The 72,089-nt window shown below is 44.2% G+C and overlaps 1 protein-coding gene across 2 annotated transcripts; it reads left to right on the top strand.

The window, feature by feature from the left end:
* The first annotated feature begins 4,932 nt into the window (after nucleotides 1-4,932).
* On the top strand, nucleotides 4,933-59,863 carry SLC7A4 (solute carrier family 7 member 4). Of its 2 annotated transcripts, XM_077295032.1 has the most exons (6): nucleotides 5,174-5,327; nucleotides 39,516-39,733; nucleotides 39,840-40,565; nucleotides 43,172-43,866; nucleotides 44,979-45,087; nucleotides 57,571-59,863. In XM_077295032.1, exons 3-6 carry the CDS (start codon nucleotides 39,893-39,895, stop codon nucleotides 57,765-57,767), a joined length of 1,674 nt encoding a protein of 557 aa, XP_077151147.1. In that variant the 5' UTR covers nucleotides 5,174-5,327; nucleotides 39,516-39,733; nucleotides 39,840-39,892; the 3' UTR covers nucleotides 57,768-59,863. The 2 variants fall into 2 exon arrangements, with proteins under 2 accessions (XP_077151137.1, XP_077151147.1); XM_077295022.1 differs by having other exon boundaries at nucleotides 4,933-5,327; nucleotides 39,516-40,565.
* The last annotated feature ends 12,226 nt before the right edge of the window (nucleotides 59,864-72,089 follow it).

The raw sequence follows: 72,089 nt of genomic DNA on the forward strand, positions 1-72,089 counted from the left end.
TGATAGTATATTTCTACGTTTGGTATTTTTCGTTAACCCTGTTTGTATTACCTTGTTAGTCTGGTTGGTGTATTACGGTACACTGCTACTCCGCTCTTCCCTGGGTGGGGGAAGGGTACAGACTAAGGGCGGCATCAGGAGCAAAGGCACGGTACGTGGCCCTTGCAACTTCACCATAAGAAGTAATCCAGGGAACAGGGCAAGCTAGGGCACCCCTAGCATTAGGAACAGGGACACACGGTCCGTAGAAACACACTGATATGTGCACAGATGAATGGGTCTACGTGTGTAAGTGCAGCGCCCCAGAGTCCTGGTAGTTGCAGTATTGTCGCTCCGCCGCTAAGGGGACTGATGGTACGTCTGATGGCCCTAAAGGAGTTCACCTGACCAGGTATCACAGTCACACATTACACTTCACACTCTGGCCACCAGGGGGAGCAAAAAGGTTCTATGTATTAGGCCACTCCTCACACTCTGGTAAAACTGGGGGTTGGATAGGAAGTTAGGGAGAAGCTGACTGGGTTTTGCCCAGGTAACATCTGGTGAGAGAAGAGGTTGCTTGGAAGGACTCAGGGAGGTCCCTGTCAGGGGTGGGATCCTGACAGTGGCCTAGCACAGGACAGATCGTTACGGAGCCGCGCCTGCACCTCATTGCGGCGGCATCTTAAGAAAGGACACGAAGCGAAGTATATTGTGGAGAAGTGAGAAACGAGATCACAGCACAAAGGCGATAGAACCAGAAGGCGTCGTGCCCTGAGATCGGCAACATCCTTCTGAGGTGCGTAGCCGGCGGCCGGAACGCCGAGGAAGTAATAGACTCTACGCATTACTTTGAACTACGGCAGGGCAGTTAACTCTAGGTTGGCTGTCTCACCTTTTCACCTAATGAAGACAATGGAGGCAATTGTGGGAGAGGGGCGTCTCTAGGGTCCCTATAAAATAACTCCAGGCCTACCCCATCATACGGGTGCGTCCTATCCATATCATCTGGGGGACGGAGAGAAAGAACAGAAACATACACGACAGTTGTGAGGACTATCCCGTGGTGCTCAGCAGGGAAGTACTACAACACCCAGGCGCTAGTAGGTAGGCACTGATTTCCACCTGCAAAGGGAACTCTGGATGTGCCTTCGGACCGGCCGGTCTCAGCCAGCCCTGTTAACAGTGCTCTGGATTGTGGATGCCGAAGCCTTCAGTAAAGAGACTGCAACCCTGTGTCCTCGTCATTTACTGCAACCTACACCACCACCTACATCTTTAATTGGGCGCCCCTTAGCAGGGCCACGGACCGGGTCACGCCACTGTGACATCCCCAGAACCGAGAGACCCGATACCGAGTACCCCGCTGCCCTGCGTCTGGGGGCCGCTCCATAAGTGTCTCCGCTACATGTGAAAACTGGAAATAATACATGATAGGAGGGACAGCTGGTGACTGAAGGTGAAACATCACAATCCTATTAGCTAGATGCCTAAATTATTACACAATATCAGATAAATAATAGATTTTAAATATCCTCTTGTGACGTACTAGGACAGATCTGAGAATCTCCCCTGCTCAGACGGTCAGCAGACAGTTGTAATAATCCACTCCCTATAGTCCTCCATATAGTCTAATGCATCCCATAGTAATACCACATAACTTATTGCACAGCTCATAGTCATGCATGTAATATAATGCATTCCCCACAGTCCTCCATATAGTATAATACACAGCCCATATACTTCATATAATATAATGCACAGTCCAGTCTTCCATAAAGTGTAATGCCCCTCCATATTCCTCCATATAATATAATGAACCTTCATAGTCATCCATAAAGTATAATGTACTCCCATAGTTCTCCATAAAGTACAATGAATAGCCCATAGTCATCCATAAAGTATAATGCACCCCAGTTATTCATAAAGTATAATGCACCCCCATAGTCACCTATAAAGTAAAATGCATCCCCATAGTCACCCATAAAGTATAATGCACCGCATAGTCATCCATAAAGTATAATGCACCACAATAGTTATCCATAAAGTATAATGCACCTCATAGTCATCCATAAAGTATAATGCACCTCATAGTCATTCATAAAGTATAATGCACCTCATAGTCATCCATAAAGTATAATGCACCTCATAGTCATTCATAAAGTATAATGCACCCCCATACTCCTCTATAAAGTATAATGCGCCCCCATAGTCCTCCATAAACTATAATGCACCCTTGCAGACATCCATAAAGTATAATGTACCCCCATATTCATTAATAAAGTATAATGCACCCCCATAGTCACCCATAAAGTATAATGCACCCGTCATTTAGAAAGTATAATGCACCCCCATACTCCTCCATAAAGTATAATGCACCCCATACTCCTCCATAAAGTATATTACACCCTCATAGATATCCATAAAGTATATTATTATTATGATTATTATATATTTATATAGCACCATTGATTCTATGGTGCTGTACATGAGAAGGGGTTACATACAAATTACAGATATCACTTACAGTAAACAAACTAACAATGACAGACTGATACAGAGGGGCGAGGACCCTGCCCTTGTGGGCTTACATTCTGTAGGATGGTCGAGAAGGAGACAGTAGGTTGAGGGTTGCAGCAGCTCCGCTGTTGGTGAGGCAGTATGTCCGGTAGTGGTGAGGAGGCAGCGGGGTCAGTGCAGGCTGTAAGCTTTCCTGAAGAGGTGGGTTTTCAGGTAATTAATTGATTACCTGGTAATTAATAAAGTATAATGCACCCCTATAGTCATCCATGTACTAGTATGGCCACTGATTTTTTTTTTTTTTGTAAAAATAAAAACAAAAAATTCCCTTCCCTTTGCTCCACCATCGAGCGCGTCCACTTGTGAAGCTGACAACTGACTTTGGCATGCTTCGGGAGCATGTGACATCACTGATGTGCGCCCTGTCATGTGCAGGCCGAAGTCAGCTGCTGGTCACTGATTTACTGGCAGTGTGTATTCTGGAGCGCAAGCCCAATGTTTCTGTAGGCCACAATACATTTCAACTGGATGTGCGTATGAGCTGGATGTGCGGGCCCGGTCGCAGGGGTGACTGTGGTGGTAACGCCCCTGCGGATTCTTCTGCCGTTTTCTGCTTGAAGGACACTCTGTACATTACAATACAAGTCAATGAGAAGACAATAGCCCCCTGATGTCTTTTGGAAAGTTTTGCCACTATATTTGATTTAAAAGCACTTGATGTTTTTACATAATTCAATGGAGAGAAAAAAATGACCTGAAACAATAGTGACAACGTCACAAAAACCATATGAGGACCTTCCAAAAACCTCCAACATTCAGTAGATAACATTCAAAACTACCCAAAAGACACTTAAAGGGATTGTCCACCAAGATGACCCCCTGCTTAGTCCTCATGTGGACTGCGGGGAATTCTTAAGTGGCCACTGATTGGCTGTTGGGATCGCATTACAATGCAATGTCACGCAAGCCCTGGGAAGAGCCAGCACCAACACTGCTGGAACTGCGTCTGCACCGGAGGTGAGTATATAGCTGTTATTATAATAATACTGAGGGGAAACATAGGGATTGAGAGGGAGCGACAGAGTAGTAGATAATCCATTTGAGGAAAAAAAAACTCCACAATTCCCTGAAGAATGTCCATAAAAAACTCATTGAGTTCACCTGTTTTTAACCCTTTCATGATTGTTGACTTATATGTATGTCATTGGTTGTGTCCCAGCATTTGATGCGGGCTCCGATGCTGAGCTTGGATCTTTCCCTGCACATGACAACTGATCTGATCAGCTGTACACCTTAACATATTCATGATCCATCTGTAGCTGTAAACAAGTTCAATGTCACTGTCAATCTCTGACAGTGGCACTTAACACACGCTAGCCCGAAGCGCGTCACAAGGCCTGCCCATTGGCGCCCCTGTCACGTGATCACGGGGTGCCAATAGGTTGTCATGACAACCGTAGGTCTGCAGAAGACCCCTGTCGCCTGTCATTGTAAATCTTCTATGAAGCCAGACATAGATCCTGATTTCTGCAATACTTAGCAGGGCTTCCTGCCATGTATAGCACAGGCAATCGGATGATCACAGCTATAAGTCTCCTAAGGAGACTGGAAGTAAAATGTAAAAAAAAAAAAAGTTTATAAAAATATGAATAAAATAAAAAATAAAAAACACAAAGTTCAAATCACCCCCCTTTTGCCCCATTCAAAATAAAACAATTGCAAAAATTAAAAAATTAATGTTTGGTATCAGAAGTGCCTGATCTATCAAAATAAAAGTAAATTAATCTGAGCGGTAAATGGTGTAATGAGAAAAAAATCGAAATGCCAAGATTATGGTTTTTTGCTGCTGCAGCTTTGCAATCAAATGCAATAACAGGCGATCAAAACATGAAATCTACTCCAAAATAGTATTAATAAAAACGTTAGCTCGGCACGCAAAAAGTAACCCATCACCCAGCCCCAGATCCCGAAAAATGGAGATACTGCAGGTCTCGGAAAATTGCAACTTTTTTTTCTTACAAACTTTGGGTTTTTCACCACTGAAATAACAAAGAACCTAGACATGTTTGGTATCTGTGAACTCGTAAAGACCTGGAAAATCATAATGTCCGGTCAGTTTTAGCATTTAGTGAACATGGCAAAAAAAACAAAACATTGTGGAATTGCACTTTTTTTTCCAATTTTGCCCCACTTGGAATTTTCCCCGCATTTTCTAGCACACTATGTGGTTGAATCAATAGCTTAATTCAAAAGTTCAACTCGTCCTGCAAAAAAAACAATAATGAAAAAATAAAAAAAAGTTATGGCTCTGGGAAGAAGGGGGAGCAAAAAACGAAAAATGGCAGTGGGTGAAGGGGTTAAAGGGAGTCAAATGAATGGGGGGAGGGACACACCTAAGATCACTACATAGACATTGGTTTTTGTTGTGGAAAAATCCTCCACGTGTGCACATAGCCTAGGGGAGAACTATTCATATGATGCAGGGTTCTAATATATTCGCATAGATACATCAAGGGGAACCCTGGACCCTCTTGGTACAATGATGGGACAGATTTGTGGGCTCAGCACTTGGGCTGCTGACGGAGAGGGTTAAACCTCCTGGCGACGTCACTGGTGAGAGCAGCTCAGCTGATCGCTGTCACTTTAAGGTTCCAGGATCTGTCATCACAGCTCCGCCCTGATCTCCGTTCCCGGAGCCGCTTCCACGGTGCTGGGAAAGCCCTGAATAAAGAGCAGCTGTCGGCAGTGACCGGGCGGATGGCGGCGGCATGCACGGGACTGGCGGGGAGCCGCGACTCCGGGCTGCAGTGATGGCACAGCGGGGACAGGTGAGCAGCCCGGTGCACGGCCGTGGGAGCGGCCAAACCTGCAGCCGGCTGGGATGTGGTGTCAGTGCAGTGTGCCCTCACCCGCCGCCAGCCTGGTGCCATGTCTGCAGGGCTAAATAATGGATGATCCTCCCGGAGCATCTGCTCAGCCTGTGTGGGGGCAGCAGGATTACGGGGCTGCTAGGCACCGAGGAGCAATGGAGCCACAGGGTCTCCTCTTCCTCTGGAGGCCTGAGCCCCCTGGACGCCCACTGGGCTGGGGGTCCTCCTAGTAATGCTGTGACATGAGGAAGGACCAGAAAATATAAGAGATGCAGGTACAGTAGGTCCGAGGAAGGAAGAAGAACATAAGATATTCTGCGTAAGACTAAACACCAGACCCTACGGTGACCTAAGGAGGGCTGCGGTGCTGGAGCGAATGACACGGTGTAAGAAACGTGTAAGGCTACGTTCACATTTGCGCTGTGCGCCGCTGCGTCGGCGACGCAACGCACAACGCACACAAAAACGCAACAAAACGCATGCTAAAACGCTGCGTTTTGCGACGCATGCGTCCTTTTTTGCCGAAAGTTGGACGCAAAAAAAATGCAACTTGCTGCGTTTTCTGCGCCCAACGCTTGCGGCCAAAAAAACGCATGCGTCGTAAAACGCAGCACAACGCATGTCCATGCGCCCCCATGTTAAATATAGGGGCGCATGACGCATGCGGCGACGCTGCGGCGCCCGACGCTGTGGCGCCGAACGCTAATGGTAACGTTACCTAAGAAAGGTTCTATAACGGGTCGGACGGTCACATTGTACTTACAGTCCGGTCCGGTATGTAGGTGGGCAGGGCAGGATTCAGTTTATGGCCACGGTCACACGTTCAGTATTTGGTCAGTATTTTACCTCAGTATTTGTAAGTGAAAACCAAGAGAGGAACAGTCAGAGGAAAAGTATAATAGAAACATATGCACCACTTCTGCATTTATCACCCACTCCTGGCTGTGGCTTACAAATACTGCTGTAAATACTGAATGTGTGTACTTGGCATAAGAAAGTAGTCACAAGTCCTTGTTCCAACAAATATGTGAATAGTACCATTGTCTTTAGTGATTTGGATCAGGGCGTCATCAATAAAATGATAAAGCTTCTCCTATCCCTTGCAGTGTTATATTTGGATGGCGCGCGCGTGCCAGCCATGTGTTGTGCATCGTTTCTACTGACCCATAGACTTGTATTGGCTCTTGTCATCTGTGACACTGGAGAGATAAAGGATGTCTCCAAGATGTCTTGGATGGACACCACGTCATGAAAAAACATGCACATGTAAATAGCAGCATAGACTGTAATGATTACAGGGAGTATCCGTGAAAAGAAGAAACCCAGATAGAACACGTACGTGCCACACGTCTGACTGAGGCCTAACTTGTATTCTATTCACTGAAATCCCCGCTGTTTGTATGGATGAGTCCAGTGGGCGGTCCTACTAAGTGATTGACAGCTATCACTGCCTGTTATACAGGGCAGACTGTCACTCACTGAATAGGCCCGCCTACTGGATGAATAACATATACAAGTATACTGAAACCTTTCCTACAAAAAACTGTATATCGATCTGATCTGCTTCTCCTGCTCTATAACGGCCGGCCTGCTCATCAGGTGCCATTTTCAATAAAGCAGGATCTCGTGAAAATATCCATAGTGGTAAAGATTTGGTTATTATATGTACAGAAATCAGAACACTCCCAAGGAAAGAGACCTACATGGAAAGCCATGCCCCATATCCCATACTAGCTATGCCCCATAATGTTTGTCATTGATTTTTCGCATGCATTTGCGTGGTTTTGTATATTATCTTTTTATTTTTCTTTATGACCATAACTTTAATGCTAACATTCCTGAAAAGCTGTAGCCATGCAGCACATTTCTAACTATGGCCTGTTGTGCTTCTCGTGCTAAGTCAAGAAGTTGAAGGGCGATTTGAGAGGTCCATGCCAGGGCTGTACAGTCTGTAACCAAAGGTTCTTTTATTCTAAATTCTTCGCCCAATAAAAAGTAACACATTTAGGCTGTGTGCACACGTTCAGGATTTTTCGTGTTTTTTTTTTTTTTCGCTATAAAAACGCTTAAAAAAAGCATACATATGCATCCCATCATTTATAATGCATTCCGCAATTTTTGTGCATATGTTGCAGGTTATTTTCCGCGAAAACGCATCGCGGTAAAAAATGCAGCATGTTCATTAATTTTGCGTCTTTTTTTTTTTTTGTGGATTTCCCACTATATTATTGCATTGGGAACCTCCGGAAAAATTAGAGAGCAAAACATGAAAAAAATGTATGCAGATTTCTTGCAGAAAATGTCCGGTTTTGTTCAGGAAATTTCTGCAATGATTCCTGATGTGTGCACATAGCCTTACTGAATTAAAATGGTAACCTCACCAGATCACTGGAGTTTGTACTTTGTTTCGTTTTGTTTTTTAATAAATGTGGACCTCAGAATGGATCAACAGGACAGGATCAATCCACCTAAGTAATCTGCAGTACATGTGGCCACATTGTCTGGAAGGGGTTAAGGCAAGTATATGACCTACAGGATTAGGCACCACCAGTATGTTCTTTGAGGATTGCCTTAGACCAGGTGTGGGCATTTAGCTTCTGAGTGGCCACATGAGACCATGACTGTTGTGGAGGGCCGAACCACCGTATTGGTGATATCTTGCTGATCGGTGTGGCTCCACCCTTTGCGACCCACACTGATTAGCAAAGCAGGGAATGTTTGTCCCTGATGAGGCACCGTTATCTCCATTACATAATGGAGTGGCAGGTCAGATACCCGATCGCAGTTCGAGTTCTCTATGGCGCTACTGGGGGAAAAAGCCAGAATGGAAGACCACCAGCTCTGCAAGTGAGTATTTGCAGCTGGAGGCCGCTGACACCGATAACAGCTGATTGGCAGGGGTGTCACACCCCGACCGATCAGACTTTGATGACCTAACCTAAGGATAGGTCACCAATGTTAGTAAAATGGTGGACAACCTCTTTGAGTCTTTTGACTGGCCGCTATTGCTAATACATGTGACAATAGGGCTTATTATAGTAGCAGCTAATCAATTATTAACGCTGTTATTCAGCCTTGAGTATATAATAAGCAGAGCTGTACTGCGATCTCTGTTGCTCTCACATTCCTGCTCTTTTCCTTTCCTCTTCTCCGGCTTTCAATCCCTTCTGGTACTCTCTCTCACTTGCCTTCTTCCTTGGTTCTCCAGTGTCATGTGTGCATCTGACCTGCCTCTAAGGCTTGGGCCTACATGTCTATGCCAGTCAGATGTACACACCGATGGGTTGTGTTTGGTTTCCAGCACTTTGGCCACCCTAGTCCACAGGCTGTCCAGTCTGCCCTAGACCACTGCTTCCCCCTTGGCTATTACCTGGTGATGTCATTCACATCCACCATTTTTTAAATTCAATACTCTTGCCATAGTGGGAAGATTGATGAATGACCTCTAATTATCCACACGCACCCATAGTTCCCTCCGCTGTCTGACTCATCTGTTCTTTATTTACCTTCTTTATCGTCCACTTACTGAGGTTTTCCCTAGTGACTGGCAGACATGCAGATCAGTAACCAAGCCATGGAGTGTTCTGCAAACAGCATACACAATAGTACACTGCACACTACATTAAGGTTCATGCAATGCTATACACAATCACTTTAGTAATAAAATATATAATGGCATGTATCGAAAAATATAAAATGCTCCTCCACCTTGTAACTGCAACAACCAAGAAGGAAAAAGGAAACATTTTGGAAATAACAGGAAGGATTGACATGTTAATGATGTGCAAATTATGGAAAATTTGTAAACAAAATTCCCCAAACCTCTTGCTTGTATTGTGTGTGAGTGTCATGCACGTACTACCACGGCCTGTAGTGTCTCCGGACTGGGGTATCATGGGTCGGCAATTGCAAAGGGAGCTTCCTGCTGCGGACAGTGATGATTTCTGTGCATATAGTGTTTCAGAACATTGCTCAGATGGCCATTAATAACCTCATTGATGGCAGCCAAACAGTTAGTGTGTGTGTGTAGTGCTCAAACTGAATAAATTGAGATATTTTGAAAATGTTTTCCTTCTTATCATTAAAGAAGCCCTAAATTCTAAACTCTATTCTTCTCCTAACCCCTTTCTGCCCTCGGACGGATTAGTACGTCCGAGGGCAGATCCCCTGCTTTGATGCGGGCTCTGGCGGTGAGCCCGCATCAAAGCCGGGACATGTCAGCTGTTTTGAACAGCTGACATGTGCCCGCAATAGGCGCGGGTGGAATCGCGATCCACCTGCACCTATTAACTAGTTAAATGCCTCTGTCAATCTGACAGCAGCATATAACAAGCATATCTGGCCAGAAATGCGCGCACAGGTGATAGAGGGTCATCGGCGCGTCGGCTTTAGTGATGAGCAAGTATCCTCGTTGCTTGGGTTTTCCCGAGCACGCTCGGGTGGTCTCTGAGTACTTGTGACTGCGCGGAGATTCCATTTTTGTTGATGCAGCTGCATGATTTACAGCTGCTAGCCAATCTGAATACATGTGCGGGTTGCCTGGTTGCTAGGAAATCCCCACATGTAATCAATCTGTCTAGTAGCCGCAAATCATTCTGCTGCCTCGATGAAAACTAAATCTCCGAGCAGTCATAAATACTCGGAGATCACCAGAGCGTACTCGGGGAAAACCCGAGCAACGAGTATACTCACTCATTACTACTTGGCATGACAACCAGAGGTCTCCTTGAGACCTCTATGGTTGTTGATGCCGGATTGCTATGAGCGCCACTCAGTGGTCAGTGCTCATAGCAATGCTGTAATTCTACTACATAGAGATGATCTGAGCATCGCCTCTATGTAGCAGAGCCGATCAAGTTGTGGCAGCTTCTAGTCTCCCATGAAGGCTATTGAAGCATGGCAAAAGTGGAGAAAAAAAAGTTTTAAAAAATATGAAAAAAATGAACAATATATAAAAGTTCAAATCACCCCACTTTTTCCCCATTCAAAATAAAACCATAAAAAATTTTAAAAAAAATTATACATGTATGGCATCACCGCGTTCAGAATTGTCCGATCTATCAATAATAATAAAGAAAAAGTATTAACCCGATTGCTAAACGGCGTAGCGATTAAAAAAATTAAATAAATAAAAAACGCCAGAATTGCGTTTTTGGTCGCCACAACATTGCATTAAAATGCAATAACGGGCGATCAAAAGAACATATCTGCACCAAAATGGTATCATTAAATACGTCAGCTCGGCACGCAAAATATAAGCCCTCACCCAACCCCAGATCACGAAAAATGGAGACCGTACGTGTATTGGAAAAATGAGCAATTTTTTTCTTTACCACTTAGATAAAAAAGAACCAAGACATGTTTGGTGTCTATGAACTTTTAATGACCTGGAGAATCATAATGGCAGGTCAGTTTTAGCATTTAGTGAGCCTAGCAAAAAAAAACAAACAAAAAACAACTGTGGGATTGCACTTTTTTTGCAATTTCACCGCACTTGGGTTTTGTTTTTTTTTCCCCCGTTTTCTAGTACACGACCTGGTAAAAACAGTGGTTTCGTTCAAAAGTACAACTCGTCCTGCAAAAAATAAGCCCTCACATGGCCATATTGACGGAAAAATAAAAAGTCATGGCTCTGGAAAGGATGGGAGTGAAAAAAAAAAATGAAAATACCCTGGGTCATGAAGGGGTTAATACATCCTAGAACTGTTTGCCTTTTTTGCTGCTGCATCACACTGTTGACTCGTGCAGTCTGTGATCTATTAGTATACCCAAGTCTTTTTCACACGTGCTGTTGCTTAGTTCTATTCCTCCGATTCTCTAGATGTAATTTTTGTTTTTCTTGCCCAGATGTAGAATCTTGCTTTTCTCCCTGTTAAATACCATACGATTGTTCAATCTAATCTAGATCCTTCTGAATCTTTTGTCTTCTCTAGTGTTGGCTATCCCTCCTAGCTTCGTCTGCAAATGTGATTGTTTACCTTCAGTTCCCTTATCTAGATCATTTATAAAAAAAAAATATTGAACAACACTGAGGCCAAGACGTAGCCTTGAGGTACTTCACTTGAAACACCCTTCCAATTGAATGTGCAACCGTTTATTACCACTCTGAGTACGATCACCTAGCCGGTTATGAATCTGGATCGTCCCCCATAGGGCAGTGGGTACTCGGTACCGGGTCCTTCGGTTCTCAAGGGGGATGTTATGGTGGCTGACCCGGTCCGTGGCCCTCGGGAGGTCCATTGTAAAAGGGGAAAGGTCTTTAAAGGGGAAATGTTCGTGACGCCACCTGTGGTATTCGGTCAGGGTGACCGACGCTGCTTAAGGGTCCGCTGGGGTGATGTTATGGCAGCTAGATGGTATACCTTCCCACAGGTGAAGTATGTCCCCAGGGCTTCCCAATGTGTAGATGGTGGATGGTGTAAGGCGCAGTGAAGAACGAGGACACAAGGTTGCAGTCTCTTTACCTTTTACTGAAGGCTTCAGCATCCACAGTCCAGAGCATCAGATCACAGGGCAGGCAGAGTCCGGCCGGTTTGGAGGCAAATCCAGAGTCCCCTTATCCAGGTGGAAATCAGTAGCCTTCCTCTAGTGCTTGGGTGTTGTAGTACCTTACTGCTAAGCGTCTCATAAGGTCCTCACAACTATTGTAGATGTTGTGTGTCTCTCTCTGTCCCCCAGATGGATAGGACAAACCCGTATGATTGGTGGCCTGAGGCTTTTTACAGGGACTCTAGCACGCCCCAGCCCCCACAAGTTGCCACCATGTCTCCTGGGTATAGGGCAGATCAGTAACTTGAAATTAGCTGTCCTGCCGGTCTCTGGAGCAAGGCATAAAGGGCTGTTGCTCCCTCGGTGTTCCGGCTACCGGATCCTGCGCCTCAGGAGGCAGCCTGTGTAGGGCAGAACTCTTTTTGGTTTCCTCTCCTTTTGCTAAGACTTCGTTTCTCACCCTCTACAATACAGTTCGCTGTTCGTGTCTCTTTCTTAGGATGCTGCTGCACGTGGGGCAGGCGCAGCTCCGTGGCTTACTGTCTAGGCCTCTGACAGGATCCTACCCCTGTCAGGGACCAACTACCTGAGCAGAGCTCAGATAGCAGCTCACTGGGTGAAGCCCAGCCAGCTTCTGTCTCACTTCCTATCCAGACCACCAGTTTTACCTAATTGTGAAGAGTGCCCTAATAAATAGGAGCATAGCTCCCCCTGGTGGACTGGAGTATGAAGTGTGTTGCATGGTTTGTGATACCTGGTAAAGAGATCTCCTTTATTGCCTTCAAATGTAACATCACACCCACTAGAGGAGAATATTACTGCAACAACCAGGATCCTGGGGTGCTGCAAATCTACTTAACCGTAGCCTTGTCAATCCTATACTTTTAATAAGAATAGTATGAGATATTTATAAAAATACTTTTAAGTCAAAATATACTATACCGCATTTCCCTAATCCACCCAGTCAGTGATTCTATTATAGAAGGAAATTAGATTAGCCTGGCATGATTTGTTTGCTATAAACCCAAGCTGGGTTTGGTTAATTACTGTATTCTTATCCAAGTACTTACATACATGCTGTTTAATAATTTGTTGAAAGATCTTTCCTAGTATAGAAGGAAAGCTTATTGACCTGTAATTTCCTGAATTTCCTGGCTCCATCTTCTTTCCTTTTTTTTTTTTTTTTTTTGAAGATGGAGACATTTGCCCTTCACCAATATTTTGGGACTCCTCCTTTTCTCCAGGATTTTTCAAAAATTCTTGCTAGTGGTTCTGCAATTTCCTCTGGTATATCTTTCAGTATCCTAGAATGTAATTCATCTGGTTCCCTCACCATCTCTCTATTTATGGATAGAGTGGATTATTTTGTTCTTTCAATAGAACAGTGAAGATCAGTGCATAATACAACTGCTTTCTTAGAAAACACAGATGCAAAATAGGAATTTTAAAATTTCGGCATCTTGACATCATTTTTGACCACTTCTTTCACCCTTTTCATCCTGTAAAAAATCCTATAGCATCTTTGACGTTTCTTTTGCTGTTGACATCGTTACTGGATTTAGCTCTTCTAACACTTGCCCTGGATTTCCTACAGACAGCATTATATTCTTCTTTAGATATGCCCCATTGTTTCCACTTAACCTTTTCACAACCTTGGGGTATTCCGTTTTTGCGTTTCTGTTTTTTGCTTCCTGTCTTCCCAGAGCCATAAGTTGTTGTTTTTTTTGTTTGTTATTGTTTGTTTTAATTATTTTGCTGTCAATATGGCCGAGTGAGGGCTTGATTTTTGCGAGATTAGTTGTACTTTTGAACATCATTGGTTTTACCATATCGTGTACTTAAAAACGGGAAACAAATTCAAAGTGCGGTGAAATTGCAAAACAAGTTTAATATAAATATATAAATATATATATATATATATATATATATATATATATATATATATATATATATATATATATATATATATACATACATATATATACACATTTATTTTCAATGTTCACATGATGCCAAGACTGACCTTTCACAGTAATTCTCCATGTTAGGCCGGTTTCACACATCAGTGGCTCCGGTACGTGTAGTGACAGTTTTCTCACGTACCGGAGACACTGACACACGTAGACCCATTCAAATGAATGGGTCTATGCACATGCCTGCGTGTTTTCACGGACCATGTGTCCGTGTGCAAAACACGGAGACATGTCCGTTTTTCTCCGGCAGCACGGTCCGCAAAGCGTCCCGCACACGGAGAACAGTGTGCACTCTCCTCCGTGTGCACGTACCACCCACAGGAGAAACAGCGCTACTGTAAGCGCTATCCCCCCTGCGTGTGGTGCTAAAGGCGGCATTCATCCCTTCTGTCCTGCTCGGCTGAAAGCAGCGCTTGCAGAACAGAAGAGATAAAAAATGACTTTTTTTTTTTTTTTCTTTAAAAATAAAGTTTGGGGGTCACCTCCCACACCCCCTGTGCGCCCGCCCGCTTGCAGAGGAATACTCACCCAGCTCCCGCGACACCTCCTCTCAGCGCCGGCTGCTTGTCCTGTGTGAGCGGTCATGTGGTACCGCTCATTAGTGATGAATATGCAGCTCCACCTCCCATAGGGGTGGAGCCGCATATTCATCACTGTAATGAGCGGTACCATGTGACCGCTCACACAGGACAAGCTGCCGGCGCTGAGAGGAGGCATCGCGGGAGCTGGGTGAGTATTTTAATGCGGGCGGGTGCACAGGGGGTGGGAGGCAGGAGGTGACCATGAACTTTATTTTAAACACAAAAAAAATAACAAAACCTTGATTTTCCATTCCTTCTCTCCAGCGAACGCTGCTGGGGAGAAGGAATGAATGCCGGCTTCAGCACCAGAAGCAGGGGACAGCGCTTAACTCTAGCGCTTTCTCCTGCACGGTCCGTGTGGTCCTCAGTCGGCACACGGGCCGCACACGGCTGCTGCACGTGTGCCACACTGATGTGCCACGTGAGCACACGGATAACTCCGGTACCGATTTTTCCGGTACCGGAATTATCTGGACTTGTGAGACTGGCCTAATTATGAGTACGTAGATGTCAAACATGTATAGGGTCTGTTTATTTTAAGTGGTGGAAAAAAATTCCCAAAATGCCATTTTTCGAGATGGGTAGCGTTTCCATTTTTTGGGATCTGGGGCTGGGTCAGGACTTTTTTTTTTTTTTTTCTTTCTTTGCATACTGATCTGATGCTTTTGTTGATACCAATTTGGTGTAGATATGATGTTGTGATCGCCTGTTATTGCATTTTATTGTGATGTTACGGCAACCAAAAAAAGTAATTCTGGCGTGTTTTTTTTTTTTTTTTTTTTTTTTTTTTTTTCTCGTTACGCCGTTTACAGATTGGATTAATTTTATTTTGATCAGGCATTTCTGAACGCGGTGATAACAACAAATATGTGTATTTATTTATTGTTTTAGTTTTACTTTATATTTGCTTTTCACTGGCTTCAATGTCTCCATGGGAGACAAAAAGTTGCAATGTGTAGCTAAAATGCTTATCTGATATGAGCGCTGGCCACACGGCGGCGCTCATAGCAATCCAGCAATCGCCGATGGAGGGAAGCGGTGTTCTGCAAAACCTGGGGTGTCATGTCAACCCATCGGCGACCCGCGGTCATGTGAAACGGTCGCCAATGGGTGCGGTTTGTGACACCAGAGATTGACAGCAGCACATATTAACAGCTGTGGGTGGATTGTGACTCCACCCGTGACTGTTGGGGCACATGTCGGCTGAAATCAGCTGACGTGCTGTAAAACATGTGGGCGCCGAGCAGCTCATTCATCAGTGGTTCTCATCCTGGACGGTTGCATCTTGGCACCATCCAGGTTGAGAACTATTTATCCCCAGACAAGGATTACAGCATGGGACAAAACGTTGGACAAGTGAGGGATATGGTTGTTTGCTTTTGTTTTTTACAGATGAGGGATTCAGTGGACATTAAATAAGTATTAGACAAAAGAAAGAAAAAAAGCCAGCTCACCGTTTCCAACGGAGCACGGAACTTGATCCTGATGAGATATGCGACAATAGAAAAAAATGATGTTCCAGCTCCAACTTGGTAAAATGAAAAACTTTAATGAAAACATTAAAAGCAAAAAGCACAGATGCTCCATACAGACAACACCATGACGCCAGTGAGTGAAGCAACGCTATTCGACCGTGCTGCGGGGTTTGACAGCCCGCAGCACGGTCGAAACGCGTTGCTTCACTCACTGGCGTCATGGTGTTGTCTCTATGGAGCATCTGTGCTTTTTGCTTTTAATGTTTTCATTAAAGTTTTTCATTTTACCAAGTTGGAGCTGGAACATCGTTTTTTCCTATTAAATAAGTATAACTGTGCTTATTATTAAATAAAAAAGGAAAACTGTTTTGTTTTTATTTCAAATAAAATGCTTTTATACTTGTTGTGTCTATTTACAATACAACTGTAGGATTAGTAATGGATAGGTCTCTTGTAGACGCCTCTCTATTACTAAGCCGTGGACTTGATGTCACCGGACAATACAAAGGGGACATGAACCCCACTTCCTACCTACAGAGGGCAAGTGGGAAGAGCTGGCCAAAATGCCAGAATTGGCAAATTTTAATAGATATGCCTTTTCTGGGTAGCTGCAGCTGCTATTTTTAGGCTGGGGGGGGGGGGGCAATGGACAGCTGTCTGCTTTTGCAAGGCTGGTTGTCAAAAATGGAGGGAGAGCCCATGCTTTTTTTTTTTTTTTTAAATAATTTAAAATAATTATTCAAACAATTAAAAGCATGGGGACCCCCTCTATTTTTGATAGCCAACCTTTCTAAAGCTGAGAGTTGCAGCCCGTTTTGCCTGGCTGGTTATCAAAAATGCAGGGGAACCCATACCGGGTGTTTTTGTTTTTATTTATAGCTCAGATGGCGGTTGATGAATACTCCCATCAGCCGCTGCCTGCTATTTATCAGTTGAATACAACTCTCCGAATGTCATCAGTGTGCACGTGAGATGTCAGTGTTATGTATTTTGCAGCAGGGATCCAGCTGTCAGTTAGAATGATGTCAGAGGTCCCGCCCTGTCGACAGCGGAGTGGAAAAGAAGCCTCTGCTCTGCAGACGTGACATTGGCAGAGGCTTCTGAATCCCCGGTAGAAGCGGTCATAGTGCTCTGTGCTGGGGAAGAACTGCGCCGGGCACAACAGTCAGGTAAGTTGCAATTACTTGCCTGTTGGTGCTTAAGCACATTTTTTTTTTGTGAAGTCCTGGATATCCCCTTTTAATACAGCAAGAAAACTGTCCTTCTGACAAGATTTTAGCACCACCATATTGTGACCTAGTCATTTTGGGACCAAGTAGTTGGACCCCCAAAGATGAGTACCGTATATACTCGAGTATAAGCCGAGATTTTCAGCCCACTTTTTTGGGCTGAAAGTCCTCCTCTCGGCTTATACTCGAGTCATACCCAGGGGTCAGCAGGGGAGGGGGAGCGGGGGCTGTCTAATAATACTCACCTGCTCCTGGCGCGGTCCCTGCAGGTCTCTGCTTCCCGGCGCTACAGTTTCTTCCTGTAGTGAGCGGTCACATGGTACCGCTCATTACAGTAATGAATATGCAGCTCCACCTCCCATAGGGGTGGTGCCGCATATTCATTACTGTAATGAGCGGTAACGGTGACCACTCACTACAGGAAGAAAATGCGGCGCCGGGGAACAGACGTGCAGCGACCGCGCCAGGAGCAGGTGAGTATAACGGGGGCAGTGCGCGATATTCACCTGCTCCTCGTTCCACCGTCGGCGCTGCTGTGTCTTCCGCACTGATGCTCAGGTCAGAGGGCGCAGTGACGCGAGTAGTGCATGTCGCTCTCTTCCTGAACGTCGGTGCAGAGGATGGGAAGATACAGCGGCGGTCAGCGGTGGAACGGGGAGCAGGTGACTATAGCAAGTGCCGTGGGCCGGAGAGGTGAGTACAGGGCCGGACTGGGACTAAAATTCAGCCCTGGCATTTGAAGTGACACAGGCCCACTTGTCACATGGTGACTGTATAATATCTTTGTACACTTGTAGGCTACAAGAAGTGAGGGGAGTGTAACACGACTATATAACATATAATTACAGCTGTATCCAGCATTACAGCTCAGCCCCCATAGAATGTAATGCAGCCAGCCTCCATAGAATGTAATACAGCCAGCCCCCATAGAATGTAATACAGCACAGCCCCCATAGAATGTAATACAGCACAGCCCCCATAGAATGTAATGCAGCACAGCCCCCATAGAATGTAATGCAGCACAGCCCCCATAGAATGTAATGCAGCACAGCCCCCATAGAATGTAATGCAGCCCAGCCCCCATAGAATGTAATGCAGCCCAGCCCCCATAGAATGTAATGCAGCCCAGCCCCCATAGAATGTAATGCAGCCCAGCCCCCATAGAATGTAATGCAGCCCAGCCCCCATAGAATGTAATGCAGCCCAGCCCCCATAGAATGTAATGCAGCCCAGCCCCCATAGAATGTAATGCAGCCCAGCCCCCATAGAATGTAATGCAGCCCAGCCCCCATAGAATGTAATGCAGCCCAGCCCCCATAGAATGTAATGCAGCACAGCCCCCATAGAATGTAATGCAGCACAGCCCCCATAGAATGTAATGCAGCACAGCCCCCATAGAATGTAATGCAGCACAGCCCCCATAGAATGTAATGCAGCACAGCCCCCATAGAATGTAATGCAGCACAGACCCATAGAATATAATGCAGCACAGGCCCATAGAATGGAATGCAGCACAGCCCCATAGAATATAATGCAGCACAGGCCCCCCCCCCCCCCCCCCCCATAGCTCCACTATCCAGCCATCACTCATTGATAAAAAAAAAACAAAAAACACTCTACTCACCTTTCCTCTTGCCCCGCGCTGCTCTGGCTCTGGTCTCACTCTCAGCAGTCGCAGTCTGCCCGCCCGGTCACACAGCAGGTGCGCGATGATATGACGTCATCGCACACACGCAGTGTCAGCGGCAGGCAGAGCGGGGAATGATGGGAGAGGAAGCGTCAGCAGATGCTCTCTCCTCCATCATTGCATTCAACTGTACCGGCGTCTATGACGCCGGTATAGTTGAATGCGGGGTCGGGAGTGCGCCGACAGCGGGGAGAGTGTGCCGACAGCGGCACACTCGAGCGGCCCACTACTGCCACCGACCCTTCTGGCATTTGCCAGAACTGCCCGATGGCCAGTCCGGCCCTGGGTGAGTATGTAATTTTTTTATTTTTTTAATCGCAGCAACAGCATATGGGGCAAATATCTGTATGGGGCATCTGTATGGGGCCATGTGCAGCATGATATGGGGGCAAATGTCTGTATGGAGCATCTTATGGGGTCATAATCAACATTTGTGCAGCATCATATGGGGCATATTTTAATATGGAGCATCTTATGGAGCCCATCATAAACTGTATAGAGCATTATATGGGGCTCCTGATTCAATATGGATATTCAAAAACACTTAAACTACTGATGTCTCAATTAATTTTACTTTTATTGGTATCTATTTTTATTTTTGACATTTACCGGTAGCTGCTGCATTTTCCACCCTAGGCTTATACTCGAGTCATTAAGTTTTCCCAGTTTTTTGTGGCAAAATTAGGGGGGTCGGCTTATACTCGGGTCGGCTTATACTCGAGTATATACGGTAAGTTATTTTCTAATTCTGAAGGCACCTCAGGTAGAAGATGGTTAAACCTGGGTGCTTTTTCTTGAATCGGCCAATCATCTAATGTGTATGGGAAAAGGGCCAAACCTACCAATTCTAGATAGGTGTGTATGTATATATATATATATATATATATAATATATTACAGACCAAAAGTTTGGACACACCTTCTCATTTAAAGATTTTTTTTGTATTTTCATGACTATGAAAATTGTACATTCACACTGAAGGCATCAAACCTATGAATTAACACATGTGGAATTATATACTTAACAAAAAAGTGTACAACAACTGAAAATATGTCTTACATTCTGGGTTCTTCAAAGTAGCCACCTTTTGCTTTGATGACTGCTTTGCACACTCTTGGCATTCTCTTGATGAGCTTCAAGAGGTAGTCACTGGGAATGGTCTTCCAACAATCTTGAAGGAGTTCCCAGAGATGCTTAGCACTTGTTGGCCCTTTTGCCTTCACTCTGTGGTCCAGCTCACCCCAAACCATCTCGATTGGGTTCAGGTCTGGTGTCTGTGGAGGCCAGGTCATCTGGTGTAGCACACCATCACTCTCCTTCTTGGTCAAATAGCCCTTACACAGCCTGGAGGTGTGTTTGGGGTCACTGTCCTATTGAAAAATAAATGATGGTCCAACTAAACGCAAACCGGATGGAATAGCATGCCGCTGCAAGATGCTGTGGTAGCCATGCTGGTTCAGTATGCCATCAATTTTGAATAAATCCCCAACAGTGTCACCAGCAAAGCACCCCCACACCATCACACCTCCTCCTCCATGCTTCACGGTGGGAACCAGGCATATTGAGTCCATCCGTTCACCTTTTCTGCGTCACACAAAGACACGGTGGTTAGAACCAAAGATCTCAAATTTGGACTCATCAGACCAAAGCACAGATTTCCACTGGTCTAATGTCCATTCCTTGTGTTCTATAGCCCAAACAAGTCTCTTCTGCTTGTTGCCTGTCCTTAGCAGTGGTTTCCTAGCAGCTATTTTACCATGAAGGCCTGCTGCACAAAGTCTCCTCTTAACAGTTGTTGTAGAGATGTGTCTGCTGCTAGAACTCTGTGTGGCATTGACCTGGTCTCTAATCTGAGCTGCTGTTAACCTGTGATTTCTGAGGCTGATGGCTTGGATAAACTTATCCTCAGAAGCAGAGGTGACTCTTGGTCTTCCTTTTCTGGGGTGGTCCTCATGTGAGCCAATGTCTTTGTAGCACTTGATGGTTTTTGCCACTGCACTTGGGGACACTTTCAAAGTTTGCCCAATTTTTCGGACTGACTTACCTTCATTTCTTAAAGTAATGATGGCCACTCATTTTTCTTTACTTAGCTGTTTTTTTCTTGCCTTAATACAAATTCTAACAGTCTATTCAGTAGGACTATCAGCTGTGTATCCACCAGTCTTTTGCACAACACAACTGATGGTTCCAACCCCATTTATAAGACAAGAAATCCCACTTATTAAACCTGACATGGCACACCTGTGAAGTGAAAACCATTCCCAGTGACTACCTCTTGAAGCTCATCAAGAGAATGCCAAGAGTGTGCAAAGCAGTCATCAAAGCAAAAGGTGGCTACTTTAAAGAACCTAGAATATAAGACATAATTTCAGTTGTTTTACACTTTTTTGTTAAGTATATAATTCCACATGTGTTAATTCATAGTTTTGATGCCTTCAGTGTGAATGTACAATTTTCAGTCATGAAAATACAGAAAAATCTTTAAATGAGAAGGCGTGTCCAAAATTTTTGTCTGTACTGTGTGTGTATGTATGTGTGTGTATATGTATATGTGTATGTGTGTGTATATATATATATATATATATATATATATATATATATATAATAATTTATTTATTTTCGCATCTGGAGGGCGGTAATGTCAAGATGGGGGCAGGCATGCGGCGCTGTTGTTGGCTAATGGCATCCTGTTATCTAATGACTTTTTCATCAGGGGACTCATGTGCTTGACGCCTTCGCTTATATGCATTGGTTTTTGTCCCAACGATGCTGTTGCTCTTCAAGACTCTGATTTGCCCTTTGTTGTCTTCGACGTTGTGCTTTTACTGCTTTCCTTTCATTGTCCTTGGCTTACTTTTTATGGGGAGCCTTTTTGGAGTTGATATTTGCTTTTTAAAGGGGTTTTCCCACAAGCAAAAGTTAATTTGAAAAATTGTCTGTGTCTGACCGTGTACCGATCATACCACAGCTCCTGGGCAGGGGAGGAAGCAAAAGACATTGTCAGCAATACTGACATTACAGCAGGAGATCGCAGAGGATACATTTTGTGAGGTAAAATATTTTTTTAAAAACAGTCAGTGAAATATTTTACCTCACAAAATGAATCCACTGTGATCCCCTGCTGTAATGTCAGTGTTGTCTTTTGTTTTCTCCCCTGCCCAGGAGACGTGGTATGCTCCATACACGGTTAGACAGTCAATTTTTAAAATGAACTCTCGTTCGTGGGAAAACCCCTTTATTGTGACCGGCTTCCTCTGCCTGTAGACATGTCGCGCATCTGCCGCCGGGATCAGCGGAATGATTCGCTGCACCTGCACGTAATTCGCGCAGTAAATCAGACCGCTGCCATATTTGTGCAGACAGATGGCGGCGGTCACATTAAAACTGCGCATGCGCTCCTCCTGTACAAAGATGGCGGCAGTCAGTGAATCACTCGGCTGATCCCAGTGGCAGCGTGCTCACGACTGTGTTCCGCTGGTGGTACCGAGCAATAGGTTGGTACCAGCAGCAGTTTCCATATTGAGACACGCATCACATGGGTGTCCCAATATGGCGGTCGTTGAACCTCCTCCACTTGGAATTCTCGGATACGGTGGCTTTTTTTTTTTTTTGGCTGCCTAAGGCAAAAATTCATATAGAGCCCCCCCACCACAGTTCAAAATAAACCTGCAGTGAATAAATGCAAATGTATTATTGCTTTTGGGGTTTTGTTTTTAAAGTATTCAGTGTATGGCAAAGTGACCTGTGACTATGATTCTCTTGGTCAGTGCAAATACGAGAGAACAAATTTTCAGTTTTTTTCTTTTTTTTGCGTGTAATAATAAAACAATATCTATGGTTTGTGATGACTTTTTTTTTAAGTTCTATTACATTTTTATTGTAAGGTTTTGTGTTTTGTTTTTTTTTGTTTGTTTTCTTTTTCCATGGGAAGTTGACATTTTTACTGATTTCCAATTTGGGGTACGTATGACATTTTTATTATAAAAAATAAAAAAAAGTTTGACAGACTGTGCTTGCAATGTCAAATTGGCACTCACCATATAAATTAGCATCTGATAAACCTCCCATAACTTCTCTATTTTTCTGTCTACTTGTTTATTTTTTTTTTCACCCATGCTATTTTTATTGATATAATTTTGGGTCAGATCCCATGTTTTGATAATCTCTTATTACATTTTCTTCTGTTGTTATGGCAGCCTAGAAGCTGTAATTCTGGTACTTTGACTTTTGTTTTTCTTCACATTACACTGTTTACCGGTTCCCTGAAAATTGCCCACAGGAAAATTGCCCACATGAAAAATGCCCACAGGAAAATTCCCCACACGGAAAATTGCCAATTACAGCATCACAACAGTTTCAGATCTATGATATTTCAGGTGCAAGGTGAGGATGTTCACATAATATGTGATCAACTTGTGATTTATAGTTGACCTAGTGCAAAACTGCAAAAATGAAGATCTGTGGTTTGCAGCAGTCTGTCATTCTCAGCAATAGATAGATCTAGTCTGCTCTCTTCCCTCACTGATTCTGCCTTACTCCTCCCACCAGCCCAGAACAGCAGCACATGCAGAACCAGCAGCAGTGTGATCCAGAGGAGCCATCACTGCTATCAGTACCCACAAAAGTATCACTGCTGCTGGCAGAGATATTTGGTCCTGGAAGCCCAGAAGGCACAGCAGAAAGGTGAGATTCTGTCACTTCTACCACTTTGTGTTCTTGCTGAGAATGTATGATGTGCTTTTGCAGTGGAGTCCGATGGGCCCCAGTGCGAAACTTGGCCCTTCTCCCCCCCCCCCCCCCCCACACACACACACATTGGTCAGATGTATGGGCCCCTGTAGTGTTCTAAATTCTATAAAGACGTATGAATTGCCCCCCTCCCCCTTCATTATGTAGTAATGTCCCCCATACTGGTATATATGCCCATCATCCTGGTGAATATGTCTGCATCCTGGTATATATGTCCTAATGCTGGTATATATGGTCCCCATCCTAGTATGTATGGTCCACATGATCTCCATCCTGGTATTTATGCCCCCTTTCTGGTATATATGTCCCTATCCTGGTTTACATGGTCCCCAATCCTAGTGTATATGTGTCCCCATTCTGACCCTAATGCATAATTAAACACAATAAGGGTATGTGCACACGATGCAGATTTAGTGCAGAATTGGTGCAGAACTGCAGCAGATTTTTCTGCTGCAGAAACGCTGCAGAACTGCACTGTGATTTACAGTACAATGTAAATCAATGTGAAAAAAAAAGCTGTGCACATGGTGCAGAAAAATCTGCGCAGAAACGCTGCAGATTTCAAAGAAGTGCATGTCACTTCTTTTGTGCGTTTCTGCAGCGTTTCTGCACCCCTCCATTAATAGAAATCTGCAGTGGTAAAATCTGCATAAAAAACGCACAAAAAATGCACTAAAAACGCATAAAAAATGCACCTGCGGATTCTGCCAGGAGATGCAGATTTAGTGCAGAAAATTCTGCACCACATTTCCTACGTGTGCACATAGCCTAGGATTGGGGACCACGTAAACCAGGATAGGGACATATATACCAGAAAGTGGGCATAAATACCAGGATGGAGATCATGTGGACCATACATACTAGGATGGGGACCATATATACCAGCATTAGGACATATATACCAGGATGCAGACATATTCACCAGGATGATGGGCATATATACCAGTATGGGGGACATTACTACATAATGAAGGGGGAGGGGGGGGCAATTCATAAGTCTTTATAGAATTTAGAACACTACAGGGGCCCATACATCTGACCAACGTGTGTGAGGGGGGTAAGGGCCAAATTTCGCACTGGGGCCCATCGGACTCCTCTGCAAAAGCATGTCATACATTCTCAGCAAGAACACAAAGTGGTACAAGTGACAGAATCTCACCTTTCTGCTGTGCCTTCTGGGCTTCCAGGACCAAATATCTCTGCCAGCAGCAGTGATACTTTTGTGAGCACTGATAGCAGTGATGGCTCCTCTGGATCACACTGCTGCTGGTTCTGCATGTGCTGCTGCTCTGGGCTGGTGGGAGGAGTAAGGCAGAATCAGTGATTGAGTGATTGAGAATGACAGACTGCTGCAAACCACAGATCATCATTTTTGCAGTTTTGCACTAGGTCAACTGTAAATCACAAGTTGATCACATATTATGTGAACATCCTCACCTTGCACCTGAAATATAGATCTGAAACTTTTGTGATGCTGTAATTGCCAATTTTCCGTGTGGGGAATTTTCCGTGTGGGGCATGTTTCCTGTGGGCAATTTTCCTGTGGGCATTTTTCTGGTCACCGAAAGTCCAATGCAGGCTGGTTTTCACAGGAGTATTGTCATGACAGGCACAGGGGTCTTTAACAGACCCCCAACCATCAAGGTAACCCACCAGCAACCCAAATCGCATCACAAGAGTGCCAATGGGTGCATAGAATGGCGCTCCCTCTTGCCAACACGCTGTAAATGCTGCTGTCAGCGATCCACAGTGGTGTTTAACAAGTGATCAGCGGCTGTTTAGAGGCAGATGATGACTCAACATCATGTGCCATGAAAGATGCGATCTCCGCTTGTCAGCCTGGGTCCAAGGCAGGGAGACAACATGTGACGTACCCAGTATGTCATACTAGGTTAAGGGGTTAAAAATGAGTAGTAGGCAAAATTAATGTTGGTGTCCATAATTAATGAGTCAGTATGTAGCTACCTATAAAATACTCATACAGTACATAACTATAGGTAATATACACAACTAAAATATTCTCATGTATAATACACACTAGTGACTACTGCATATGTGTATACACTATACAATTATGTATTACATGTGTCTGTTGTACCTGGTATAGTTTACATATCCCGGCAGAATTTTTGCTTTCTTGGCCTTTTTTTTTTCTTTTTTTTTTCTTTTTAGAGAATATGAATGATAACACCAAAATGTATTTTTCTGACTATAAGACGCACCGGACCAAAAGACGCACCCCAAATTTTGGGATGGAAAAAAGCAGAAAAAAAGATTCATCTGGGGGTCTGTATGTAGGGGAGACAGGGCAAAAACTGAGAAAAAGAATTAATTCTCATCGCCACACAATAAGAGACAAAAGAATGGATCTACTTGTGGCAATACTTAATAATCTCCCTGATCACAGCACCAGGGACATGAAATTGCTTGCATTAAAAGGTAACTTCCAATCTCAGAGAGACAAAGAGTCCGGGAGTATAAACTCATGACAACTAGTGATGAGCGAATATACTCGTTACTCAAGATTTTCCCTTCCCCCATGACGGCACACCTGAGAGAGAGGGGATCCGCCCAGCCAGGACAGGAAACCCTACTGAAAATAAAAGGGCGGTACCTCTCTGTCGCTTCAGTTGGGTTTCCTGTCCTGACAGGGACCCTCGTGCTGAACACGGCGGTGTTTCCACTAGTGTTGAGCATTCCGATACCGCAAGTATCGGGTATCGGCCGATATTTGCTGTATCGGAATTCCGATACCGAGATCCGATACTTTTGTGGTATCGGGTATCGGTATCGAAACAACATTAATGTAAAAATGTGTAAAAGAGAGAATTAAAATAAAAAATATTGCTATACTCACCTCTCCGACGCAGCCTGCACCTTACCGAGGGAAGCGGCAGCGTTCTTTGTTTAAAATTCGCGCTTTTCTTTCCTTACGTGAAGTCCCGGCTTTGTGATTGGTTGCGTCGCAGTCACATGGGCGACGCAACCAATCACAGCAAGCCGTGACGTAATTTCAGGTCCTTAAGGATTTTAAAATTACGTCCCGGCTTTGTGATTGGTTGCGTCGCAGTCACATGGGCGACGCAACCAATCACAAGCCGTGACGTCACGGGAGGCTGGACACGCGCGCATTTTAAAATGCGCGCGTGTCCAGCCTCCCGGCTTGTGATTGGTTGACCGCGACGCAACCAATCACAAAGCCGGGACGTAATTTTAAAATCCTGAAGGACCTGAAATTACATCACGGCTTGCTGTGATTGGTTGCGTCGCCCATGTGACTGCGACGCAACCAATCACAACGCCGGAACGTAATTTTAAAATCCTGAAGGACCTGAAATTACGTCACGGCTTGCTGTGATTGGTTGCGTCCCGGCCACATGGGCGGCACGCGACCAATCACAAGCCGGGACTTCACGTAAAGGAAAGAAAAGCGCGAATTTTAAACAAAGAACGCTGCCGCTTCCCTCGGTAAGGTGCAGGCTGCGTCGGAGAGGTGAGTATAGCAATATTTTTTATTTTAATTCTTTTTTTTACACATTAATATGGTTCTCAGGGCCTGAAGGAGAGTTTCCTCTCCTTCAGACCCTGGGAACCATCAGGGATACCGTCCGATACATGAGTCCCATTGACTTGTATTGGTATCGGGTATCGGATTGGATCCGATACTTTGCCGGTATCGGCCGATACTTTCCGATACCGATACTTTCAAGTATCGGACGGTATCGCTCAACACTAGTTTCCACTCACCCAGGTCCCGTCCCGGCGTGGAAGAGCAGGCAGCGCCTGTGCGTCGGTGTTCGGGAGCCTGGAAGCGCCGTCCGCAGGTCCCCCGGGGTCTCTGCGTCCGAGCGGGCGTTGGTGCAGCACGGTCGGACCCAGCTCCTTCCGTGGCTGCCACGCCGCCCTCCTCCCTCTGCCGGCATCCAGGTGCGCAGGCCGCTTCCGGGTCGCCCGTCTGACGTCACGCGCAAGGCACGCTGGGAATGGGGACGTCGGGGGCGGGCGCCGGATCCAAGATGGCGGCGCCCATGAAGAAACGCCGGCCGGTGGAAAAAGGACTCCGGCGGCGCGGCAGAGGAGGGGAGGGGCCACCATTGGGCACCGGAGGAGGCGGAGAGTGCAGTGGTCCCCCATAAATGGGTGTCTGACCACAGAAGACGCGCTCATGTACAAAAACTTCAGCATGGAAGTGGGACAACCAGAGCAGCAGCAGCAGCCGCCGCCATCACAGCAGCAGCAGCAGCGTCAGGAGCTCTCGCCAGATGCCTTGCCGAGCCACCAGCACAGGAGCAGTCGCTCAAGTGGTAGGAGCAGCAGCCGTCCTGTCCGGCAAGACTCTTCAGCGTCCAGAAGGGACACTGCACGTGCATCTGTCCAGCCTCCAAAACCGGTACCCTTGACTGACGGCGGTGGTGAGTGATCTTCGTGAATGTCACGCTTATGGTAACAGGGTCCATTTTTTCTGTTTGATCACTAGGGCCCGAGGAAATCTAGCGGCAAAACAAAGAACCGCGAATGTGCCCTTTGTAAAGCCCCGCTTGCAGTTCAGTGGCAGAAGGACCTCTGCTCTGACTGCATTCAAAAAACCATACATGAGACTCCTAATTTCGCCACTAGCCTCAAGGCCATAATTCAGACAGAAATTAAAAACTCCCTAAAACTGGCCCTTAAAAAATCAGGGAGGAAGAGCCGTAAAGTGTCTACGGATTCGGAGGCCTCTCAGAAACAGGAGAGTCAGAAATCTCCCTCTGCCTCCTCCGCCTCTATCCAGTCCTCAGATTCCTCCTCAGATAGTGATACAGGAGGTCGCCCGTGTTTCCCAACTGAGGATGTAGAAAAATTAGTCAAAGCAGTCAGATCTGCAATGGGACTTAAAGAGGAAAAGACACCTAGGTCACTTGAGGATGTCATGTTTGGCGGTTTAGAGGAAAAAAGAAAATGGACATTTCCGGTCAATGCAAAAATTAAAGCATTCATCGAAAAAGAATGGAAAAAACCCGAAAAAATCGGTACCTTACCTTCTTCATCTAAAAGGAGATATCCTTTTGAAGAAAAAGACTCCGAATCCTGGGAGAAAATCCCTAAGATTGATGGTACGGTAGCCAAGTCCCTGAAAAAATCATCCCTTCCTTTAGAAGATTCAGGGATCCTAAAAGATCCACTGGACAAAAAAGCAGATGGGTTTTTGAGGCACATCTGGGAAGCAGCGGCAGGGGGCTTGAAACCGGCTATAGCTGGAACATGTACAGCTCGCGCTCTTATGGTCTGGTTACAGCAGATAGAAGACCAGCTAAGGGATAAAGTCCCTAGGAATGACATTCTTGCAAATATATCCCTAGTTCAAGGCGCAGCAGCATTTCTGGCGGATTCCTCTGTGGACTCCGCGAGATTAACAGCTAGAGCAGCGGGCCTGTCCAATGCGGCCAGAAGAGCCCTATGGCTTAAGGGTTGTCCGGGAGATTTGCCATCCAAACATAGGCTATGTTCCATCCCATGTGACGGTCAACTCCTCTTTGGGAAAAAGTTAGAGGAGATTTTGGAACAGGCAGGAGACAAAAAGAAAGCCTTTCCAACCTTCCCGAAAGATCCGAAAAACCCTTTTTTCGGAGGAGATTTAACAGAGGCCGACCTCCAGGAGATAGGAGAAATTGGGACTTCAAAGATAAAAGGAAATCAGGCTATATGTTCAAAGGGCCCTCTACATCTGCCAAAAAGTCCCCCCAATGACATTACATCAGAGGTTGGAGGAAGGCTCTCCCTCTTCTATCCAGCCTGGATAAACATCTCCCCGAGCATCTGGGTTTTAAATATCATAAAAGAAGGCCTAAAAATAAAATTTATCCGTCCACCCAGGCACAATTTCGTAATAACTCCCCGGAGGAAAGCCTGGCAGGAACAATTAGCTCTAGAAACGGAAGTCCTCGGACTGATTCAAAAGAATGTCTTGCAAGAAGTCCCGGTTCAGGAGTTGGGAAGAGGGTTTTACTCCCCCCCCCCCCCCCCCCCTCTTTCTAATACAAAAACCTGATGGCTCTTGGAGGACCATAATCAACCTAAGAAAACTCAACCTTTCAATAGACAATCACTCCTTCAAGATGGAGTCCATCAACACAACCACAAACTTCTGTTTCCTCACTGCTTCATGGCAGTAATAGACTTAAAGGATGCATATTACCATATTCCAATACATCACAAATACTGGAGATACTTGAGAGTGGCACTCTACATACAGAACCAAGTGAAACATTACCAATACACAGCCCTTCCATTCGGCCTATCTACTGCTCCCAGGGTCTTCACCAAGGTGATGGCAGAGGTAATGTCATATCTCCGTTCTCGGAATATTGTAATTGTCCCATACTTGGACAATTTTCTTGTGATAGGGAAGACAGAGGCCGATTGCTCCCATCAGATAACGACAGTAATATCAACTCTAACAGAACTCGGTTGGTTAATAAATGTCCCCAAGTCGAAGTTAGTTCCTGTAAAGGTACAATCCTTCCTGGGCCTGATACTAGATTCAGAAGGTCAACTCTGCCTCCTCCCGGAGAACAAAGTAACCAAAATAATCAATTTGACCACTGCAGCGATACATCAACCAGCAATGACCCTAAGGAAAGCGATGTCCCTACTAGGCTCGTTAACGTCCTGCATTCCAGCGGTAGGATGGGCACAATTCCACCTGAGACAACTGCAGTGGGAAGTTCTGTCAGCCCAAAGACTGTTAAGAGGGCATTTGGAAGGAAGTCTATGTCTTCCTCAGGATGTTAGAAATTCCTTAAAGTGATGGACCATAGAGGAACATCTCACTATGGGAGTCCAATGGCAGAAACCGGTCGAGGATGTAATCACGACCGACGCAAGCAACATAGGTTGGGGAGCACACTTAAGATCCCATTCAATTCAAGGAACTTGGTCCCCCCAAGAAAAGAGCTATGCCTCAAACGTAAAAGAACTATTGGCAGTAGTAAAGTCCTTGAAACATTTTCTTCCCCAGCTCCAGGGCCGCCATGCTCGAGTCATGACGGACAATCGAGCAGTAGTGGCCTATATCAATCACCAGGGGGGGACGAGGTCTTGGAACCTCATGGAGGTGTCAAACTCACTATTTCATTGGGCAGAACAACACCTATCTTCCCTAACAGCTCTACACATAAGAGGGGTAGAAAACTTTCAGGCAGTCTTTGAGTCGCAGAGTTCTGAGACAAGGGGAATGGTCCCTGAATCCTGAGATATTCCAACAAATAATACAGGCCTGGGGTACACCAGAGATAGACTTGTTTGCCACCTCACGCAACAAAAAAGTGAAAAAATTTTGCTCACTGAACCCAAACGAACATCCTTTCGCAGTAGATGCCCTACTAATACCGTGGAAATTCTCTCTGGCTTACGCATTTCCCCCAATAGTGATGATTCCAACAGTAGTCTGGAAAATCAGAGAAGACCGAGCAAAAATAATACTCATAGCTCCATTCTGGCCAAGAAGACCATGGTTCTCCCTTCTAAGGCAGATGTCGTTAACAGACCCATGGATTCTGCCAGATGTGCCGGACTTGTTAACCCAGGGACCAGTGACCCACTCTCAGGTGAAGGGCTTCCATCTGGCAGCCTGGCTTTTGAGAGGGCGCTACTAAGCCGCCAAGGTTTCTCACCAGGGTTAGTATCCACCCTATTAAAAAGCAGAAAGCCTATAACGTCTAGAATCTACGGTAGGACCTGGAAGAAATTTTTAGATTTCTTAGGGGAGCCGTTAGGGGATGTAGCTCCAGTGGGTCCCATCCTAGAATTTCTACAAGCAGGCTTGCAGCTAGGGTTAGCAACTAGCACCCTTAAGGTTCAAGTTTCAGCCTTAGGGGCCCTATATAATTGCAACCTAGCATCTAATAGATGGGTTTCACGATTTATAAAATCCTGTGGCAGGTCTAGACCAGTTATTATTCCCAAAATCCCTCCTTGGGATCTAAATCTAGTCTTGGAGGCTTTAACCAAAGATCCTTTTGAGCCTTTACAGAAATTATCACCTAAATTACTCACCCTGAAAACGGTCCTGCTAGTAGCCCTAACATCGGCCCGTAGAGTAGGTGATTTACAAGCTCTATCAATATGCCCTCCTTACACTCAGGTTTTTGATGACAGAATAATCTTAAGACCAGATCCAGCGTATCTCCCCAAAGTAGTCCAAAAATTTCATAGGAGTCAGGAGATCACATTACCATCATTTTGTAATAATCCTAAAAATCCGGGTGAACTAAAGTTCCATATGCTAGATGTGAGGAGATCCATGTTACAATATATAACCATGACTAGTCAGTGGAGGAAAGATCAAACCCTATTTGTAGCCTTTCAAGGTAGTAAAAAGGGATGTGGGGTAGCTAAAAGTACCATTGCTAGATGGATCAGGGAGGCCATTAGTCTGTCCTATTCTGCAAGTGGCACTCCGGTTCCTGACGGCATCAAGGCTCACTCCACCAGAGCTGTGGCTACCTCCTGGGCAGAGAAAGCTGAGGTATCAATTGACCAAATTTGCAAGGCCGCTACCTGGTCCTCACCCTCAACTTTTTTCAAACACACTACCGGCTAGACCTTTCCTCCTCTGCTGACCTAACCTTTGGTAGAAGGGTACTCCAAGCGGTGGTCCCTCCCTAAGGGTTTTTCTTTCTACAAAAGTCTCTCAGGTGTGCCGTCATGGGGGAAGGGAAAACACCAAGGTTACTTACGGGTAGCCGGTTTTTCCGGAACCCATGACGGCACCCGTATATTTCCCCCCCTTTTTTCACCTTTTCGGTGTGCACTATCGTTTTGGGTGTTTTTAATTAATATAATGTGGTGTTGGATTGCCATGTGTACTAACCAGGGGGGCCTCTCATGCTCTGAAAACCAACTGAAGCGACAGAGGTACCGCCCTTTTATTTTCAGTAGGGTTTCCTGTCCTGGCTGGGCGGATCCCCTCTCTCTCAGGTGTGCCATCATGGGTTCCGGAAAAAACGGCTACCCGTAAGTAACCTTGGTGTTTCCCGAGCACGCTCGGGTAACCTCCGAGTATTTTTTAGTGCTCAGAGATTGTTTTCCTCACCTCAGCTGAATGATTTACATCTCTTAGCCAGCTTGATTACATGTGGGGATTCCCTAGAAACCAGGCAACCCCCACATGTACTTATGCTGGCTAACAGATGTAAATCATTCAGCTGCGGCAATGAAAACTAAATCTCCGAGCACTAAAAAATACTCGGAGGACACCCGAGAAATCTCAAGTAATGAGTATCGCTCATCATAATGACAACCTTTGACACACTCGGTGCACGAATGAATGCGTCGCATGGAATTTGTCTTTTTACATCAATTAAGGAATTTCCTTCTCAGACCTTGTGGGGGCATCACAACACAGAAGCAGACCCCAATCAGAGGACGATAAAACTTTCACACTCCTTATGTATGAACTGTTTTCTAATATTTATGGACACAACTATTTATCCCTCTCCCATAATGATAGTTCTGCTTCATATCACTTGTCTTATCTATTGCATTATTTCTGAGCTGTGTTGTGTATAAATGTGATTCCTCAGATTTTGTATTCGGCTGCCTGATGAAGAGACCTGAGTAGTCTTGAAAGCTTGCAATTTATCACCTTTTAATGGCTAACTGAAAAGATATCAACCACTGAGGACTATCAATTCTAAATACTTTTCTAGTTTGCTCTGGGTATTTTGCCAATGTTTATGGTCTTGGTGCTAGTACAAAAGGAAGCTAATTTTCTTGGCAAACAGGAGCTTCCAAATCTTGGTTGATAAGGATTCCTGTATCTAGTCAGTGCCTCTGCTGTGACTGATTCTTTCTACACTGGTTCAGCAGTTATGGCTTCAGAATTGTGTGCAGAACCCATTAAGCAACACATGGGGTCCAAACGGCTACATATTAAAGAATGGTACACACTCTGTGTTTCCACATAATGTGATATGATTGCATATGAATCCAACGAGAAAAACACACTATGTCCCGATATCAAACTGTAATTCGCCTCATAGACATAATAATAATAATAATTTTTATATAGCGCCAACATATTCCGCAGTGCTTTACAGTTTAACAGTTTATACACAACAGTCATAAGTAACAACGTTAAAGATAATACAATTTTTAAAGCAAAAAAGACGACCCCGCTTGTGAAAGCTTACAATCTATAATGAGGTGGGGGGAGATACAAAGTACAGGTGCATATTTACAATGATGGTCCAGCCATCTTGAGGAAGTGTGGGATAGATAAAGGCTGTGTGAGCTGGTCACCAGCCAGTATTTGTGGTGCTGTTGGGTGCAGTGGAGTTTGAGGAAGGGCTTTTCCTCAGATGGTGAATGGGCTGCACACACTCCCACATAAAGTGACTTTGATTAAGGAACGTGATAGGCCTCTCTGAACAGACGTGTTTTTAGGGAGTGCCTAAAACTGTGCATGTTGTGGATAGTCCTAATTTCTTGGGGTACAGCATTCCAGAGGATTGGCACAACGCGGGAGAAGTCTTCGAGCCGGGAGTGGGAGGTACGGATTAGTGCAGAGGTTAGTCGAAAGTCATTTGCAGAGTGTAATGAGCGTGTAGGTCGATAAACAAACAGAAATGAGGGAGAAGTAGTAGGGTGACGCACTGTGGAGAGCTTTGTGGGTGAGAAGGAGCTTGAATTGGATCCTATAATGAATGGGTAGCCAGTGCAATGACTGGTGAAGAGCAGACGCGTCTGAGTGCAGATTAGCCAGATGGTCGACCCTGGATGCTGCATTAAGGATGGACTGGAGACGGGAAAGTTGAGTGAGGGGAGGCCAATTAATAGAGCATTACAGTAGTTCAGGAGGGTTTTTGTTGTTTCCATGGTGAGAAAGGGGTGGATTCTAGAGATGTTCTTTAGGTGTAAGCAGCAAGAGATTGTACACTGCTCAAAAAAATAAAGGGAGCACTTAAACAGAATATAACTCCAAGTAAATCAAACGTCTGTGAAATCAAACTGTCCACTTAGAAAGCAACACTGTTTGACAATCGATTTCACATTCTGTTGTGCAAATGGAATAGACAACAGATGGAAATTATTGGCAATTATCAAGACACACTCAATATAGGAGTGTTCTGCAGGTGGTGACCACAGACCACATCTCAGTATCAATGCTTTCTGGCAGATGTTTTGGTAACTTTTGAATGTTGGTTGTACTTTCACACTCGTGGTAGCATGAGACGGACTCTACAACCCACACAAGTGGCTCAGGTAGTGCAGCTCATCCAGTATAGCATATCCATGCGAGCTGTGGCAAGAAGGTTTGCTGTGTCTGGCAGCGTAGTGTCTAGAGGCTGGAGGCGCTACAGGGAGACAGAACAGTACACCAGGAGACATGGAGGGGGCTGTAGGAGGGCAACAGCCCAGCAGCAGGACCGCTACCTCAGCCTTTGTGCAAGGAGGAGCACTGCCAGAGCCCTGCAAAATGACCTCCAGCAGGCCACAAATGTACATGTGTCTGCACAAACGGTTAGAAACCGACTCCATGGATGATCTGAGTGCAGATGGGGGTTGTGCTCACAGCCCAACACTGTGCAGGATGCTTGGCATTTGCCACAGAACACCAGGATTGGCAAATCCGCCACTGGCGCCCTGTGCTCTTCACAGATGAAAGCAGGTTCACTGAGCACATGTGACATAGTCTGGAGACTCCGTGGAGAGCGATATGCTACCTGCAACATCCTTCTGCATGACCGGTTTGGCAGTGGGTCAGTATTGGTGTGGGGTGGCATTTCTTTGGAGGGCCGCACAGCCCTCCATGTGCTCAGCAGAGGTAGCCTGACTGCCATTAGGTTCCGAGATGAGATCCTCAGACCCCTTGTGAGACCATATGCTGGTGCGGTTGGCCCTGGGTTCCTCCTAATGCAGGATAATGCCAGACCTCATGTGGCTGGAATGTGTCAGCAGTTCCTGCAAGATGAAGGCATTGAAGCTATGGACTGGCCCGCCCGTTCCCCATACTTGAATCCAATTGAAAACATCTGGGACATCATGTCTCCCACCAACGTCACGTTGCACCACAGACTGTCCAGGAGTTGGCGGATGCTTTAGTCCAGGTCTGGGAGGAGATCCCTCAGGAGACCATCCGCCGCTTCATCAGGAGCATGCCCGGGCGTTGTAGGGAGGTCACACAGGCACATGGAGGCAACACACACACACACACACAAAAACTGAACATCATTTCCTTGTCTTGAGGCATTTCCACTGAAGTTGGATCAGCCTGTAACTTCATTTTCCACTTTAATTTTGAGTATCATTCCAAATCCAGACCTCCATGGGATATTCATTTTGATCTCCATTGATCATTTTTATGTTTTATTGTTCTCAACACATTCCACTATGTAATGAATAAAAATTTGCAACTGAAATATTTCATGCGGTGATATCTAGGATGTGGTATTTTGTTGATATATATATTATACTTTTTTTTTTTTGAGCAGTGTATATGGTAGGAGAAGGAAAGACTGGTGTCAAACACAACACCCAGGCAGCACACCTGCTGATGTCCGATTTAGTGAGGTTAGTAGACAGCGGGAGCACAAGACTTTGTTTTGGAAAGACTGAGTTTCAGATAGAGAGTAGACATGATATTTGAGACTGCAGACAGTCACTGGCGTTCTGTAGTACAGTGGGGGTAAGGTCAGGGGATGACGTGTATAGTTATGTGTCATCAGCATAAAGATGGTGCTGAAAGCCAAATCTGCTGATAGTCTGTCCAATTGGGGCTGTGTATAGAGAGAAGAGAAGGGGGCCAATGAATGAGCCCTGAGGGACCCCAACAGTGAGAGGAAGAAGAGACTAAGTGGAGCCAGCGGACGATACACTGAAGGAGCGGTCAGAAAGATAGAAAGAGAACCAGGAGAGGGTAGTGTCCTTTATGCATACTGACTGTAGCATAGAGAGTAGATAGTGGTCAACAGTGTCGAAAGCTGCAGAGAGGTTGAGAAGAATGAACAGAGTGGTCACCATTACATTTTGCTGTCAGAAGGTCATTGGTCACTTTGAGTGCAGTTTCTTTCGGATGTTGATCGAACAGAGCCTGACAAAGACCAGGTCAAAGGTGTTACCGTCTGTGTGTATCAGAGGTTGAGAGCTGTGAGAGGCTGAGAGAAGTGGTTAGTGATAGAAGCTGGGATGAAGATGTGGAAGTGGGGCTGTTAATGGGGATGTCGAAGTCTCCCAAGAGAAGGCTTGGTAGTTCTGAGGACATGAAGTGTGGCAGCCAGGCAGAGAAATGGTCAAGGAAGTGGGTGGGTGAGCCTGTGGGCCGGTATATGATGATGGTGTGGACCTCAAAAGAAGGGAATGATAGTGATGGAACTGGGGGGATGACCTGGAAAGTGCATTGTGGGGGCAAGAGTATGCTTACTCCACCACAAAGTCTGTTTGCGGGTCTCTGGGAATGGGAGAATTGTAAGCCACCATGGGAAATGGCAGCAGGGGAGACTGTGTCAGAATCCTGAATCCAGGTTTCATTGAGGGCCAACAGACGAAGGCTGGTTTCACACTTGCGTAGGGCAGAGCTGTAGAGGGCTGCGTACTTCCTTCATTAAGCCCTGCCCACTGCTGCACCTCTTCCTTTCAGCTCCGCCTACATCTGCATGCGTCCCTGTCTTTAACATTGGGTACACAGGCTATGCGGATATGACCAGATGCGTCGTTTTGACGCTGCGCCAACCTCAACAAAATGCAACATGTTGCGTTCGGCGCAGCGTCAAAACGACACATGCGGTCGCATCCGCATACATCTGCATGGCCTGCCTACCCAATGTTAAAGATGGGTACGCAGGACGCATGCAGACGTAGGCGGAGCTGAATGGAAGAGGTGCGGCAGTTAGCGGGGCTTAACTGAGGAAGTACGCAGCCCTCTGCAGCTCTGCCCTACACAAGTGTGAAACCAGCCTAAGAGTTGTTAGAAAGTATTTGTGCAGGAATAACCTTATCGCTCCGAACTGTGAGAGAACCGGAATATGGTGGCATGTGTGCACCCCACTTTCTCTAAAAGAAGAGCTATATCATGGTGCTCCATTCAGTCCTGATCACAGATGGGAAGAAAAGTGGATCAGGACCACTGTTCTAGTGATCAGAGTAGGTCCCAGGAATCCCCTATCATGTGAGTAGCTGATACATGGGCTCGTTAAAGGGCATTTTCCACAAACACAAGGTACTAACTTAAAAACCAAGAAGTCTGGTATTTAGCATAGGTCATTCTCTGTTCTCCTGCTCTATTATATCATAAGCCGATCACTTTGTGCCATATACAAAATGATAGACACGTGTCTGCTTATCACATCAGATCCACGCCATCAATCCACGCCATCAATCCACTCTCTGCACAAGTGAATCCAGGCACATGATTGCACCCTTCTGTCAGAGATAAGGCAATAGGTGCTGGTAATACTTTCACCCCAGACATCATTTTCACTCTCTGACTAATCTATTTTGTTCAAGCAAGCACATATGCAGAATTTACTCTTGGCAGCCTATGCCTATGGGACAGCCCAGTATAAAGGTACATTATAGCAATGGAACATCTGACCGATGCTGTATTTGGAGGCCTGTATTATGGTAGGTCCAGCGATGCTTGTGGACGTAATTGTTAGTTCCTGGTAATATACACATTATATTTATTTAATAAAATTATATAAAATATATTTAAAATAGAAGTGTTTTATTTTTTATTTTTTTTATTCTTTATATCAAGTAATAAAATGCAAAGTGAATGCACAAAATGGAAATCTTAAATACAATTTTTTATTTGGTGTTCCCACCCATTGCTGTCAAAACAGCATCAATTCTTCTATCTACTCTTGTACACTATTTGGAACAACCTCCCTGCGTAGTTCCTTCACTTCTTGGAGACACTTATCCTGCATGAAAAACCGTCACAGAAGTGTCTGGCTCCATATTTATTCTACAGCAGGACTTTAACCCAAAACCTACAGAGATTTAAGACCTATTTTCAGCGTAAAGAAGATCCAGAAGTCTTGGAAGTATCAACTTCATTGAGTCTGTATGGTTTACAACAGGGGTCCCCAACCTGTAGCTCGGGAGCCACATGTGGCTCGCGGTCCCATGAATTGTGGCTCGCGACTGTCAGCTTGGTGAATTAGCTCCAGTTCTAGCAAACAGGTATGAAGAGCAAATCTAAAAATGGTGAATTTTGTAAGCAGCCCTGCACAGAAGAGCAGATCTGGATGCACATATACTGGTCTTAAAGGTTTTGAGATTATTTAAGTATGGTACGCTGGAGACCAGATGATACCACCTGTCAGAGGAGATGTTTGAAGCTGGATGTGACAGTGTCTTGGAAGTGCTTTATAGGATAATACTGAATGGGGGTATTGTGGGAACCCCTGGATCTTAGTATACTGCTTTGGCGTGATTTTTGTGGAAAAGCTTTGGTTAACCATTATGCCTGTAATGGGGGCTTTGGTTGCCACTATTGTGAGGGGGCGGGAGCTGAATATGGCTCGCGACCCTCTCTCAAGGCTGGATGTGGCTCCCGACCCTCTCTCAGAGCTGAATGTGGCTCTCAAGGTCAGAAACGTTGGGGACCTCTGGTTTACAAGAAGACACAGAGGGATTTGCACAAGCCTACAGCCACAGGAGATCTGGGGTTAGTTCTCCAAGATGTTTGGAACAACCTCTCTGCTGAATTCTTTCAAAAACGGTGTGCAAATGTATCGAGAAGAATTGATGTTGTATAGAAGGCAAAAGTTAGTCACACTAAATATTGATTTTAAGAATTCTCTTTGATTCACAGTTGGAATTTTGTCGATTGGTAAAAATACATTTACTCTTGTTTTTTAAATCATTACTACTTTGCAGCATTTTTGTCCCCATCTGCTTAAAACTTTTGCATAATACTGTATGTGTACATATTACAGATACTGTTGCAATAGTTTCTCTTTTCTTTTGATCTTCTAGATGTACCTTTAATAGACATGAAAGAAACTCGTTTATAGTCAACCAGTTAAAGAATACAACTATACAAGATGGGGAATAGACTGCCTTCTTCCGGAGCTGTGGTACGATTTTGCCAGAAGCTGAACAGGGTGAAGACTTTGGAGGATGACCTGATGGAGACATCGTTTAAAAGATGTCTTTCCACCCTTGACCTCACCCTTTTGGGTGTGGGAGGAATGGTGGGTTCTGGTCTGTATGTCCTGACTGGCACAGTGGCCAAGGAGATTGCAGGTCCAGCTGTTGTCGTCTCATTCCTTATCGCCGGTATTGCCTCTCTTCTTGCAGCTCTCTGCTATGCTGAATTTGGTGCAAGGGTGCCAAAGACGGGATCTGCATACATGTTTACTTATGTCTCAGTTGGTGAACTTTGGGCCTTCCTGATTGGCTGGAATGTCATCCTGGAATATATGATTGGCGGTGCAGCAGTTGCACGAGCGTGGAGTGGATATTTGGACTCTATGTTTGATCACAAGATCAAAAACTATACTGAAAGCCATATTGGAACTTGGAATGTCCAGTTTTTGGCTCACTACCCCGATCTCTTAGCTGCCGGAATATTGCTGTTTGCTACAGCATTTATTTCTTTTGGGGTAAGGGTATCCTCTTGGCTGAACCATATTTTTGCTGCAATCAGCATGGTGGTAATACTTTTTATTCTTATATTTGGATTTATCCTTGCAAACCCAAAAAACTGGTCTGCTGAACATGGTGGTTTTGCTCCCTTTGGCTTTTCTGGCATCATGTCTGGTACTGCCACATGTTTTTATGCCTTTGTAGGCTTTGATGTGATTGCAGCCTCAAGTGAAGAAGCAAAGAATCCTCAAAAAGCCATTCCCATAGCAACAGCCGTGTCATTAGGTGTAGCCACAACGGCCTATATCCTCGTGTCTGCTGTATTGACTCTAATGGTGCCTTGGAATACATTGATGCCAGACTCTGCTCTTTCTGATGCATTTTACAGGCGAGGTTATTCATGGGCAGGATTTCTTGTCGCTGCTGGCTCCATTTGCGGTGAGTGAAATATGTATTTTATTTTCGTCACTTTGCTTCCTGACATATTTGCATGTTCCACATTATAGCCTTCAGCTTTTACGTATTCTAAATTTTATTATCTGTTACTAAAGAAGATCTTTGTTGTGCCACCTTGGGGCAGATGGTTGTAATAACATGGCACCCAATTACTTTTAAAGCCTGAAATTACATTTGCAATTTCTGAACTAAACACAGAAGTGAATGCAAAATAAAGGAAAGACTGATACTGGCTTAAACTGTCCCAAAAAATGTATGTGTGATTCATACGTTATGTTCATTTTAAAAGATCACTGCTCCAGTCACACCCAATTCTTGGGATCAATGGGAGGGCCCAGTGGTCAGACCTCCAGACCTCAGACCTCCAGTGACCAGGAAGTTTGTCCACTACATCATGGATAGGGCATAACTTCAAACTTGAGAATACAACTTTAAAGGAGAAGCTGTCGGTGCGATTTTGTAATGTAAAGTAGAGACAAGGCTGGAATGATGCTGTAATACTGATAAAATTGATACCTGGTGAAGAAATTTGTTTCGAAGATTTTGGTGCACAGTACTTGACTGCACACTTCCCTGCCTGTGATCCCCAGCCTCTCTGCTCCCTCCAGTCTATGAATGGCCTGTCATTGGGGAGATTTCGTGTAGAGGGGCTGTGGAATCCGACAGGGAGAAGACCAGTGTAGTCTGGCCCCTGTGCACCAAAATCTAGTCAAAAACTTCAAAAAGAACAACAAAACGGATTTGTTCACCAAATGTATCAATGTAATCAGTATTACAGCTCTATTACAGCAATGTCTTTACTTTAAAGGAATCCTGTCAGCCTGATTGTTCTGAGTAACCTTGATTGATGAAATCCGTCTTGTGGTTGTTGTTGTTGTTGTTGTTGTTGTTGTTTAATCTTTATTTTCAGTTTTGAGTTAATAATATGCTCGTGCTCTGGGGTGGCCAGTTGGGGGTCATCATGTGGGGCTCTGCTTAGGTATTCATACTGGTGGCTTATGGCAGGTCACTGCCCCCTATTTTACATACTGAAAATGATTTTTTGGAAAAAAAATTCATTCATCAGGCGCTAGCGGCATCTGCGCAGTAGCATCTATCGAATCACTGCCCTGGAGCATGAGAATCTCAACTGAAAACTGCAAATGAAGATTTAGCCTTTAATGTCCTCTTCCGGCACATGACAGCTGATGTGATCAGCTGACATCTGCCCCTAACAACCGTGGGTGGAATCGCAATCTACCCACTGCTGTTAACATGTTAAATGCCGCTGTCAAACTCTTGACAGCGGCATTTGACATGCATGAGCAGGAAGCGCGTCATTGCCTCCATCCATCGGATCCTGTGTCACATGACCGCGGGTCACCGATGGGTTGGCATGACAACCTGGGGTCAACAGGAGGCCCCTGTGGTTGACATAGCCGGATAGCTATGAGTGCCGCCCAGCGATCGGCGCTTATAGCAAGTGAGCATATCTGATATACATGAGCCCTGTTCTATGTAGCACAAGTGATTGTATTGATGCAAGTAAAATTAATTAATTAATTAAATATTAAAATATATATATATAAAAATTCTAATGGCCCCCCCTTTTCGCCCCATTCAAAATAAAACAATAAAAAAAATCAAATACACACATATTTGATATCGCCATGTTCAGAATCGCATGATCTATCAATATATAAAAATAATCGGTAAACAGGGTAGCAAGAAAAAAAATTAAAATGCCATAATTACATTTTTTGGGTCACTGTAACATTGCAATAACGGGCAAACAAAAGATCTGTATATAAACCAAAATGGTATGAATAAAAATTCAGATCGACGCGCGCAAAAAATAAGCCCCCGAAAAAATGGAGACACTGCAGGTCTCGGAAAATTGCAACTTTTTTTTTAAAAGAAACTTTGGATTTTATTTTCACTACTTCAGTAAAAAAGAACCTAGACATGTTTGGTGTCAGTGAACTTGAAATGACCTGAAGAATCATAATGGCAGGTCAGTTTAAACATTTAGTGAACATGGTAAAAAAAATCCAAAAAAAACAATTGTGGAATTGCACTTTTTTCTTGCAATTTAACCGCATTTGGAATTTTTTTTCCTGTTTTCCAGTACACGATATGGTAAAATCAATGGAGCCATTCAAAAGTACTACAAAGTACTCCCGCAAAAAAACAAGCCCTCACATGGCAATTTTGACTCAAAAATAAAAAAGGTATGGCCGTGGGACGAGGGGAGCAAAAAATGGAAACGCAAAAACTGAAATATCCCTGGTTCTTAAGGGGTCAAACAACAACCACAAGACGGATTTCATAACCAGGTATCATTTTAATCAGTATAACGGTACTGACCAGACACTATGGGTTACTCAGCATAACTTTTTCTCCGTTTGTAACTGACTTGTTTTAAAATAAATCCCAGGATTTGAAAAGTAAGAAAACTGGATGATGACTGTAAATGTGAACAGAGCCTTGGTGTAAGAAGAAATAGGAACATATATTGTGAAATACGAACTAACATGTGTATGACTGTATGTAGATTACCTCTTGATATTGTGAGTCTGTAAATAATCTAATTATATCTTCTATTCTAGCCATGAATACAGTGTTGCTCAGTAACCTCTTCTCCCTCCCAAGAATTGTATATGCAATGGCTGAAGATGGGTTATTTTTTCAATTTTTAGCTAAAGTAAACCCAACCACCAAAGTCCCTGTCATTGCAATTGTGGTATTTGGTATTCTGATGGCCATCCTAGCCCTTATCTTTGACCTGGAAGCCCTAGTTCAGTTTTTATCTATCGGCACCTTGCTGGCATACACCTTTGTTGCAGCCAGTATCATAGTTTTAAGATTTCAACAGGAAAAGTCAGAACCTTCACATGAAGCTGAACAAGAGCCAAGTCCCCAGCACCATGTCCCGAGTGTCAGTGCAGAAAGGATTGCTGGAGAAGAAATGAAGGAATATGAGTCTTTCTCAGATAAGCTTCAACTTGTGGAAACTCAGAAAAAAGCCAACGAGCGAAGAGAAACCGGACACCTGAAGGCCACCTTTGAACCATATCTAAAGTTCCTGAGTGACTGTTACCCTGGAGAAGTGGTCACCATTGCAGTCGTGACGATGATGTTCTGCGCTATTTGCTTGAGCTCGGTCTTGGTGTTTGGAAGCAATGAACTTCATCTACCCAAGTGGAGTTTCTATTTACTCCTTGTGATTTTTTTGATTGGGTTTTTAATCAGTTTATTTTTAATTTGGGTTCATGAGCAACAGAAGAAAACCACAACTTTCCAGGTGTGTAAATCCTTCATTTCCCTGCTTGTAGATTGCTAAGATCTTTCTCGGTTTGTTGTTTACGACAATCCTAAAGTCAGCTTTGGACATTATCCTCAGCACTATTTGCTAAATATTGGGTCACCTTTACTGGTTTTATGCCTACTATTATCACCTTGTCACGATTTCTGTGCACTCGTTCTAAACGTACACTCAATTTTGCCCCACATTGCTAGAAACTAGATGATCGTTAGATATTTCTGTAAAAGATCATTTTTATTAGCTAAAGTATTGTTTTTTCCTATCTGATGATTCCCTTTTCAAAGGGGTCCTCTAGAATTAGAAATAAAGTATCTGCTTCACTACAGAAACAACTCTTGTCCTTGGATGGTGCCTGGCATTGAAGCTCAGCTCCATTCACAAGAATAGGGTTGAGCTGCACTACCAGGCATTGCCCGTGGATAATGGTAATGGTGTCACTGTTTAAGGAAACAAGCTGATGTTTTATTTTTTAATCTTTAGGCTAGGTTCACATTTGTACATCTGCAGACGTGCACGTCAAAGATTCAGAGGCGTGTGTGATTAAATATAATTAATCAACAAAAAGGAGGCTGCACTCTATGAAGTTAAAAAAAAAAAAAAAAAAAAAAAGTGGACTTTTATTAGCCCATGCGGTGACGTTTCGGTCCGATCACAGCATTAAGTAAACTATAGTACATATAAATTGTTGCGTATCAAGTACATAATTACGGTATAAATTTTTCACAATTATAAATCATAATCATATTAACAATAGTTGTGAAAAATTCATATATCATATGGATAAGCTGCTGTATACCATATTTTGCAAATCAGATGTACATTTTCAGTAGAATGCACTGTACATGTGAACCTAGCCTTACATTTTTAAAGATATAGTTGCCCTAATCTAGTGGTAAATTCATGGAATCTTCGCCAATTTAGACGTATTGTGTATCAGTATATCCACAACAAGCAAGTTGCTAATTATGTTTATATACAGTACATTTGGGTTGAATTCACACCTTGCCACAGTTTACAAAGCTCCCTAGTATCTAGACATGTAAATACACCCTAATGTATTGTGATCCCAAATACTGATTTTTAATCTCTAGGTTCCGTTGGTACCTCTGATCCCAGCTATCAGTATCCTGCTAAACATATATCTCATGCTAAAGCTCAATTACATGACATGGGTGCGATTCATTGTATGGCTAGCCTTAGGTAAGTATTAGGAGATGTGTATTCTTACATATTTGTGTGATGTCCACTCATATACAATACTGTGCAAAGTGGTTTTATTTAAAAGGTGAGTTAGGGGAAAAAGCTGTGAATATTTACTTTTTATATATTTTTCTTCCCTTCTACATATGTCCATTCTATATTTTGCTGCATTGACCTGTACGGAAAACAAAAGAACATTTATTATCCCTCAATTTCCTAGACAAAGGGGCACAGTTGAATGTAGAGACGTGTGTTCATTTTGTATACTAAAGTACCGTAATTAAACCACTGACAGATCATGTGAATATATGGATTTTGTAACAATGGCACCTGTTAATGGATACAAAATAATAGGCAGCAAGTAAACAGTACATTATTGAAGTCTACGCTGGAAAAGGCGTAAGGATTTCCATGACCTTGACTGGGACCAAATTGCAACAGCAAGATGACTGGGTCAGAGTATATCCAAAGTGGCAGGTCTTGTTGGGCGTTCCCGGTATGCAGTTTTTGGTACATGCCCAGAAGTAGTCCACGTAAGGGCAACTTGTGACCTAGTCATGGGCACCCAAGGCTTAGTGATTCAGCCAGCACTTTAATGTAGCACAAAGCAGTGAAACAGTTAATGTTGGCTATTATAGAGCTATGGCTATTATAGAAATGTGTCAAAACACATGGTGAATCTCACATTGGAGTATGAGGCTGTGCGCCTCTACACGGCTCAGGGTGCCCATACGCTGAACTCTGTCCTCTACCAAGTATCTACAATAGACATGAGTATTAAAACTTGACATCTGAGCAAAGACAAAAAGGTGATCTAATCTGATAAATCCACATATACTTTAATTGAGTAGGATGTCCATTGTGTGTACATCACTTACCTGGGAAAGGGATGGCACCAGGCTGCACTATGAGAAGAAGGCAAGGGCGGAAATTGGGTACTGCTTCTGGCAATGTTCTTTTGAGAAACCTTGTGTCCTTGCATATCCATGTCTATGGCACGTTGACGCATAAGACCTAAGTAAATTTTGCTGCAGACCAATTGCCCCTCATTTGTGACAATGAAATTCCCAACTATCAGTGGAATTATTGGCATGATGTCGGTAAAATAAATAAATACATTTTCCTCCAAGTTCCTCAAATCTCAGGCCAAATTGGGTATTTGTGAGATCTGCTGACAAACAAGTCTGATCCATGGACGCCTCATCTCACAACGTGCAGGATCTGCTACTAACGTCTTTGTGCCAGATACCACAGAACACCTTCAGAAAACATGTGGGGTCTTTGCTGTTTTAGTGGCACAATGTTATGCCACTGTTGGGTAGCATGGAGGTTTATCATTAGGTATGATTAATATGTAAAGTCTAAGGTGCTTAAACAGGTTTTCCCAAGATATCCAAGGGTAATTCTTTCCGATCTGAGAGTTGGACCACTGGGCAAACAATCAATCACGAGAATTTGGCTGTGTGCTCAGCCATGTCTGAGTGGAGCGCATCTCCGCTGCATTCATTGTATGAGACTGTCAAGAAAAGCCGGGCACTAAACTTGGCTACCTCCAGGAGGCCCAGAGGCAATGAATAGAGCTGAGGAGCACATGCTCAACCTCTACTGTTTACTTGGGGCTCTGTTTAGCGCTGTTCTTGGGATTCCTGAAGATCGCAGTAGTTGGACCTCCACAGCTCTGTATATAGAGTCCATAAACGATTCTATGATTTGTTCTATAAGAGTCAAATATCTCTCCTTCCATTCCCCGTCTCACCGTGTAGCCATGCAGTACTGCACAGCCACACATGGAGTATTGCCACGTGCAGCAGAAATTGTGAAATATTTTGGTGCCATTTTTTTTTCCAACTTCCCTTGCAAAAATGTAAAAAATTGTGGCTAAAACAATTTGTGGTAAAAATGTTAATAATTTTTTCTTCACTGCCCAATGGTATAAAATCATGACACCCACGTGGTGTGGCGACTTTGCACTCTTAGATGAATGTATTGAGAGGTGTAGTTTGTAAAATGGGGTCTCTTATGTGAGGGTTCTGCTGTTCAGGCACCTTAGTGGCTCTGCCAATGTGACATGGCACCCTCAAACCATTCCAGCAAAACCTACAATATGGCGCTTCTTTCCTTCAGAGCTTTGAACAGAGCCTCAAAACTAGTTTTAACCACATATGGGATATTGTTGTGCTCAGGAGAAATTGCTTAACAAATTATACTGTCCATTTTCTCCAATTATCCCTTTTGAAAATGAAAAATTTGGGGCCAAAGCAACATTTTAGTGGAAAAAAAATGGTAATTTTACATTTACTAAGCCCAATGTTCTACAATTTTGTGAATAGTCTGAGACTCGTGTTTAAAAATGGTCAATCGACCCCTAGATGAATTCCTTGACAGGTGTAGTTTCCAAAATTGCTTCACTTGTAGGGCTTTCCACAGTTTTGGCATGTCAGGGGCTCTTCAAACACAACATGGCATCCGCTATCTATTTCAGCCAAAATTGAGTTTCCGCAATCAAATTGGCGCTCCCGTGGAGTTTCTCGAGTCCAGAAGTTTAGTGAAATAGTCTTGTAGTTAGGGACGCTAATGAAGGAAGAGGAGGTGGCGCGCAGAGGCCCCGAGTGACGGCTGGGAGGCGTTTCTGTCCGGGGTATCGGGGACAAATTATAAAGGTGATTATTGCAGCGTTTGCTGGGACCCGATTAGTGTTGCACAAGGTGGCTTTTAGTTAAAAACGCCTGGGGGGTGACAGGTTCTCTTTAATTTAATGTTGTGGCATTTTGTATTTTAGGTGGAAGCGTAAGCAATTCCTCCATATCTTCTGCACAGTGGCCCAAAACGGTGTGTCTGTATGAGATATTGATGGCCATAGTGAACCTGAAATTGCAATCAGGACAAAAGCTTTCCAGAGCTTTAGGGGAGGGGGTGTTTGGCTGTTTTTAAAGGTGACCAGTTGTGTATGGAGTTCTATTGTCAATATTCCATAGTAAAAGCATGCAAATTATCCATCTGTTTTTTTTTCAACTAATAAAAGTAGCTACCCTAAAAAGTTAAAGTGGATATGTATCCCATTTAAAGTCTAGCTGATCATATGGCCTGAAATATCCTTCAGCTAGTCAGGACCTGAAGTATCTATGCGGCTTTAGTAATGTGTATGTCCTGGCAGCTCTTGCTCTGCCCTGCACCAATCACACTGATCAGTGTCAGGCTGGAGAAGATAGAATTGTGCTGCTTAGTTCTCACAGTGATCAATAAGGTCGCTGTGTCAGCTTAGTATTCAATCATAGAAAGCTGCCTGCAGACTATAAGGCTGCCGTCACACTATCAGTATTTGGTCAGTATTTTACATCAGTATGTGAAAGCCAAAACCAGGAGTGGGTGATAAATGCAGAAGTGGTGCATATGTTTCTATTATACTTTTCCTCTTATTGTTCCACTCCTGGTTTTGGCTTACAAATACTGATGTAAAACAATGACCAACTACTGCTAGTGTGACGGCAGCCTAAGACACACACTTCTTTGACAAGATTTTTTTTCTTGCTAAAAAAGTACATCTTACAGTACAAAAAGAAAGGTACTGTACTTGGTTTTGAAAGTTCTGCTATTTTTACCTTTTTAGAATGGGAGAAAAGTTGCAAGAAGCTTTTTTTTCTTTTTTTTTCCTTCTCTTTTTTGTTTCAAGAAACAAAGCTATATACACATACTAGTAGAATAAAACTTGCCTGCAGTCCCATAGAAAATGAAGAGATGCACATGCTCAACCTCTGCTCTGTTCAGGACCACTGGTGGTCGTAGCAGTTGGACCTCCAGCAGTGAGCGCGTTATCTCCTATTTTACACTATAATGATTATGTGGTAGTGCAGGGCCTAAAGGGGCAGTGAATTGCCCCCAGATATAAAAACAGAATTCCTGTGCCAAGCTCCACTTAGGCCCTGAACTAGGAGTCTTGGAGTATTTAAGGGGATTTTCCCTAGAGCAAAATCCCCTTTCAAGTGACCCCATTTTGGAAACTGGAACCCCATGGGAATTTATCTACGTGTAGTGAGCATTTTAACTCCATGGGTGTTTTCCACAAACAGCAGTGAATGTTGCCAAGTGAACTTGCAAATCTGCCAGTTTAGTGCTCAGTATGTTTTGTGTTTTTTTTTTTTGTTTTTTTTTTTAATCCCTTCATGACCCAGCCTATTTTGGCCTTAATGACCTGGCCGTTTTTTGCAATTCTGACCAGTGTCCCTTTATGAGGTAATAACTCAGGAACGCTTCAACGGATCCTAGCGATTCTGAGATTGTTTTTTCGTGACTTATTGGGCATCATGTTAGTGTTAAATTTAGGTCGATAATTTCTGAGTTTATTTGTGAAAAAAACGGAAATTTGGTGAAAATGTTGAAAATTTTGCAATTTTCACATTTTTAACATTTTTAATTTTTATTCTGTTAAACCAGAGAGTTATGTGACACAAAATAGATAATAAATAACATTTACCACATGCCTACTTTACATCAGCACAATTTTGGAAACAAATTTTTTTTTTGCTAGGAAGTTATAAGGGTTAAAATTTAACCAGTGATTTCTCATTTTTACAACAAAATTTACAAAACCATTTTTTTTAGGGACCACCTCACATTTGAAGTCTTTTTGAGGGTTCTATATGGCTGAAAATACCCAAAAGTGACACCATTCTAAAAACTGCACCCCTCAAGGTGCTCAAAACCACATTCAAGAAGTTTATTAACCCTTCAGGTGTTTCACAGCAGCAGAAGCAACATGGAAGTAAAAAATGAACATTTAACTTTTTAGTCACAAAAATGATCTTTTAGCAACATTTTTTTTATTTTCCCAAGGGTAAAAGGAGAAACTGGACCACGAACGATGTTGTCCAATTTGTCCTGAGTACGATGATACCTCATATGTGGGGGTAAACCACTGTTTGGGCACATCGTAAGGCTCGGAAGGGAAGGAGCGCCATTTGACTTTTTGAATGGAAAATTAGCTCCAATCGTTGGCGGACACCATGTCGCGTTTGGAGAGCCCCTGTGTGCCTAAACATTGGAGCTCCCCTACAAGTGACCCCATTTTGGAAACTAGACCCCCAAGGAACTTATCTAGATGCATAGTGAGCACTTAAAACCCCCAGGTGCTTCACAGAAGTTTATAACGCAGAGCCGTGAAAATAAAAAATAATTTTTCTTTCCTCAAAAATGATTTTTAGCCCGGAATTTTTTATTTTCCCAAGGGTAATAGGAGAAATTGGACCCCAAATATTGTTGTCCAGTTTGTCCTGAGTACGATGATACCCCATATGTGGGGGTAAACCACTGTTTGGGCGCACGTCAGGGCTCGGAAGGGAAGGCACGCCATTTGGCTTTTTGAATGGAAAATTAGCTCCAATCATTAGCGGACACCATGTCGCGTTTGGAGAGCCCTTGTGTGCCTAAACATTGGAGCTCCCCCACAAGTGACCCCATTTTGGAAACTAGACCTCGCAAGGAACTAATCTAGATGTGTGGTGAGCACTTTGAACTCCCAAGTGCTTCACAGAAGTTTATAACGCAGAGCCGTGAAAATAAAAAATAATTGTTCTTTCCTCAAAAATTATGTTTTAGCAAGTAATTTTTTATTTTTGCAAGGGTAACAGGAGAAATTGGACCCCAATAGTTGTTGCCCAGTTTGTCCTGAGTACGCTGGTACCCCATATGTGGGGGTAAACCACTGTTTGGGCGCACGTCGGGGCTTGGAAGGGAGGGAGCACCATTTGACTTTTTGAACGCAAGATTGGCTGGAATCAATGGTGGCGCCATGTTTCGTTTGTAGACCCCTGATGTGCCTAAACAGTGGAAACCCCTCAATTCTAACTTCAACGCTAACCCCAACACACCCCTAACCCTAATCCCAACTGTAGCCATAACCCTAATCACAACCCTAACCCCAACACACCCCTAACCACAACCCTAACCCCAACACAGCCGTAACCCTAATCTCTAACCCTAATCCCAACCCTAACCACAACTGTAACCCCAACACACCCCTAACCCTATCCATAACCCTAACCACAAGCCTAATCTTAACCCTATTTCCAACCCTAGCCCTAATTCCAACCCTAACCCTAAGGCTATGTGCCCACGTTGCGGATTCGTGTGAGATTTTTCCGCACGATTTTTGAAAAATCTGCAGGTAAAAGGCACTGCGTTTTACCTGCAGATATACAGCGGATTTCCAGTGTTTTTTTTGTGCGGATTTCACCTGCGGATTCCTATTGAGGAACAGGTGTAAAACGCTGTGGAATTCGCATAAAGAATTGACATGCTGCGGAAAATACAACGCAGCGTTTCCGCACGGAATTTTCCGCACCATGGGCACAGCGGATTTGGTTTTCCATAGGTTTACATGGTACTGTAAACCTCATGGAAAACTGCTACGAATTTGCAGCGGCCAATCCGCTGCGGATCCGCGGCCAATCTGCTGCGCATCCGCGGCCAATCCGCTGCGGATCCGCAGCCAAATCCGCACTGTGTGCACATGCCCTAACCCTAACCCTACCCCTAACCCTAGTTTTAACCCTAACCCTAGTGGAAAAAGAAAAAAAAATATTTTCTTTTTTTTTATTATTGTCCCTACCTATGGGGGTGATAAAGGGGGGGGTTATTTATTATTTTTTTATTTTGATCGCTGTGATAGGTTCTATCACAGCGATCAAAATGTACTTGTAACGAATCTGCCGGCCGGCAGATTCGGCGGGCGCACTGCGCATGCGCACTGCGCATGCGCCCGCCATTTTGGAAGATGGCGGCGCCCATGGAGAAGACGGACGGGCACCGGGAGCCTCAGTAAGTATAAGGGGGGGGAGATCGGGGCACGGGGGGGGCGTCGGAGCACAGGGGGGTGGCACAGGAGGACGGGGGAACGGAGCACAGGACGGAGGGGACTACGGGACAGATCGGTGGCTTGGGGGGGCGATCGGTAGGGTGGGGGGGCTCACATCAGGGTTTCCAGCCATGGCCGATGATATTGCAGCATCGGCCATGGCTGAATTGTAGTATTTCACCAGTTTTTTTAGGTGAAATATTACAAATCGCTCTGATTGGCAGTTTCACTTTCAACAGCCAATCAGAGCGATCGTAGCCACGGGGGGGGGGTGAAGCCACCCCCCCTGGGCTGAAGTACCACTCCCCCTGTCCCTGCAGATCGGGTGAAATTGGAGTTAAACCTTTCACCCGATCTGCAGGGACGCGATCATTCCATGACGCCACATAGGCGTCATGGGTCGGATTGGCACGGGTTTTCATGACGCCTACGTGGCGTCATGGGTTGGGAAGGGGTTAAAGCCAAGCTCAATTTGTGTATTATTGCATTCTGTGCAAGCCGGGGTGTGGCCACCCTTGTCTGAGCTGGAAATTGTATATAAAGCTCCCCCCAGGCTGGTGTTCTACTGGTTGGGCCCAGTGCTTTTGTCTGCCCTTATTCACACTGAGGTCAACATTGACACATGGTAAGGTTTTTAATATTGGTTTTAGAAGCATGAACAATGCAAGGTATATATCACCAATGCAACACATACAGGTGCATCTCACAAAATTAGAATATAATCAAAAAGTTAATTTATTTCAGTTTTTCAATACAAAAAGTGAAACTCGTATATTAGTCATTACAAATAGTGATGCATTTCAAGTGTTTATTTCTGTTAATGTTGATGATTATGGCTTAAAGGGAACCTGTCACCACGTTTTTGGAAGATGGGATAAAAATAGCGTTAAATAGGGGCAGAGGTGGGCGTTACATTAGTGTGTTTGTTATGCGTTTATTACCCACCTAAGTTGCCGAAATACCTTTGCAAAGTCTCCGTTTTCGCCTGTCAATCAGGCTGGTCTGGTCAAAAGGGCGTTGTCTTCCCCCAGATTTTGCGTAGTTTTCCGTTGGTGGCGTAGTGGTGTGCGCATGCCCAAGGTCCCGAATCCTCTGCCAGGGGATTTAAAAGAGCGCGCTGTTCGTTATTTCATTGGTGATCGGTGGGCGCGGCCATCTTCCTTTGGCCGCGCGTGCGCAGAAGCGGCGCTCTGCTGGCTGCGGCTTCAGGAAAATGGCCGCGGGATGCCGCGCGTGCGCAGATGGAGATCGCGGCGGCCATTTTCCTGAAGCCGCGGCCAGCAGAGCGCCGCTTCTGCGCACGCGCGGCCAAATGAAGATGGCCGCGCCCACCGATCACCAATGAAATAACGAACAGCGCGCTCTTTTAAATCCCCTGGCAGAGGATTCGGGACCTTGGGCATGCGCACACCACTACGCCACCAACGGAAAACTACGCAAAATCTGGGGGAAGACAACGCCCTTTTGACCAGACCAGCCTGATTGACAGGCGAAAACGGAGACTTTGCAAAGGTATTTCGGCAACTTAGGTGGGTAATAAACGCATAACAAACACACTAATGTAATGCCCACCTCTGCCCCTATTTAACGCTATTTTTATCCCATCTTCCAAAAACGTGGTGACAGGTTCCCTTTAAAGCCAATGAAAACCCAAAAGTCATTATCTCAGTAAATTAGAATACTTTGACACCAGTTTGAAAAAATTTATTTTAACATCTGAAATGTATGTTCAATATATACACTCAATATTTGGTCGGGGCTCCTTTTGCATCAATTACTGCATCAATGCAGCGTGGCATGGAGACGATCAGCCTGTGGCGCTGCTGAGGTGTTATGGAAGCCCAGGTTGCTTTGATAGCAGCCTTCAGCTCGTCTGCATTGTTGGGTCTGGTGTCCCTCATCTTCCTCTTGACAATACCCCATAGATTATCTATGGGGTTAAGGTCAGGCGAGTTTGCTGGCCAATCAAGCACAGTGATACTGTTGTTTTTAAACTGGGTATTGATACTTTTGGCAGTGTGGACAGGGGTCGAGTTCTGCTGGAGAATGAAATTTCCATCTCCAAAAAGCTAGTTGGCAGGGGGAAGCATGAAGTGCTCTAAAATTTCCTGGTAGATGGCTGCGCTGACTTTGGTCTTGATAAAACACAGTGGACCTACACCAGCAGATGACATGGCTCACCAAACCATGATTGTGGAAACTTCACACTAGACCTCAAGCAGCTTGGATTGTCTGTCTCTCCACTCTTCCTCCAGATTCTGGGACCTTGATTTCCAAGGTCTAGTGTGAAGTATCCACAATCAATAATGGTTTCGGGAGCCATGTCATCTGCTGGTTTAGGTCCACTGTGTTTTATCAAGACCGAAGTCAGCGCAGCCGTCTACCAGGAAATTTTAGAGCACTTCATGATTCCTTCTGCTGACAAGCTTTTTGGAGATGGAAATTTTAATTCTCCAGCAGGACTTTGCACCTGTCTATACTGCCAAAAGTACCAATACCTGGTGTAAAAACAACAGTATCACTGTGCTTGATTGGCCAGCAAACTCGTCTGACCTTAACCCCATAGAGAATCTATGACAGGGGTGGGGAATTTTTTTTTTTTTTTTCTGCGAAGGTCCATTTGAAAATTTATGCCATCCTTCGGGGGCCGTACAAACGCTGCCCACAAAGTACATCCTGACTCTGGCACTGGTTTCAGGACGTAATCTTTCATTGCATGCCCTTCAATGTTCAGTAGTGAACACTGCATGTGTGTGCTAACAGAGCAAGAAGAAATTAATTAGCTTGTGGCAATCAAAATACAGCTCCCTGCACAAGAATGCGGTCCCTAAGAATCTGCTCGGGGGCCTGATAAAAGGTCGAGGGCCGTAGATGGCCCCAGGGGCCTGAGGTTCCCCACCCCTAATCTATGGGGTATTGTCAAGAGGAAGATGAGACACCCGACCCAACAAAATGCAGACGAGCTGAAGACTGCTATCAAAGCAACCTAGGCTTCCATAACACCTCAGCAGTGCCACAGGCTTATTGCCTCCATGCCACACTGCACTGATGAAGTAATTGATGCAAAAGGAGCTTTGACCAAGTATTGAGTGCATTTACTGAACATACATTTCAGTAGGCCAAATTTCGAATGTTAAAATCATTTTTTTTCAAGCTGGTGTTATAAAGTATTCTAATTTACTGAGATAATGACTTTTGGGTTTTCATTGGCTGTAAGCCAAAATCATCAACATAAACAAATAAATACTTGAAATAGATCACTCTGTTTGTAATGACTCTAATATATGAGTTTCACTCTTTGCATTCAAGAACTTAAATAAATTAAGTTTTTGATGATATTCTAATTTTGTGAGATACACCCGTATGTGAAACCATAAAACGGTTTTTGGAGAAAAAATGGCCAATTTGAGCAAATTATTTAGTGGAAAAAGATTTTTATGTTTGAAAACTGTGTCAATTCTGAACAAAAAGGTTCATAGGAGTTCATGGGGAAAAAATACATAATTATAAATGGAACAGTGGGGGAGTTGAATTGGTCAGGCACAGTTTACCTAGGACATTGGTAGAGCATTGAGTTTGTTGGACTCTGTTTGCTTTCTCACTTTGGTGGGCCCTTGAGTTAGTCAGGTATTGTTCAATTTCACACCTTGGTTAGCCAATATTTACTTTACACATATCACAAATTTAAACTTAATTCTAATACTAACTGCCATTCTCAGGTGCGAACACCAAGACATTATGGTTTAAACCTGGGAAAATTGCAAAAACATATGGGATCCATATCCTGCTGTACATGCGTTTTTTGTTGTTTTTTTTTTTTTCCAATAAAAATGCAGCAAAAACTGTAAGTGCTGCTTTTTTTGCACTTACTCATTGCTTTCTAAAAGTGAAAAAAAAAACGCTGAAAAGGTAAGTTTTCAAAAACGCAGCAGTTTTCCAATTCAGTCAGGGGGAAAGTGTTCATGAGATTTCTGAAATCTCATAGCTTTTGCTGGTACTGTAAAGCACAGCTTTTAATTTGCATAAAAAAGTAGCAGAAATGCAACATGTGAACATAGCCTTAAAAAAAACAACACTGCCGGATCATAGGCCAAACACATCCACAGTTGCTCCATCTGCCTCATTCTAGAAAATCTTCTGCCAGGGGGTTCCGTCTGAATCATGTATTTGAGATTTACATGGAAACTTTGGTGTAAGCGCTCAGTGTAGAACGCAGGATAAATGTAATGCAAGCCTTACTGTGATCTTTGGGAGGCAGAATGAACAAATCAACAGCCGGAGATAGATAGATATACGCTGCAGAGACAGACCGCCTTTTAGACCATGCTTCTGGCCACCATTTGACTTCTGGTTGCCATAGCAACGATTGGGCCCTCGCAGTGTCTATAAATGCTACAATCACTATTGATCACAGCATTTAGGGGGTTAAACAGCCCTGGGCATCGGACACCACTCCTCATGGTGACAGCTGGGTCTCGACTATCTCTTAAGCAGAGATCCCTGTGGTGATTGTGCAGGCACAGCTCCTGTGCCTGCATGATCGCCAGTACTTACTGGTATGTCAATTTGCAGGAACGCACTGCAACATAGGAAGTACTGGTATGTCCAATGTCTGGAAGGGTTTAACTAAGATATCAGGAGTGGTGACCTTTCTTCCAAATTATTCTGCCGCTAAGTTTTGCACATTTATGTTTTCCTATTTCTATTTAAGTGTTTTTCATGGTGGTTCCAATAAAGAGGTTATTATGGTATGATCATAACATGTCCCTGTACAGTCAGACACAGCCATTACACAGTACACAGCAGGGGCACATTTATAAGATTATCTCAGCACAGGAACCTTTTAGTTAAACACATCCAATAGATTAAAATCAACTTTTGTTCATGGGAAAACCCCTTTAATGCAGATATATAGAGGGAAAGTAAAGTATTGAAAATCAGCAGAAAAATTGGGAACTTAAAACTTAACATTTAATATTAACAATAAAATATCACGACACAACACACATAGAAATCAGAACTCCCAGCAGTGCAGTCAACCATATTCGCCACAAAAGCTGGGGACTGACTATGATCCAAAAAATCTAGCAGTACAACTGGAAATGCAATACAAGAAACATAATCCGATATGGGGGATCTTGTAGACCCCCCAGTACAACTGACACATTTACCCCTCTGTCTCAAAGCACTCAAAGGAGAACCATATAATATGGGAGGCTCTGGAATAATACCGGTGATGGTGGAGCACTCCTGCCTTGGCTGCTATATCCCCTGAGGAGTCCTTCAAGGACAAAACGCGTTGTGAGGTGGCCCTCTTTTGGATTGGCTCAGTGAACTCTATCCTGGCATGGATTATTGCCCTTATGGGTTCTTGTTTACTGCTCCATAGGAGGTTCTTTCTGCAACATTGGGGAATCCATTGTCTACGGATCTGGTGAGATTGTTCCAAACGCTGTTATGTGGATCTCCTTGTGTCGTGATTTTATTGTTAATATTAAATGTTGAGTTTTAGGTTCCCAATTTTTCTGCTGATTTTCTATGATTTTTGAGGGATCACTAATTTTGAAATTATCCTGCTTTATTATTTTTGAAAGTAAAGTATTAGTTTATATCATCTTGTGCTTCTCTTCCAGGTCTCATTGTCTATTTTGGTTATGGTATATGGCACAGCAAAGAGAATTTACGTGGTCCAAAAGGTCACGGGGTCACTGCACGTTATGTAGTATTTCCCAACAGCAGCCTGGAGGAAACTGTGCAGCAGGTCCAACCAAATTTGCAAGACGCCATGGGAAGAGCTGAGAGTACGGAAGAAGAAATCCATAAGAGATGATGGTGAAAGCTTGTAAACTAGAACACTTTTAGACTTAGGGCACTATGGCATTATTTGATCTTTTCTTCCCTCTGATCTCTATAGGGTTAAACAATGCAATGGATGAGATTGGGATGAGGAGACTAAAGTACTATGTGTATTTTTGGAAAATGTTGCCACCCTGGCACCATGTGCCCTATGCTGTAATTGCTTATTTATTAAATAACAATTGGTCCATTAGGTCAGTGCTGTATCCGTCTCCGTTCAGAGTCATCGACTCGCTCATTAGTGGGCTTGTATGGCAGCAGATGGGCAGAGAGCTGTGCCAGTGTGCAGGCCGTTATGTTGTACATTTTTTTTCCTACACAAGAAGGGTTTGCCATTTGCATTGGATTATTGGGAAGTCACATGGAAAAAAAAAAAGTATACAGTATCACAATGGGAATGCAGGCCAGGTCATTGCTTGGTACAGCACAAATCCACAGTACATAACCTTGTCATATCTGGTGTAATAATATCATTATCAGATGGAAGATCACTCATATACACAGCACTCTACGTAACAGACAGCCTAAACATTTGTCACCTGTGTTCTTACTGAAGGGGTAAATGAAGAATATTGTCAATTTATAAATACAGAATATATATATGTGTGTGTGTGTGTATATCTAAAGCAAAATACAGAAATATATATTTTCTACGTATTGGGATGCAAGTGGTCATTACGAGCACGGCATTACAGAATGCTGAGATAAAGGCATTTGTTTCTGGTGTGATCTAACTGTCTTTTTATCTTATCCATTATCAAATTCTAAGCTATGATATAGCAAAATCAAATTGTTCCCTAACAGAGAGCATGACTGACAACGGAAAAACTGAATATGTATCTGTCGTCAAATGGAAGGGCACAACTATCAGTCAAGCTTTGGCCGTGGTTGGAAAATGTAACTAAACGATCTCTCAACTCTTCATAAATGTGCTGTTTTCAAGATTTTGAAAAGAACTGGTGCAGAACTTGTGCCACTTTTATATCCTAGATTAATCGTACATCTTCCCCCCTCATTCCTAAAATGCCCTTTCTGGGGGGAACAGCGTTCAAAAGCGTCATTAGCATTCTCAGAAATGTCTCAACTTCCAGCAGTGATGCCCCAAAATGTGGCTTTAGAGTACAGTGATGTAATTGTTCTGTGTGTCTTATGACTTTATTATGGTGCTTCTTGACTTCTTTCTTTGGTTTGAATTTACTCTCTAGATTGGACATTTCCGGTGTCCGTATTGGGTATTATTCATTAGTTTTATTGGATAGTGTCTGATCTTTAAAGGGGTGTTCCCCTCTCGCATATCTATGGAATATGTCTTAAGTATAGTAAATGAGGGTCCTACCAACTGCATGTATCTTGAGAAGGGGGCCCTAATCACCACCACTGTAAATGGAGTGGTGGCTAGAATTCTTTCATTTATTTTGGAATTCTGACTATAGATGGGAGAATTGAATCAACCAGGTCAGTAATCTATGACCGATTGTCAGCAGACCTGCGAATCTCACCTCTCAGCATTCCCCGCTCTTCTTCTTTTTTTTTTTTTTTTTTTATTAGCCAATAATTGCTATTGCAGACTGACGTAAACTCCCAACGTTGTCAGTCTGGCTAATAAACAGAAGAACTGGGAATGCTGGGAGATAGCCTGAATCTCCTTATCAGATTACCCACCTAACCACTAGACCGGAGTCTTGCGAATCGATTCTCCTCTCTAATTCTGACCACTTCCCAATTGATGGACCATTTTCTTGAGATAGATGCAGGCCATTATATTTTGGGATATCTTATTGATGTAATGTAAAACTGAGATGGGAATAATCCTCTTTAAAGATTGTATGGTCTCCATTAATTTCTGCATTGGCAGTCAGCGCTGCAAACTGTAATGTTGTCTCTCTAATTCATTGAAGGCATTCTTTGCACATTGTCACGTTGCACTAAGTAGAGACTTTTCAAGTCTATGTGCATTCTATTGTGCACAATTCCATATAATGGACCAAAACCCATGGCACAAAATGTTTTTTCTCTTTCCATACAACCATGTTTTTCAACTATGGTTCAGAAGCACTGATGAGGGGTTGCAAAGAAGAAAAAAAAACACAGCAGTAATACAAGCTCACTCGAAGATGTCTGGCAAAACAGTAAATATTACATTATGAGGTGGGATACCTCTACATGTACGGCAGCGTTCCCTGAGAAGAAGCTTTCATGTGGTTCCAAAACCATGGGCGACTCTTCAAGAAAACTGATTTCTGAAGCAGTGTGCTAACTAGGTGCTCAGTCTCCATCCAAGTGAAGCCAGCTATCAATCAATGATTCGGGGAGGAGGTGTTGGGGTGAGCTTCTTCTCTGGGAGGCATCTCTACATGGAGATATGCTAAGTTCATATGATCATTTTGCCCAGACGGACTACTTCTTCAATTGGCTAATGTTGGGTGCCAATGGAATTTTCATACTGTAAATGGATAAGAACAGCAAAGCTAATAATGCCCTTTCCATCATCATATCCTATATAATCTACTTCTCCTTTCTGTGCTTGGAACAAGCAGCATGAACCTGTTTAACAAGTTTTGGATAATGTGACGTGTGCAGTATGTGCAGTAATCATTGCTCTAGTCACAGTTTTATAGGGCGGAACAGGACATTAACGGCTTATGGGACTGGCGTGTTGGCTGTTCCCATAGTGTGTCGCTGCCATTAGCTTGGGTCTCTGCCAGGAAATCCAGACTGCTATAAATATGATTGCTTTATTTTTCAGCAGAGAAATTAAATCAAATGCTGTTAGAAAAATAATGAAGTCATCACCACTTTAGCATGGATTCCCAGAAGTGAACATTGGCACTTGCCTGATCATGCCAAGAACTTGTTCCTTTTACTTGCAGGTGCTTTCTAGAAACAACTGCTTATTACATTTCAGCTTCCATTGAAAAGGTTGTTTTAACTCCAAGTCCGCAGCTTTCCCAGTGTAAGTGCTATTGTTGCTGTAGCCTCAGGCTGTTCTCTCTTCTGCAAACCTGTTCCAACAGCCTCGAGCAGATAATGTTCTTTGTATCATGCTTTGTTTAGTATATATGGTAAATGCTGCTAACTTCTGAGTTCTCTTCACTTTACAATAAATTGTGTGATGTCGAGGAAAAGCCTCAAATTTGGTCATATAAAAGGCAACACTAATATATTTCAGCTTAGAGGGTTTAGTATATAGCCTGCTCCAGCACACCATTTTGTAACCATTCCATGTCTTCTGCTTCTGCGGTTGTATCCCATTCACTATCCAACTTACATCTACTATTTCATGAATTGTCATGCTCACCTTGGTTTGGCTAAATAACCTAAAGATGCCAATGATTCAACCCCCATTGCAAATTAGGATTATTACCAAAATTTAGGAACTTTGATTTATTATAAACAGCAGAATCAAATAAGAACAATATAAGTAATATACCAAGTGGTTTCTCCACATTTAGAAGGAGGTCACTGTTTGCTGCAGACTCAGGTATTCAACCCTACAAGAAGAATCCCCCCCCCCCCCCCATTTTATATTTTTTTTCCCAAGGAAACAAAATTTTATTTTTCTTTCAGGACAAGCTGGAAATATATTCCCCCTTATTTTCATAAAAACTATAATGTAAAATAAATGTCATCTTTCAAAACTACAAAAGCACGGAGAAATGGTGAAAAAAAGCAAATCACCAGTCTGCCATGGTTTTTGATTGTTTTTTTTTGCTTTCCTTTTTACAGTGTTAACTGCGCAGATAAAATGTCTTGGACATGATTCTTCATGTCAGTATGATCATGGCATGAAAACATACCATACGGCTATACCAAACTCCCTTAGTTTTTCAGTGGATTAATAAGTTTCTGAACTTAGTAAAAATACCAAATTAAGTTTGTGTTGCCAGTTTCCAAGACCCATAACTTTTTTTCATATGTGCATATATATTGATCATAATTTTTTTTCTATTTTTCGTTCCCGTAGAGACTTGAAGCTGTGATCATTCTATTACTTGTACTATATACAGCAGTATGTAGTAAGAATTCCAGGTCTTATGAAGCCCAATTTGTCCCTGTACTTCACAGAAGAACCAACGTGGTTGTGACGGGGGAAATCTATGGGGGAAGGCAAATGCATGCCCAAATGCCTAGGCTGGATTGTGGCACTTAATGCCATATTCATTGATTGACAGCAGCATTTTAAAGGTTAACCGCATCAATTGGCACTAGTGCTGATTGCTGTTAAAGGTAGATGTCAACTCTGCAACACAAGGCATTTTCCCTAGGTGGAGCGGCCTCAACTCCACCCGCCCTACAACTGTTATGAAGTATTAATGACTACTGCAGTCTCAGAACTATTTAACTCCCTCACAACAAGCGTCTTTATTATTTAGTAAAATACTCAATTACTGTAATGATGTTCTAAAATTGCAGGCACTAGCTCCTTGCAGTCATTGGCTTCTTGCAGGCACTAGCTCCTTGCAGTCATTGGCTTCTTGCAGGCACTAGCTCCTTGCAGTCATTGGCTTCTTGCAGGCACTAGCTCCTTGCAGTCATTGGCTTCTTGCAGGCACTAGCTCCTTGCAGTCATTGGCTTCTTGCAGGCACTAGTTCCTTGCAGTCATTGGCTTCTTGCAGGCATTAGCTTCACAACGTTTCTGTGGAATCATTGTCGATTCCACGTGAGCAAATGCCTTCAGATTACGAATGTTCTTTCATTTGCACTTTGCACCGCCTTCTTCAGATCCCACAAAACAATTTACTTTTTTTTTTCTGCAGCAAAAAAGATAATTTAACTCTAAGAATGGCCAATTTGCTCATTAATCAGGTGATCTGCAGCCTCTTTCAAGAAAAGATTATTGTGAAATGAGCATTGCGCTCGAGCATTGGCAATGACCTTTCAGTGTTCATGCACCCTAACATGATTAGGGTGGGTTTTATCTTATGCATCTAATGAAGTTGTTGCTTATTTGCATCAGATGTGCCTACGACCACTCCTGATTTGTAAATGTGTGCTCTTTCAGGGGATTCTACTCGGGGAGTTAATATTTCTGAGACTGCAGTAGATCCTAATTTGCAATGGGGTTCAATAATTTTGCGTGTGTATAAATATTTTTTTCTTTTCTTTATCAAGCCTTGCCACATTATTTATTTCACTCACTTATATAGCACCATTAACACCATCTACAATGCTTTATAGACCACATCACATGACTTAATCAAACATGAGCTATCTCCAATAGGTGGCGGTAGAGGGATAGATTTCTTGCTCTTGGAAGAGAACTAATTTGCATACACTTCCTAAAAGCACCATGTGTTCATAAGCCGAACGATACTGCTCGCTTTTATATATGGGACATGACAAACCGTGCAGCTGTTAGATATTCATCCTCCTGGGGTCCATTGCCAGTTCTCTGGCACTGTTCCAGTGTCTGGGCTTTGTCTACAGCGCTGAGGTCACAGCGACTGTACGCATCACAGCTGCTGCCAAACACCGAGTTTGAGGCTTCTGTGTGCTATGTACCTCGGCAGAGCTTACTGATTGGCTGCAGTGCTGATGTTAGCTGGTGGAAACGCAAAGCAATAGTTATCGGCAGAAGAACTGGCTACACAGCTGGGCAGCTAGAATGCCGGGATGGGCATCAGCTATTCCTTCCCTGTGTTCCTGTGCCGCAGTTCTAGCTCTGGATATAGTTTCTACTCAACGGTTTGGCTTTGATTTCTCATTGGCTTTAAACTAGCGTAAAGTTGACCTCACAGCTACAGCCAAACTGCTGAGACTGAAGCAGCAGTACTGGGCCGGCACTGAACCCAAGGATATATGCTCTGTTTATGATATAACCGTTTGGGAGTAGAGTTGAGCGTGGACCCGTGGAAGTTTGGGTTCTGGTACCCGACCCGAACTTTAGTTCAAAGTACCTGAACTTGAAGCAGGACCAGAACCCCATTTAAGAGTGACCTATCCTTTTTAATATTTAAATATTTATTTCTTTAACACATTAATCTACAGACTGACTAGCATAATAGAGAAGCAGGAGTACGAGAAGAAACCTCCCAATAGTTTACTTCTGCACTACCTCTACTGTATATGGGGGGTCTCCAGAACTTGGACTTTATAACAATTCTTTCTCCCGTATTCCGTATGTTTCTGTAATCTTTTCCCAGAGCTGATTTCTAGGGCTCTGCATCAGGTATAAACAAGCACACACCCTTTGCAAAGATTAATGGATTAGCACATATAAGCTTCACTTTGTAAAATGAATGTCTAAAAGTACAATAAAACTTGTGGCTGGGACGCATGTTATTACTAAAGTAGGAGTAGAGAAAACCAAAAACTGCGTGTACTGCCATAATCATGGCACATGGCTCATCAATACGCTACTTTAGGAAAGGTTCCCTTATACTGTGTCTATAGAAAAATGTGTAGCACACCGTCCCATATGGTTTTCTGTGATTTTAGCAAAGGCTTAAAACTGTACAGCTTTTATAGGGCACCTGATTTTTGATCACACCACGTACTTCATTCCTGGACAGGGTAAGAAAACCTCACCTAGTAATCCTTTCTTAACAGATTTTCTGGTTACCTGTATTCTGCACACATTACAGTACAATAGTTGATCCTGTGCTCTTCTAGCTGCCATAAAAACTCAGTAAAAATGAGCTTGTAATCTCTGATTATGATTTCAACCCAAAGTTAATTACCTGACCGCTTGGTTGTATTCTCCGTGCTCTCCAAAACAAATCTTGTATTTTTGTATCTATGTATTTTGTGCTCACTCCTAATGACTTTTCCGATGATTTTGACTTTGGTTCTTTTTGTTGTACAGTGATGTATTTATTTAGCTAATAAATGTTTAGAGATGTAAAGTCTCCTGTTACCTGCACATTTATCTCGTGTCACTGTATTCTTTGTGTATGTGAGTGCCTACACCTGATGTAACAGCCAGCACGGTGGCTCAGTGGCTAGCATTGTAGGTTTGTAGCGCTGGTGTCCTCGGTTCAAATTCCCCAAGGACAACCTCGGCAATGAGTTTGCGTGTTCTCCCCGTGTTGCGTGGGTTTCCTCTGGGTACTCTGGATTCCTCCCGCACGCCAAAGACCTACTGATGGGGAATTTAGTTTGTGAGCCACAATGGGGACAATGATAATGATGTCTGTAAAGTGATGTGGAAATTACTGAAGATTTATAAATGGGTAAAAAAAAATTGCAATATCTGCCAAAGATGGGGGACAATTCTCAAAGCTAGTAGTTTCGTTTCGCCTCTGAAAAATAAAAGCTGGAATTTGATTCGTTGCCACTACTCCTTTTTTCTTAAATTGGTTCTGATAAAGTGTCCCCAATTAAACCTAGAAACTGTTCTCCTTAGGCCGGAGTGACACTAGACCGTAATACGGACGAGTGCTATGCGATACAAAATCACATAGCACTTGGACCAATGTTAATCTATGGGGTAGCTCCTATCAGTTGTTTTCTCGGCAGTATTATACGTGTGAGAGAAATCGCAGCATGCTTCGATTTGCACCATATATTGGCCGAGAATCATCAATGAAAATCTATGGGTGCGAGAAACTCACACACCACACGGACCATCAGTGTGACTTGCGACTTATATGCACCGGTGTCCTATAGAAAAGCTAGTAATTCAGTGCGGTGTACAATAAAATCACACTGACAGGTTAGAATAGATAAAATAAATGTCTACACCTAGTATAGGTGTGTGTGTGTGAGATATATATATATATATTTCATAGAGAGATGGCAGAATAGCCGAGAATGCAATTGTCGGATTCTGTAAAATCATTGCAGAACCAGTCAGGATACGAGACATACAGTAAACCATTGCATATCAGTTAATTTTTATATGTCCGTCACTAATGTAAGTACTATGTGTGTGTGTAAAGTTTGGGAGCTGTAGGTGTTAAATTAAAGGATTAATTCACAGAAAAAAATGGCATGGGCTCCCGCGCAATTTTCTCAGCCAGACTGGGAAGGCCAGTGACTGAGGGCAGATATTTATAGACTAGAGAGGGACCATGGTTATTGCCCCCCCCCCCCCCCCCCGGCTAACAACATATGCCCCAGCCACCCCAGAAAAGGCGCATCTGTAGCCTCTCCCTTCCCACTGCCCTGTAGCATTGGCATATGGGGTAATAAGGGGTTAATGTTACCTTGCTATTGTAAGGTGACATTAAGCCTGGTTAATAATGGAGAGGAGTCAATAAGACACCTATCCATTATTAATCTAATAGTATGAAACACATTAAGAATAAAGTATTTTAATGAAATTAAAGACACAGGTTTAACATCTTTATTGCACTATCAATCCAAGCAAAGCCCTCGTTCACCTGTAAAAAAAATTCCAAAATAAAAAAGCAACAATATCCCATACCTGTCTGCTGTGCAGTCAAGTCCAACGCTGCAATCCATCTCAAAGGTTTAAATAGTTTACAACCGGGAGCGGTGCTAATGCTACCGGCCAGGCTGTAAACCAGGGAGGAATGAATGGTTTATAGTGTGTGTGTGTGCACGTGTAATAAATATATATAATGGACGGCACTACCCCAAGTGTTATGCTGTTTGACCGATATTCCTCACAGATGTATCTTTCAAGTAATGACCCGTAGAAGCTCTGGCATAGCCCGAAACGGACGTCATTTACACCTGCTCACACAAGCTCCAATCCTCACTCTCGTGGCCATGAACTTTTTAAGAAGATTTAAGAAAGCAATATATATATATATATATATATAATATGATTTTTTTGTTTTCAAAAAAATAAAGGGAATACTAAAATTCCCCATCCTAGAGATCACTGAATGAAATATTTCAGTTGTAAATCTTTGAATGAGTTTGAATGATGCTCAAAATCAAAGTGGAAAATTAAGTTACAGGCTGATCCAACTTCAGTGGAAATGCCTCAAGACAAGGAGATGATGCTCAGTGGTGTGTGTGTGTGTGTGTGTGTGTGTGTGTGTGTGTGTGTGTGTGTGTGTGGCCTCCACATGCCTGTATGACCTCCTTACAATGCCTGGGCATGCTCCTGATGAGGCAGCAGATGGTCTCCTAAGGGATCTCCTCCCAGACCTGGACTAAAGCATCCGCCAACTCCTGGACAGTCTGTGGTGCAATGTGACGTTGGTGGATGGTGCAAGACATGATGTCCCAGATGTGTTCAATCGGATTCAGGTCTGGAGAAAGGGCGGGCCAGTCCATAGCTTCAATGCCTTCGTCTTGCAGGAACTGGACACACTCCAGCCACATAAGGTCTGGCATTATCCTGTATTAGGAGGAACCCAGGGCCAACCGCACCAGCAAATGGTCTCACAAGGGGTCTGAGGATCTCATCTCTGTACTTAATGGCAGGCTACCTCTGACGAGCACATGGAGGGCTGTGCGGCCCTCCAAAGAAATGCCACCCCACACCATTACTGACCCACTGCCAAACTGGTCATGCTGAAGGATGTTGCAGGCAGCAGGTCGTTCTCCACGGCATCTCCAGACTGTCACGTCTGTCACATGTGCTCAGTGTGAACCTGCTTTCATCTTTGAAGAGTACAGGGCACCAGTGACTAATTTGCCAATCCTGGTGTTCTGTGGCAAATGCCAAGCGTCCTGCACGGTGTTGGGCTGTGAGCACAAGCCACAAATGTGGACGTCAGGCACTCAGACCATCCTCATGGAGTTGGATTCCAACCGTTTGTGCAGACACATGCACATTTCTGGCCTGCTGGAGTTCACTTTGCAGGGCTCTGGCAGTGCTCATCCTGCTCCTCCTTGCACAAAGGCTGAGGTAGTGGTCCTGCTGCTAGGTTGTTGCCCTTCTGCGGCCCCCTCCATGTCTCCTGGTGTACTGGCTTGTCTCCTGGTAGGGCCTCCAGCCTCTGGACACTACGCTGACAGACACAGCAAACCGTGCCACAGCTCGCATTGATGTGCTATCCTGGATGAGCTGCACTACCTGAGCCACTTGTGCGGGTTGTAGAGTCCGTCTCATGCTACCATGAGTGTGAAAGCACAACCAACATTCAAAAGTGAACAAAACATCAGCCAGAAAGCATTGATGCTGAGATGTGGTCTGTGGTCCCCACCTGCAGAACCACTCCTTTATTGAATGTGTCTTGATAATTGCCAATAATATCTATCTGTTGCCTATTCCATTTGCACAACACCATGTGAAATTCAAACAGTGTTGCTTCCTAAGTGGACAGTTTGATATCACAGAAGTTTAATTTACTTGGAGTTATATTCTGTTGTTTAAGTGTTCCCTTTATTTTTTTTGAGCAGTTTGTGTATATGTGTGTATATATGTGTGTGTGTGTGTGTGTGTGTGTTTCTATGTATGTATGTATATATATATATATATATACTGCTTGAAAAAGGATTGGAAATCCGAAACGTTGCCACGCCGTCCAGGCATTAAAACCCACTTTTTCTAAAATTTTTTGTGCTGTTTTCCTTTTTTCCTCATATGTGTGTGTGTATATGTGTATATATATATATATATATATATATATATATATATATATATATATATACACACATACACATATATATATATATATATATACACACACACATATATATATACACACCTATACACAAAAAATAAATATATATATATATATATATATATATATATATATATATTTATTTATTTTTTGTGTATAGGTGTGTATATATATATGTGTGTGTGTATATATATATATATATATATATGTGTATGTGTGTATATATATATATATATATATATATATATATATATATATATATATATATATATATATATACACATATATATATATATATATATATATATACTAGATGGCAGCCCGATTCTAAAGAATCGGGAGTCTAGAATCCATATATACTTTATTTATTAAAATGTAAGAATAATTTGGTGGGCGGGGACCCTCGGCCTCCGATTTGGTTGGCGGGGCCCCACGGCCTCCGATTTGGTGGGCGGGGTCCCTCTGCCTCCGCTTTGGTGGGCGGGGCCGCTCGGCCTTCGATTTGGTGGGCGGGGCTCCTCGGCCTCCGATTTGGTTGGTGGGGCCCCTCGGCCTCCGATTTGGTGGGCGGGGCCCCTTATCCTCCGATTTGGTGGGCGGGGACCCTCGGCCTCCGATTTGGTGGGCGGGGACCCTCGGCCTCCGATTTGGTGGGCGGGGCCCCTCGGCCTCCGATTTGGTGGGCGGGGACCCTCGGCCTCCGATTTGGTGGGCGGGGACCCTCGGCCTCCGATTTGGTGGGCGGGGACCCTCGGCCTCTGATTTGGTGGGCGGGGACCCTCGGCCTCCGATTTGGTGGGCCGGGACCCTCGGCCTCCGATTTGGTGGGCGGGGACCCTCGGCCTCCGATTTGGTGGGCGGGGACCCTCGGCCTCCGATTTGGTGGGCGGGGACCCTCGGCCTCCGATTTGGTGGGCCGGGACCCTCGGCCTCCGATTTGGTGGGCGGGGACCCTCGGCCTCTGATTTGGTGGGCGGGGACCCTCGGCCTCTGATTTGGTGGGCGGGGACCCTCGGCCTCCGATGTGGTGGTCGGGGCCCCTCGGCCTCCGCTTTGGTGGGCAGGGCCGGGCCCCTCGGCCTCCGCTTTGGTGGGCGGGGCCGCTCGGCCTTCGATTTGGTGGGCGGGGCTCCTCGGCCTCCGATTTGGTTGGCGGGGCCCCTCGGCCTCCGATCTGGTTGGCGGGGCCCCTCGGCCTCCGATTTGGTGTGTGCTCTGCCTGGGGCCACTGTGCTCTGCCTGGGGCCCCATATGCTGCCTGGGGCCCCTGTGCTCTGCCTGGGGTCCCTGTGCTCTGCCTGGGGCCCCATATTCTGCCTGGGGCCACTGTTCTCTGCCTGGGGCCCCATAAGCTGCCTGGGGCCCCTGTGCTCTGCCTGGGACCACTGTGCTCTGCCTGGGGCACCATATGCTGCCTGGGGCCCCTGTGCTCTGCCTGGGGCCCCATATGCTGCCTGGGGCCACTGTGCTCTGCCTGGGGCCCCATATGCTGCCTGGGGCCCCATATGCTGCCTGGGGCCCCTGTGCTCTGCCTGGGGCCCCTGTGCTCTGCCTGGGGCCCCATGTTCTGCCTGGGGCCCCTGTGCTCTGCCTGGGGCCACTGTGCTCTGCCTGGGGCCCCATATGCTGCCTGGGGCCCCATATGCTGCCTGGGGCCCCTGTGCTCTGCCTGGGGCCCCTGTGCTCTGCCTGGGGCCCCATATGCTGCCTGGGGCCCCTGTGCTCTGCCTGGGGCCCCTGTGCTCTGCCTGGGGCCCCATGTTCTGCCTGGGGCCCCTGTGCTCTGCCTGGGGCCACTGTGCTCTGCCTGGGGCCCCATATGCTGCCTGGGGCCCCTGTGCTCTGCCTGGGGCCCCATATGCTGCCTGGGGCCCCTGTGCTCTGCCTGGGGCCCCATATGCTGCCTGGGGCCCCTGTGCTCTGCCTGGGGCCACTGTGCTCTGCCTGGGGCCCCATATGCTGCCTGAGGCCCCTGTGCTCTGCCTGGGTGTAGGACACTGGTGACGTCACTTATCTCCGGACATTAGCTCCGGACATTAGCTCCGGACATTAGCTCCGGACATTAGCTCCGGACATTAGCTCCGGACAAAGCCACGGAAGTTGGCACAAATTGCAGGAAGTAGTATTCTAGGTATATATATACATACACAGTGGGGCAAAAAAGTATTTAGTCATTCAGCAATAGTGCAAGTTCCACCACTTAAAAGGATGAGAGGCGACTGTAATTTACATCATAGGTAGACCTCAACTATGGGAGACAAACTGAGAAAAAAAAATCCAGAAAATCACATTGTCTGTTTTTTTTTATCATTTTATTTGCATATTATGGTGGAAAATAAGTATTTGGTCTGAAACAAAATTTCATCTCAATACTTTGTAATATATCCTTTGGCAATGACAGAGGTCAAACGTTTTCTGTAAGTCTTCACAAGGTTGCCACACACTGTTGTTGGTATGTTGGCCCATTCCTCCATGCAGATCTCCTCTAGAGCAGTGATGTTTTTGGCTTTTCGCTTGGCAACACGGACTTTCAACTCCCTCCAAAGGTTTTCTATAGGGTTGAGATCTGGAGACTGGCTAGGCCACTCCAGGACCTTGAAATGCTTCTTACGAAGCCACTCCTTCGTTGCCCTGGCGGTGTGCTTTGGATCATTGTCATGTTGAAAGACCCAGCCACGTTTCATCTTCAATGCCCTTGCTGATGGAAGGAGGTTTGCAATCAAAATCTCACGATACATGGCCTTCTAGCGCTTGTGTGTTGCGGTCCTCCCCTGCTGTGCTCACGGGATAGTCCCCACAACTGTTGTGTCTGTTTCTCGTGTTCCCTCACAACTCGATTCTGATGTTCTTCTTCGTCCCCCAGATGATATGGCTAGGACGCACCCGTATGACGGGTAGGCTCGGAGCTCTTCCGGGACCTTAGTGTCGCCCCTCTCCACTGGTTGCCCCCTATGTATTTGTAGGTGATTGGTGTGAGACAGCCCGCCTATAGCTGACTGTCCTGCCGTAGGTTTGAAGTACTGCTTGGAGCCTAGTACCTCCTCGGCGTTCCGGCCACCGGCTACGCGCCTCAGTAGGATGTTGCCTCGTCTTACAGCACGACTCCTACTGGTATTTCTCCTTGTTGCTATGATCTAGTTTCTCACTCAGCACAATATACCTCGCTTCTTGTCCTTTCTTAGGGCACCGCCGCTATCTAGTGCAGGCGCGGTCCCGTAACGTTCTCTCTGTTCGCTAGGCCTCTGTCAGGATCCCACCCCTGACAGGGACCCCCCTGAGTCTCTCCCCGCAACACCCTCTGCCACAGGATGTTGCCTGTTCGATTCCCAGTCAGCTTCTCTCTAACTTCCTATCCAACCCCCAGTTTTACCAGATTGTGAGGAGTGGCCTAATACATAGTACCCTTAGCTCCCCCTGGAGGCCAGACTGTGAAGTGTATTGGTGTCTGTGATACCTGGTCAGGTGAACTCCTTCAGTGCCATCAGACGTACCATAGCCCCCCTTAGCGGCAGAGCATCAGTACTGCAACGACCAGGACTCTGGGGCGCTGCACTCCCCCCCGGTTAAATCCAGTACTCCTGGACTGGGAAGAAAACAACAATACATGTCAGCAAAAAGACATACAATTTTGAAATGCGATAACAATAAGCAAATTTTGAACAGAGCTTCCCTTTATGGGAGGTGAGGACACTTGAACGTTACAAACATGGTTAAATACTTTAAATAACGTACTATAAATAACTTTTCTTACCCAACCGGGTATTCTACTTAGTGCAAATTTCTGAACAATAATTTAACATTGCCTTTA

This window comes from Ranitomeya variabilis, chromosome 1 (assembly GCF_051348905.1).
Source record: "Ranitomeya variabilis isolate aRanVar5 chromosome 1, aRanVar5.hap1, whole genome shotgun sequence".
NCBI lineage: Eukaryota > Metazoa > Chordata > Amphibia > Anura > Dendrobatidae > Ranitomeya > Ranitomeya variabilis.

Excerpts from the sequence above, each read along its gene's own strand:
- SLC7A4 (XM_077295022.1), top strand. The coding sequence starts at position 39,584 with ATGGGGAATAGACTGCCTTCTTCCGGAGCTGTGGTACGATTTTGCCAG. Across the intron at positions 43,867-44,978 it reads AGAAAACCACAACTTTCCAG|GTTCCGTTGGTACCTCTGAT; the intron begins GTGTGTAAATCC and ends TTTAATCTCTAG. Across the intron at positions 45,088-57,570 it reads CATTGTATGGCTAGCCTTAG|GTCTCATTGTCTATTTTGGT; the intron begins GTAAGTATTAGG and ends CTTCTCTTCCAG.